This window comes from Amblyraja radiata, chromosome 39, assembly GCF_010909765.2.
Source record: "Amblyraja radiata isolate CabotCenter1 chromosome 39, sAmbRad1.1.pri, whole genome shotgun sequence".
Lineage (NCBI taxonomy): Eukaryota > Metazoa > Chordata > Chondrichthyes > Rajiformes > Rajidae > Amblyraja > Amblyraja radiata.
This window is the reverse complement of record NC_045994.1, coordinates 13,292,401-13,363,102: the sequence shown is the minus strand read 5'-3', so window position 1 is coordinate 13,363,102 and position 70,702 is coordinate 13,292,401. Positions and strand designations below refer to the sequence as shown.

Sequence of the window (70,702 nt, the reverse complement as noted above, 5' to 3'; positions counted from 1 at the left end):
TATGATTCTATGATTGTATACATTTGATGGGCTGAATGGCCTAATTCTGGTCGTACAACTTATGAATTTGTAAATTTTAACCTGATCGCTCTTCTTCACAGCTGCTAACCAAAGATCCAAAGCAGCGACTCGGTTGCAAGGCAGAGGGGGCCAACGAGGTGAAAGGACATCCATTCTTCAAAGGCATCAACTTCAAGCGGTTGGAGGCTGGCATGCTGCAGCCGTCGTTCATACCAGATGTAAGTGTTCGGCAGGGCGACACGATGGGTTTGGCATTCGCGTTCCCGTAGCATTAGAACAGGAGTGACCACCACTGGCGGTGAAGCACTGTGTGCCTTCCTGAGAAATTGGAAGTCCGCAAATAAGTTGATTTAACTGATTGAAAGATACAGCATGGAAACAGTCCCTTCAGCCCAGCGAGCCCATGCCAACAATCGATCATGTAATCCCACTCCCTGCCCACCAAAGGACAATTTTTGGAGGCCAACTATCCCACAACCCCGTATGTTTTGGGAATGTGGGATGAAAGAGTGGTTCGACCGGGCTTGTGGTTCACTGGAATTTAGAAGGATGAGAGGGCATCTTATAGAAACATATGAAATTCTTAGAGGATTCGACAGGCTAGATGCAGGAAAAATGTTCCCCCCCATGTTGGAAACCAGCACCACTGCATCGCTAATGTTTTCAACAATGGCGAAAATGAATGATGAAGTGAAATGAAGATATGTCTGTGTAATGGGGCCGTCCCACTGTATGAGGTAATTCAAGAGTTCTCCCGAGTTTCCCCTGATTCGAACTCGGAGAATTACGGTAATAGCCGCTTGTGGGTACTCGGGGCTCTCGTGGACATTTTCCAACATGTTGAAAAATCTTCACGAGTCTTACCGTGTTTCCCGAGTACCGGCCGTTAGCGATACGATCCGCTAAGAGACGTCCCGAGCTCTGACGTACCCACTGCGTACATTCTACGTGCTTACCACGAGTTTGATTTTTCTTTAAACTCGGGAGAGCTCTTGGGTGGACTTGTATAGTGGGACAGGGCCATTAGGTTGATGTGTTCTGGAGACAGTGTTGTGTTGCAACTGTGGTGTAATCTAGCCAGACCGTTTCCACGCGTGTGGCCGACCCTCCAGTGACAGAGTTGTTTCTTTAACCGTGTGTCATTTGCTTGTTTTTAACTGCTAGCCTCGAGCAGTTTACTGCAAGGACGTGCTGGACATTGAACAGTTTTCCACGGTGAAGGGCGTGTCTCTGGACCAAACTGACAACGACTTCTACGTGAAATTCGCCACAGGCAGCGTTCCGATCCCGTGGCAAAACGAGGTCAGTAGCAAACCGCTCTTGTGTTCTCTCATGGTCAGGGAAGATACTTCCTCACGCCCCAGTCAGTCACTATCTCAGACTCAAACTGAATCAATCAGCTTAAAATAAGGGAAGGGGTTCATCTGAGGCATAGCGTTGCTTCCAAGGTTTTACCTTAATAATGTTGACGTACTCTTATCACTTCTGAAATTACGGAGTTCAAGAATTGTGTGCTTAAGATAGTTGAATCAATTCCATTTCCCAGGCACCTGGCCCAGGTGATTTTATGGCAAGCTTCTGGGACATGGGCTTTGATAGGACACCCCCCAACTCCATGCTGTCTTATTGTGTGTTAATCCTGATCATATAGAACAGAGAACAGTACAGGAACAGGCCCTTCGGCCCACCATGTCTGTGCCGAACATGAAGCCAAGTTAATCTCTCCCTGTGCATGTTTCAGTTTTGTTTATTGTCACGTGTACCAAGGTACAGTGTAAAGCTTTTTTTTTGTTTGCTAACCAGTCAGCGGAAAGACAATACGCGATTAAGCAGAAAGACGATGCACATCCCGACAATCTCCAGGAATATTAATCCACCTAATAATCTCTTAAAGGCCACTACTGTATCTACCTCTAACATCAACCCTGACAGTGCATTCCAGGCACCCACCACCCTCTGTGTAACAAAAAACAAACCTGCCCTGCACATCCCCTCCTTTCAACATTGTCTCTCTGACCTCTAGTCATTTTGGTCCTGGTAAAATAGGTCTGAGTGTCTACCTTCTCTACCCCTCTCATAACATAAACATTTTCCTGATGTTGGGCCAGTCCAGAACCAGGGGCCATAGTTTAAGAATAAGGGGTAAGCCATTTAGAACAGAGATGAGGAAACACTTTTTCACACAGAGAATGGTGTGTGGAATTCTCTGCCTCAGAAGGCGGTGGAGGCTGGTTCTCTGGATGCTTTCAAGAGAGAGTTAGATAGGGCTCTTAGGGATAGCGGAGTTAAGGGATATGGGGAGAAGGCAGGAACGGGGTACTGATTGTGGATGATCAGCCATGATCACATTGCATGACGGTGCTGGCTCGAAGGGCCGAATGGCCTCCTCCTGCACTTATTGTCTATCGTAAGATACCTTCATCAGGTCTCCACCACATACATGCACGTGTGTGATGATTTGCAGCCCATTTTGGTGAGATCATTGGGCTAAAGAGAATGGCAGGGTGCTGGAGGTGGAGGCACAACTAACTAAGTCATCTAGGATCAGTCTGAAGAAGGGTTTTGGCCCGAAACGTTGCCTATTTCCTTCGCTCCATAGATGCTGCTGAACCCGCTGAATTTCCCCAGCTTTTTTGTGTACCTTTCATTTTCCAGCATCTGCAGTTCCTTCTTAAAAACGAAGTCATCTTTCCATCTTGTCCCCTGCTGTTTGTGTAGATGATCGAGACTGAATGTTTCAAGGAATTGAACGTGTTTGGACCAAATGGGTGCCGATCTCCAGACCTGGATTGGAACCTTCTTCCAGAGCCACCCAAAAGGAGTCTGCTGGACCGGATATTCCGACGTCACGTAAGATTCTGCTGCCTCTACTTCAGAGCAAAATAAATAGTCGCTTGCGTGCGCCTCGCTGCATGTTGTGAAACGTATGTTCCCGCAGTTTGGTCATTTAAACGGCCACTCCAAATCGCCCCCGAGTGTGCAGATGTGGGGTAGATTCTGGGGGAGTTGATGGGGGTACGGGAGGAAAAAAAATGTATCGGTGCAAATGAGCAGTCGATGGTTGTTATTGACTCGGTGGGCGTTCGACTTTAGAGATACAGCGTGGAAACAGGCCCTTCGGCCCACTGAGTCCGCGCCGACCAGCGACTACCCCAATACACGAACCTACACACATTAGGGACAATTTTTCTACCATTTGAAAAAGCCATTTAACCTACAAACCCGTACGTCTTGGGAGTGTGGGAGGAAACCGGAGCACTCGGAGAAAATCCACGCAGTCCCAATTGTTCCCGATGTTGGGGAAGTCCAGAACAAGGGGTAACAGTTTAAGGATAAGGGGGAAATCTTTTAGGACAGAGATGATAAAAAAAAAATTCATACAGAGAGTGGTGAATCTGTGGAACTCTCTGCCACAGAAAGTAGTTGAGGCCAGTTAATTGGCTATATTTAAGAGGGAGTTGGATGTGGCCCTTGTGGCTAAAGGGATCAGGGGATATGGAGATAAGGCAGGTACGGGATACTGAGTTGGATGATCAGCCATGATCATATTGAATGGCGGTGCAGGCTCGAAGGGCCGAATGGCCTACTCCTGCACCTATTTTCTATGTTTCTATGTCATGGGGAGACGGTTCAAACACTGTACAGACTGCACCCGCAGTCAAGATCGAACCAGGGCCTCTAGTGCTGTAAGGCAGCAGCTCTACCCCTGTGCCACTGTGCTGTCCTTGAAGCGCCTATTGCTGTGGTGTATTGGTCTAACTGTACAGGGAGAACAACAGGCCCTTTAGTCACCCCTGCTCCGTAAGCCCAGAGTCCTGCTAGGTAGTGAGCTGAGAGCGGTCCTGACATACTATCTACCTCATTGGAGACACTTGGACTATCTGTACTGGACTTACCTTGCACTAAACGTTATTCCCTTTATCCTGTACCCTGTACACTGTGGACAGCGTGATTGTAATCATGTATAGTCTTTCCGCTGACTAGATGGCAACACAACAACCAGGCATTTCCATATACCTTGGTGCTGGTGACTATAAACTAAACTAAACTACTAGCATTGTATCAGAAGGACCTGCAATGCTGGTTTACACCGAAGATAAGATAGAAACAAGATGCTGGAGTAACTCATTGGGACAGGCAGCATTTCTGGAGAGAAGGAATGGGTGACGTTTCAAGTCGAGACTCTTCTTCAGACTGAGAGTCAGGGGAGAGGGAAACTAGAGGTATGAAGAGGTTCAGAATGAATCAGATGACCAAGGAATTCAGATGGACCATGGAAAGGTGGAGCCCACAATGGTTCATTGTTGGCTGTGGAAGAGGTGATAACAAAGGGATAGACCTGGTAGACACACACATTCTCTTGCCCGGAGAGGCTCGATACACATCCTACACCAATCGCATTTTTTCCCTTTCTCTGCGCATTCTTTACAGTTCTCCCAGATTCGATCTCGCCTCCGCGCCCCCTGCGGGACTTTGCTTTCGTGTGGTGACCGAGTTCTTTCCTCTGTGCTTCCAGGCCCACGACTACACCTTCAACGCGACCAACCCGAACTCCAGCCTCGTTCCTCACGTCAACTCGAACAAGCCCACGTCCAATGTGGCCCAGACGCCCACAGTCGCCTGACACCGTCCCACAGCCAGGCCCACTCTGGACAATTTACCTTCTCACTGTCGTCTCAGGTTCAACTCGGATGTAAAGAAAAATAATGGCATTTTAAAGTTGGTGGCACGATGAGAATTGAAACATTGCTGCTGTGTTGATGTAGAAAATGTAGTCAGAGGGCAGAACAGAGAAGACACCTTCCTCACATGTCTGGCCGGGTGGATGAGAGCCGGGTGGTCCTTGGTGATGAGGGGTACAGAGGAGGTTGGCTCGCGTCTGCGTGCATGGCCCCTTATTCCTCATGGATTGTCTGTCCATCTCCGGGTTGGAATGTCGGCCTGCAAATTCAGTTGTGAAATTTCCAGAAGTTCAGTGGTCCCAAGATGGGATTTGAACCGGGGAAGGTGGGAAGAGAATTGGTGTTGTGCAGAGGCTTGTCGCATCCTTGAATCCGGTGGCATCCAGTGGTGGGAGGTCAGAATTGCAGCCTTCCTATTGAGTTGGGACTTCCATTGTATATTGGGTGGTGTGGTATAATGTTATCAGTGCCAATATTGGATACCAATATATTGCCAATATATATACAAGCCAATATTGCTTCCTTCTCAATAGGTCCCAACGGCTAAGGAGTTGTATAGTTCTGCTTGGAATGATGTTGGGCCTTAATGTTGAGTGCCCAAGACATGGCACTTGCCTGAGGAATTGACTCGGAGCTGATGGTCCAATAGTTCGTTGGTCAGTAGTTGAGCACCTGTAGGAGGCTTATTCATCAATCATGTAATATTGTCCCACAGGTGAGACAAGACCAAGGTCAAAGAGTAAGACCAGGTGTGGATGAGTGGGGGACTTGGCATGCTAGCCGTGGTCCACTCTATGACCATTGAGACCCATTGTGCTGCTGTTCTACAAGCGTAAGCTTCTAGGCTACCAGGGAACACAACTTGCAACGTTCTACCCTTGACCAAGCAGTGGCATCTTTCCATGCGCAACTTGGCTGCCACCACTGGCTTTGCCCGTTGCAGCTCCGTGATGTTTTGTGGGGACGTGCGGGGTGGTTCTGACTGGAAATGCTGGAATAACACAGCGGGACAGGCGGCATCTCTGGAGAGATGGAATGGAAACATTCTTATGTCTGAGGGAAGGGTCTTGACCTGAAACGTCACCCATTCCTTCTCTCCAGAGACGCCGCCGGTCCTACTGAGTTACTCCAGCATTTTTTGTCTATTTTCGGTGTAAACCAGCACCTGCAGTTCCTTCCTACACGTCACTTCATTGGGACTGGCCGCCAATGGAGTTGAGGGCCTGCCAGTGCCCCCTAGACCTGGATGGAGGGTTCAAGGTTCAGGAAAGGGGTGGGAGGTGCTGAGCAAGAATTGGAACCAGGAAATTGGGATGGGATCGTCACCACAAAGTCCCTTCTTGGCGTTTGACGGAATATTGGTCTATTCCCGTTTCCCAGTGGCTACTCTGGAAAACCGGAAGTCTAGAGCGGCTCACGGTGGAGTTGGTGCTCCCTCTGCTGGCCACCGCAGGAACGCCAACCCCTCTGCTCTGACTCCTCCCCTCTCTTAGACAATGGCTCGCGATACAAAGGCCACTCATCTTGTGTTTGGGATTCAGTCAACAATCTTGTTCTGCCAAAGTAAATATGTGTAAAGTTGCACCAGTTTACATGTTTATACATTAGTATCGTGCGTGCATCAGGATGTATATGTTCGTCTGTTGAAGAGCTTAAGCTATGTGTTAGCAGTTTTTAAATGTCAGGGACTCTTTCAGGATTTGAAGCAGGGCAAGAATCTAAACATCCTCAGCATTGCAACAAGTGTAAACTATTGTTCATACCCACTAGCTCGATATACTATTTCAATGTGACAATGCTGGGGCAATTTCTGACGGCTTTGGAGCTGGTTGGTGTAATATGTGAAGCGGCAGGTTTAGTGTATAGGGCTGAACAATATCATTCAGAGGTGGTTGGGAACTGAGGGGAGATACATGGCAGATACGTGGTCTACAGTGGGTCCCACGTGAAAATGGGTTCATTTCAAAAGTTCATTAAGGCATTACATATTTTCCACATCACATCCCTCGATGATCATTGTACACAATGATGGGAAGCTGCTGTTAAATTGTATCATCGCGCACAGATCAGATCAGCACAGACGGGCAGAGGTGGAGTTGGCTTCAACCAAAAACCAACAGCAAAAGATATCAGTGCATATCCTCACTGCTGGCTGGACACAGGACCTTTATACAAACTGGTCAAAACAAGGACCTGCAGATGTTGGCTTAAAAATAAGTCACAAAGTGGTGGAGTAGACACAAGAAGGGTCCCGACCCGAAACGTCACCTATTCATGTTCTCCAGAGATGCTGCCTGACCCACTCGGTTACTCCAGCAGTTTGTGTCCTTGTAACTACGAACTATATTTCTCCCCCAATGAATTCCCACAAATGAAACGATTTCTCCCAAAACAGAGGTGTGTGCTAAATACCGTTTCTCCCTGTGCAGCGGTAGAGTTGCTGGCAGAGGCCAGGGTTCGATCCTGACTCCGGGTGCTGTCTGTGTGGAGTTTGCACGTGCTCCCCGTGACCCGCGGAGGTTTTCTCCTGCTGCTCCGGTTTCCTCCCACACTCCAAAGACGTGCACGCCTGTAGGTTAAATTGGCTTCTGTAAATTATCCCTAATGCGTGTAGGATAGTGCTCGCTGGTTGGCATGGACTCGATGGGCCGAAGGGCCAGATTCCACACTCCACCTCTAAAGTCTAAAAACTGGAGCATTGATTAGTATCCAATTATTGGTCGTAAAAGCTTTGACTGGACTGGGCAGAACTATTAATTGAAAGAGACCTTACTCGGCAGGTCAGGCAGCATCGATGGAGAACATGGATAGGCAATGTTTTGGGTCAGGACTCCAACTTTAGAACCATTAACTAAACCAGGTTTACAAGGTGGGTGATGATAAATATAAAGACTTGTTGGATGTGGGAGTGATCTATGTGGAGGGCTTGTCGCACCATTTATGACCAGTCTAATGACGGATTTCACCATTCTTGGTCTAACATTACAAATTCAGGGTCAGTAGGGTGGGTCGCCGTTAATAATAAATTAGCACGTCAATCCCTGCTGATTATTGCCGACTGTGAGAATAATGGATAAATAGCCATTTCCCTCCTCAGAAGCTGCCTGACCCGCTGAGCTCTTTGTATTTTGCTCAAGATACCAGCAGTTTAGTTTTAAGATACAGCGTGGAAACAGGCCCTTCGGCCCACCGAGTCCGTGCCGACCAGCGATCGTCCCCAGCACCATCCCACACACACACACACACACACACACACACACACACACACACACACACACACACACACACACACACACACACACACACACACACACACACACACACACACACACACTTGGGACAATTTTACATCTACACTAAGCCAATTAACCTACAAACCTGCAGGTCTTTGGAGTACGGGAGGAAACCAGAGCACCCAGAGAAAACCCACATGGTCACAGGGAGAACGTACAAACTCCGTACAGACAGCACCCGTAGTCAGGATCGAACCCGGGTCTCTGGCGCTGTAAGGCAGCAACTCTACCGCTGCGCCACTGTGCTGCCCAGACTGGAACAAGACTATGCTGGCACGACTCATTACACTTTCCTTTTAAAACTGCACCCATGTCAAAGAAAGAGGTTCTGACCAGCCTTAGTAATTTGGCGTTGTAGGAACATCATTCTGCAAACCCTTCGGCAAAAATTCCCAACAATATTCAGGTAATTCTAGACCAGAAAATTTATGTTTTCCATTCTCCAGTCCGCACTGATATTTGGAAACACCACAGCCCTCAATTCAGAAAGTTGAAATCATAATTCACATTTAATTGTGCAGAAAGGTGAAAGTAATATCAGAATATACACGTGGGATTAAAGGGGAAATGGATTTTTCAAAACACAAAATAAAATCTTTATCTTTTTCTTAAATTTGAAATGTTCTAGTTTTACACAAAGGACTGAGAATCGATCCTCGTAAACTCGTAATCGATGCTAGGTCAGAGGGGCGGCACGGAGGCGTAGCGGTAGAGTTGCTGCCTTACAGCGCCAGAGACCCGGGTTCGCTCCTGACTACACGTGCTGTCAGTACGGAGTTTGCACGTTCGCCCCGTGACCCGCGTGGGTTTTCTCCGGGTGCTCCAGTTTCCTCCCACACGCCAATGGCGTGCAGATTTGTAGGTTAATTGGCTTCTGTAAATAGTTTCCCTAGTACGTCGGATCGCACGGGAGATGGCTGGTCGGCGTGGAATCGGTGGGCTATTGGGCCTGTTTCCACGCTGTATCTCTAACGTCTATATCTCGAGCTTTAATGCCATTACCTCCAGCCCCGCGATTAGTTTGGTTCTCTTCTCCTCATCTCTTTGGTTCTTCTCTCACCAGGAAGAAGGACCATGTCCTTAGATTATTTCCAAGTGGCCAAGCGAGCCTAGAACAAAATGGTTCTGCCTCTCCATGAGAATATGCTGGACATCCTAGTCTGATATTGTGGTCCTTGTTCAAAGAGTTTGTGGTGCCCTGATCTGAGGTTTTTTTATTCTTCATTATATTTGCTGACCTGTTGTGGGTTAGCCCACTTTTCCTGCTCAAGGGATCAGCAACCCTTCACGCCTTGCAATCCTTCCTTAATGTTCACCCTCAATGCACTGTCCAAAATGTGTCTCGTTACAAGGTTAGATATTACCTGGTAACTCCACAGTCTCACCTCTGTTCCGAGATCTAAGTCGAATCGACCAGAAAGACCGATGGTACCTAAACCGCCTAGCTTAAAAAAAATGAATAAAGGATTGGGTGGGCTATTAAAATCTCAGTGTAAAAAGGCTATAATATGGATGCCTTTCCAGTTGATGTATCAGAGGAATGTGTACTTTTTTTTTAAATATTGCATTTGATGCAAATTTGATATTGTACAATATATTGACTGTACATATGTTGTATTGACGAATGCTGTTTTCTTTGTGAAATATTGACGGGTTCCCATTTCATTGGGATCCCATAATGTTGCAAATATTAAAAGCTTCCTACATCAAGCTGTGTGTTGAGCAATGCAGAAGGCCGTGTGTTTCACAACAGCACCCCTCGGGGAAATCATGTATTATGATTTTTTAATGAACCTTTTTAATGGATTTACACCCCAGCGGTATGAATATCAACTTCACTAACTTCAAGTAACCCTTGCTTTCCCTCTCTCTACCCCCCATCCCTCCCTCTTCCCAGTTGTCCGACCAGTCCGACTGTCCCCCTAATTACATGTTATCTCTGTTAGCTTTGTCTCCTTATCCCAGCTAACAATGCTGTATTCTACTTTGTCCTTTGTCATCTCTTTCCATGTCTCTTTTTCACGCCTTGCCCTTCCTTATCTTTGTGTCTCCCTCTCCCCCCCGACTCTCAGTCTGAAGACGTCACCCATTCCTTCTCTCCAGAGATGCTGCCCGTCCCGCTGAGTTACTCCAGCTTTTTGTGTCTGCCTTCAGTGTTTCTCTATCACAAGTAGAGGCGGCATGCACGGTGGCGCAGCGGTAGAGTTGCTGCCTTACAGCGCCAGATCCTGACTAGGGGTGCTGTCTATAGGGAGTTTGCACGTTCCCCCCCATGACTCTGCGGCGCCTCCAGCCATCACTTCTGTGTCCAGCGAACCCTCCCCCCTCCTCGTCCGGCCACCTTCAGGCCTTTGTGCACCAGGGTCACCTCCCACTGACTACGGGTGCTGTCTGTACGGAGTTTGCACGTTCTCTCCCGTGACCCCTAAGAAAGCAAAGTGGTCAACTCTGTGTGGAGTCGAAGGAGGTAAGGATGGTCCTTTGTGAAGAAAGACTTGAAGACTGGGAATCTTGGAACAGTCATTGAAGATGGCTTGAAGACAGGCCTAAGGCATATGAATGTCACCTAATTTCCCAGGCCTGATCAGATATATCCAAGGACACTGTGGGAAGCTTGGGGAGAAATAATGGGAGCTCTAACTGACATACATGGGTCATTGTTAGACCAGGGTGAGCTACTGGATGACTGGAGTAGATTATCACTGAACATGGAACAGTACAGTAGGGGAACAGGCCCTTCGGCCCATAATTTCTGTGCTGAACACGATAGTATTTTAAACCAATCTCCCCTGCCTCCATATCATCCATATCCCTCCGTTCCCTGCCTATCCATGTGCCTGTCGAAAATCCTCTTAAACACCACTGTCGTATCTGTCTCCACAACGTTCCAGGCACCCAGCCGACCGCTCTTTGTATACAAACTCTCCCTGTGTGCATGTGACGAAGACATCTGACTTTGACCTTAAAACTAAACCCTCGTCCTTGCCATTTCCACTCTGTCCACCATAACTGCACCTCTTATGATGTAATATACTTTTATGAGGTCTCTCCTCAAACGTTCCAAACAATTCAAGTTTCAAGTCCAAACTCTCCTTGTAGCTAATATCCTCTAAGCCTCAAGTCCTTCCTGTAATGGGGTGACCTGATGTGCACACAGATTCGACCTAACCAAAGTTTTATAAACCTGCATCATGGCTTGCTGACTCTTCTGCTCAATGCCTTGTTTTGCACTTGCATTCGACCTCCTAAAGAAAGTATTTCACTGTAAATTGGGACAATAAAATCCAATTGAACTAACTCCCACCCAGTGGTGCGCTGCTGTAATCACAGGTGACTCAATTTGTGGTCGACACTCCCACCCAGTGGTGCACTACTGCAATTGCTGGCAGCCTGGCATTTCGTTCCAAACAGGTGGTGAACTTGTACATAACCTCTTAAATCTTACACCTTAAACCTGTGTCCCTCCAGGTTTAGATTCCCTGGAATTGTTTAAAGTAAGAACAGGTTCTGCCTGGGTCGCTGGAGAAGTAAATTGTTATTTTTGTTGCACGAAAGACTGAAAGATGTTGCTTTCTGGGGGTAATGAAGACGTAGAGAGACTCGAAGATGGGGGATGCAGGGAATTGGATTGAGTGGCAAACTGGGACCGCCTGTAATTACAGCAGTTCGCCATTGGGTGGGAGTGTCGACCACAAATTGGTGATTTGAGTCTTTAACCCAGAGGACATAGATTTAAGGTGACAGGAGAAAGATTTAATGCCTGATGGGCATCAGAGAGTGGTGGGTATGTGGAATGAGGTGCCAGAGGAGGTAGTTGAGGCAGGAACTAAAACGCCATTTGAAAGACATTTGGACAGGTACATGGATAAAAAAGGTTTAGTGAGATTGTTGGCCAAACGCCTGGTCGGCATGGATGAGTTGGGCCGAATGGTCTGTTTCCATGCTCTTTGGCTCAACTTGAGCCAAATGACAAACCATCAGGATTCCTGAACAGCAATTTATCAAAGTTTGATTCTCATTCAAAGTTAGTATTTCACCCATTTTTTTGTAGGTCCGGGCAAGTTGGGCCGAATGGCCTATTTCCACTCTATACATTATGCTTTTATTGAAGGGGTGCGGTCAAAGCTTCCTGTCTTTTAATAGAATGAATATTATCCACCGCACTCTCCACAAAAGCGGTGACAAGACCCAGGCCAGAGTCAGCCCGCAAGCCTTCTGCTCCAGAGAGGAAGGGAGAGCCCAGGGCAACGGTCGGCAGCAAAGCCCATCCTTGGACCTGATGGATTTAGCCGGCGAGGAAACAACTCGGACACAGAATTAAAGCAAAGAACGCTGGAAGTAGCGGGAAAACAGGAAGTAAAGGTACGTCGGATGTCAGTGGGTGGTGAATCTGTGGAATTCATTGCCACTGACGGCTGTGGAGGCCAAGAGATTGATAGATTCAAGGCAGAGATTGATAGATTTTTGATTAGTACGGGTGTCAGGGGTTATGGGGAGAAGGCAGGAGAATGGGGTTGAGAGGGAGCAGCCATGATTGAACTGTGGAGTGGACTTGATGGGCCGAATGGCCTAATTCTACTCCCGACTTATGGAACTTCAGACAGCCTAGATCTGCATTCTTAGAGTTTAGAGACACAGCATGGAAGCAGGACCTTTGTCCCACTGTGTCCACGCTGGCCATCCATCACCCAGCTCACACTAGTTCCATGTTAGGTCCACTCCCCACACATTAGGGGCAATTTATAGAAGCCAATTATACTACAAACCCTCACTTCTTTTCACACATTTTCATTTTGCACATTTGACAATAAAACCATTATTGTGTGGAAACCGGAGCACCCGGAGAAAACCCACACTCTCCCTTTCTCCCAGCCCACCACTTATTGCTCATTTACTAGTGCCCTACTCTAAATGCCTATTTACTAGTGCCCTACTCTAAATGCCCATTTACTAGTGCCCTACTCTAAATGCCTATTTACCGGTGCCCTACTCTAAATGCCCATTTACTAGTGCCCTACTCTAAATGCCCATTTACTAGTGCCCTACTCTAAATGCCCATTTACTAGTGCCCTACTCTAAATGCCCATTTACTGGTGCCCTACTCTAAATGCCCATTTACTGGTGCCCTACTCTAAATGCTCATTTACTAGTGCCCTACACTAATTCCTATTTACTAGTGCCCTACCCTAATTGCCCAGAGGCCTAATTCCCTAATTACTGGTGCTCTCCTGTGCACACGTGAAGGTACTCGCACATACGTGCACAAATACACACGCGCATGTACTGGCATGTGAACACACGTATGTGCATACATTCATGTAAAGCCATGTAAACATACACGCAGTACATACACACGTGAAGGTGCTGGCATTTATATGCTTGCACACATACATGTACACACTACGTACACACCATGTTCAGTCACGTACACACACAGTTTATTTTTTATAACAATTGAATAAATTATTTTTGATTTTTTTAAAAGGAGGCAGGAGTGGATACAGGGTTGAGGTTGGGTGGGTGGTGGGGGGGTGGGGGGGTGGGGGCTATTGGAGAGATCGTTGGATGGAGACGTGGATATGAGAGAGGAAGTCTGCATATGATGCTCCCCCACTGGGATTCTTGTCTTCGACCAGGTACTGCAGGAACTGTCTCTCTGCATCATCCGTCTGTTTCACGATGAGCAACTGCAAGGGCAAGCGAGGGTGTGCGTTAGTCCGGGCGATGCTGCTTCTCCTTAATGTCTAAAGGAGCAAGGTTTCAAGGTGCCCGTTCTTCTCTCCTCTGACCTGTCCCTCCCCCCCCCAAACACATCTCCTATTCCCCCCTCCCCCCACCCCAACCCCCACATCTCCAGTGTATCAATATTCCTTCGCTCCATAGATGCTGCCTCACCCGCTGAGTTTCTCCAGCATTTTTGTCTACCGCTTTTTCCAGCATCTGCAGTTCCTTCTTAAACATCTCATGGTCCACTATCCAAGAGCAGGTAACAAAGTTAGGCACAAAGTGCTGGAGTAACTCAGTGGGTCAGGCAGGGTTAGACTGACGATAAACTTGCCTTGAGGAATCTCGGCCTCTCCTTACGCACCCTGGCGATGACGTTTCGGATTTGCCGGGAGAGTGCGTTGGCCAGCACTGGGAGAGAACCCTGAAACACAGCGAGGGGGCACGGCTGAGGCCAACATTTCCTTGAAGATGCGCTGCCTTCCATCCCCCCAACCAACCCTGCCACCCCAAAAGGCCATTGACTGCACCAACACATTCAGTTTTAGATTTTAATTGCCTGCCGACCAGCGATCCCCGCACATTAACACTATCCCACACACTAGGGACAAGTTACACTTTTACCAAGACAATTAGCCTACGGACCTGTACGTCGTTGGAGTGTGAAGAATGGTCTGATAACTTCCACTCCCAGGGGAAGGTCCTGTCCGTTGAGCCTCTTGTGAACAGGGCGGCATGGTGGTGCAGCGGTAGAGTTGCTGCCTTACAGCGTCAGAGACACGGCGTCCATTAGGACTACTGCTGATGTCTGTACGGAGTTTGCACGTTCTCCCCGTGACCTGCATGGGGCTTTTTCCTCACACACTCTGAAGACGTATAGGTTTGTAGTTTAATTGGCTTTGGTAAAATTGTAAATTGTCCTTGGTGTGTAGGATAGTGTTAGTGTGCGGGGGTCGCTGGTTGGTATGGGCCCGGTGGGCCGAAGGGCCTGTTTCCGCGCTGTGTGTCTAAAGTCTAAAGAGATGGTACTGACCACTCCGCAGTCGACCTCGCTGAAGGAGGGCACGCCAAATACATCCTGGATCCACTCAGTGGGGGTGTCCATCCCTATCCACAGCAGCAAGCTGAGACCATCCTCCAGCAGGTAGACCCCCCTGGCTGACAGCCACCTGCGTGAACATCGCACAGCTCGAGGCAGCGACACCTGGCTCCCATTCAGATCGTGCTACAGTCCAGGTGTACAGAGAGAGAGAAACATAGACACATAGAAAATAGGTGCATTCACTGTGAAATGACCAAGTGACACTGCCAGCCTCCGTACAAGATGGAGAAACAACGAACTGGTTTATACCAAAGATAGACACAAAGACCTTCCTTCCATCGAGGGGATCTATCGCAGTCGCTGCTTCAAAAAGGCTGGCAGTATCATCAAAGACCCACACCATCCTGGCCACATACTCATCTCCCTGCTACCTTCAGGTAGAAGGTACAGGAGCCTGAAGACTGCAACAACCAGGTTCAGGAATAGCTACTTCCCCTCAGCCATCAGGCTATTAAACCTGGCTCGGACAAAACTCTGATTATTAATAAGCTATTATCTGTTATTTGCACTTTATCGGTTTATTTATTCATGTGTTGTATATATTTATATTATGGTATATGGACACACTGATCTGTTTTGTAGTAAATGCCTACTATGTTCTGTGTGCTGAAGCAAAGCAAGAATTTCATTGTCCTATCAGGGACACATGACAATAAACTCTCTTGAACTTGACTTGACACAACGTACAGGAATAAGTCAGCAGCAAATCTGGGCAAAAAGGATGGGTGACGTTTCGGGTCTGGAGAATGGTCCCGACCAGGAAACATCTCCCATCCATCCTTTTTCTCCACAGATGCTGGCTGACCTGCTGAGTTACTCCTGCGTGTTGTGTCTATCTTCAGCCTCTGTGTTCAAGGCAGGCAAGGTGTGTGGCGATACTTACTATTGGCAAGAGGCGAGGGTAGAAGAAGACATTGGTCTCTGCAATATCCATGGCCATGATCACATGCCTGAGGTAGGCTCTCTCATCAATGGGGGCGTCTGGCCCTTCAAGCAGCACTTTACTCTTCCGCAAGCAATTCACGTACAGGGGCATGACTTTAAGAAACTGGGGCATCACCATCTGTTGGGGAGGAGAGCGTTAGAATTGGTTCCAACACAAGGTGGCGCTAATTACCCTGACTGGACATTCCAATTACCCTGACTGGACATTCCAATTACCCTGACTGGACATTCCAATTATTCTGACTGGACATTCCAACTCCACACAGACAGCACCGGTCGGTGGTCAGGATTGAACCTGCGATCTTGGAGCTGTGTGGTGCCCCCTCCATTATCTGCAACGGTGAGCGCACATGATGCAGACAGAGGGTTAATGACCTGTGCTGTGAAGAACCAATGACTTCGATGGCACAGGTGCTGCCTTATAGCCCCCGAGTTCCTGGTTCGATCCTGACCACGGGCGCTAGTCTGCGCGGAGTTTGTACATTCTACCCGTGACCTGCGCGGCTTTTCTCCGAGATCTTCGGTTTCCTCCCACACTCCAAAGACGTACAGGTATGTAAGTTCATTGGTTAGGTAAAAAATGTAAATGGCCCTTGTGTGTGTAGGGTAGTTAATGTGCAGGGATCGTTGGTCGGTGTGGACTCGATGGGACGAAGGGCCTCTTTCCGCTCTGTATCTCTAAACTAAAATAAACTCCACACAGACAGCACTGGTGGTCAGGATTGAACCTGCAATGTTGGAGTTATCTGGCAGCTGCCCTATTAGCTGCACAGAATGCAGACAGTGGATTCTGTGGTGATGGTGGCGGTGAATCAGTGGAATTCTGTGCCGCAGAAGGCTGTGGAGGCCAAGTCAATGGATATTTTTCAGGCAGAGATAGATAGATTCTTGATTAGTACGTGAATCCGGGGGTAATGGGGAGAAGGCAGGAGAATGGGGTTAGGAGGGAGAGATAGATCAGTCATGATTGAATGGGGGAGTAGACTTGATGGGTCGAATGGCCTAATTCTACTCCTATAATTTACGACCTTGTGATTAATGACCTTGTGATGTAATATGACAGACGGGACTGTCATATGAGGAAAGATTGAAAAGACTAGGCTTGTACTCACTGGAGTTTAGAAGGATGAGGGGGAATCTTATAGAAACATATAAAATTATAAAAGGACTGGACAAGCTAGATGCAGGAAAAATGTTCCCAATGTTGAGCGAGTCCAGAACCAGGGGCCACAGTCTTAGAATAAAGGGGGGGTCATTTAAGACTGAGGTGAGAAAAACTTGGCCCCAGAGAGTTGTGAATTTATGGAATTCTCTGCCACAGAGGGCAGTGGAGGCCAAGTCACTGGATGGATTTAAGAGAGGGTTAGATAGAGCTCTAGGGGCTAGTGCAGTCAAGGGATATGGGGAGAAGGCAGGCACGGGTTATTAATAGGGGACGATCAGCCATGATCACAATGAATGGCGGTGCTGGCTCGAAGGGCCGAATGGCCTCCTCCTGCACCTATTTTCTATGTTTCTATGTGATGGACCAATTACTTCAACTGCAATGCTCTTGGATCACAAGCACTGGTCCTTCCATCACCATCCATGGCAGTGGAGAGAAACCCAGATGATCCGCACTACCTCTTGCCCACCCTGGTCTCACCTGGCCCCCGTGGGCTGAAGCTTGGGCACAGTGCTTTCGGTAGCAGGCCAACATCCGGGTCACCTGGTTCACCAGCTCGTCCCGCACTGTCTTGCTGGAATGACTAAGCACCCTGTGGTAAGCTGGCCAAGACAGAGACAAACACTGAGTCAGTATCACAGTCACTGGTAAAATTGCCAGCCACGTGGAGAAGTATTCCCTCTGGCCTTGTACAATCAAGCACTCCTTCAACGACATCATTGTAAAGTAATTGAGGAATAAGGACATTCCTGCTATTGAGGGAGTGCAGCGTAGGTTCACCAGGTTAATTCCCGGGATGGCGGGACTGTCATATGTTGATAGAATGGAGCGACTGGGCTTGTACTCTCTGGAATTTAGAAGGATGAGAGGATATCTTATTGAAACATATAAGATTATTAAGCGACTGGACACGCTAGAGGCAGGAAACATATTCCCATTGTTGGGGGAGTCCAGAATCAGGGGCCACAATTCAAGAATAAGGGGTAGGCCATTTAGAATGGAGATGAGGAAAAACGTTTTCACCCAGAGAAAGTTTGTGGAATTCTCTGCCTCGTAAGGCAGTGGAGGCCAATTATCTGGATGCTTTCAAGAGAGAGTTAGATAGGGCTCTTAAAAATAGCGGAGTCAGGGGATATGGGGTGAAGGCAGGAACGGGGTACTGATTGTGGATGATCAGCCATGACAACAGTGAAAGGCGGTGTTGACTCGAAGGGCTGAATGGCCTATTCGAAGGGCGGAATGGACCTATATGAGGCTCCCCTCACCCTTCTAAACTCCGAGTGAGTACAGGCCCAGTGTCAGTCTAAAGCCCATCATATGTTAAGCCCTCTGCACCCTCTCCAGAGTGATCACATCCTGGATATGGAACTAGCTTGGTCCGCTACTGTGTGTGACCAGTCCTGCTGATATACTCGCCTGACTTGGCAAAGTAGTTCAACAGGGTTTCAGCCTGCGATGTCCTGAAGGTGTCAGTCAGCTGGCTGGAGCAGTTGAGAGCAACGTTGTGGATCCTGAGTCTGCGCTGACCATGGACTGTTGTGTACAGGAGCACAAACTAGGAGCAAGCAACAAGGAAAGTCAGCTCTGGGTGTGAACATAGAGCAGAACATAGAACAGCACAGTGTAGGAAGGAACTGCAGATGGTGGTTTAAACCGAAGGTAGGCTCAAAAAGCTGGAGTAACTGAGCAGGATAGGCAGCATCTCTGGAGAGAAGGAATGGGTGACGTTTCTTCAGACTGAGAAGGGTCTCGACCCGAAACGTCACCCATTCCTTCTATCCAGAGATGCTGCCTGCCTATTGACGATTTAGACGAGGGTATTAAATGTGAGATCTCCAAGTTTGCGGATGACACAAAGCTAGGTGGCAGTGTGAGCTGTGAAGAGGATGCTATGAGGCTGCAGGGTGACTTGGATAGGTTGGGCGAGTGGGCAGATGCATGGCAGATGCAGTATAATGTGGATAAATGTGAGGTTATCCACTTTGGTGGCAATAACAGGAAGGCAGATTATTATCTGAATGGTGTCAGATAAGGAAAAGGGGAGGTGTAATGAGACCTGGGTGTGCTTGTACATCAGTCACTGAAAGTAAGCATGCAGGTAAAGCAGGCAGTGAAGAAAGCTAGTGGCATGTTTGCCTTTATTACAAGCGGATTTGAGTTTAGGAGCAAGTACACCCAGGTTTTGTTGTACAGGGTCCAGGTGAGACCGCACCTGGTGTATTGTGTCCAATTTTGGTCTCCAAATTTGCGGAAGGACATTATTGCTATTGAGGGAGTACAGCATAGGTTCACCATGTTAATTCCCAGGATGGCGGGACCAACATATGATGAAAGAATAGGTCGTCTGGGCTTGTATTCACTGGAATTTAGAAGGATGAGAGGTAATCTTATAGAAAATATAAAATTCTTAAAGGATTGGACAGGCTAGATGCAGGAAAAATGTTCCCAATGATGGGGGAGTCCAGAGTCAGGGGTCACAGTTTAAAAATAAGTGGTGGGTCATTTAGGACTGAGATGAGGAAACACTTTTCCACCCACAGAGTTGTGAATCTGTGGAATTCTCTGCCACAGAAGGCAGTGGAGGCCAATTCACTGGATGTTTTCAAGAGAGAGTTAGATTTAGCTCTTAGGGCTAAAGGAATCAAAGAAATATGGGGGAAAAGCAGGAACGGGGTACTGATTTTAGATGATCAGCCATGATCATATTGAATGGCGGTGCTGGCTCGAAGGGCCGTATGGCCTACTCCTGCACCTATGTTTCTATGTCCCATTGAGTGACTCCAATATTTTGTGTCCATGTTGAGAGGATTTACCTGTATGGGCACACCATCCTCCTCCTGCAGTCTCCCATAATGTTTGAACTCCACCACCAGAGTCTTGTCGCTGTCAATAGCAGCCAGTTCCATCTCACTCGAGTTCATATGAAAGGAGCCATAATATTTGGTCGCTCTGATACCTGGGCCCAGAACAAAACAACATTCAATTCACTGTACAAGGTGCTGGAGGAACTCAGCAGGTCAGGTTGTATCTTTATATTGTATCATTTTTTATAACTCCGCATCTGCAGTCCCATGTGTCAAGATTCAAATCACCTCTGCCTCCTGTTTAGTTTAGATACAGCAGGGAAACAGGCCCTTCGGCCCACCGGGTCCATGCCGACCAGCGATCCCCACACATTAACACTATCCTACACCCACTAGGGACAATTTTTACATTTTTACAAAGCCAATTTACCTATAAACCTGTACGTCTTTGGAGTGTGCGGGGAAACCGAAGATCTCGGAGAAAACCAACGTGGTCACAGGGAGAATGTACAAACTCCGTACAGACAGCGCCCATAATCGGGATCAAACTCGGGTCTCTGGCGCTGTGAGGCAACAACTCTACTGCTGGGTCATGTGCTAACAAGTACCGAGTGAGTCGGGTTATGGTAGTTCCTGGATGTGTCTGATAACTGGTCAAAGAAGGAAAAGCAAAGAAGAAAATGGGTTCTATAGCTTTGGGTTTTATGCAAGGAATCAGATAAGATATTGTGGAAGTTCACCTGGAAAGCGTTACATCGACACAACAAATATTCAGAAGACCAAGAAAGGTACCTTTCCTTGTGTGAACGTTCATGGCAGCCTTGAACCCCAGCACCTTCTCCACGTTCCTCTGAATGTCTCCCTGGAACTTCTCCGCATCTTCCTGAGCCTGCCAAGCACATCAAACGAGTTCTAGCTACAGACCCAGAATAGACTTAGATCGAGCGGAAGCTGTCTGATTAAGAAAGGTGTAACCTTGAAGTTGCGGTAGTTGTAGAGGTTTCCTCCGGTCTTGAAGGTCACCAGAAGCAGGGGGGACATGTCCACGTGCTGGTCGGAGAAGAGGAAGAGGTCCACACAGCAGCCTTGCTGCACGCACTGCTTGGCCAGTGTCTGATAGTAGTTGCTCTGAGGCTGGAACAAGGACTGACACGGCAAGCAGGCTCAATCTCTGCTCTGATTCTTTCAAACACTTCATGCAGGCAACAACACACTCCCAAGCCCCTGTCTCAGCCAAGCCAGCTAGAGGAAACTGTAGTGCGAATTAGTTTAGAGACACAGCATGGCAATGGGCCCTTCGACCATCCTAGCCCGTGCTGACCAGCGATCCCCGCACACTAACATTATCCTACACACACCAAGGACAATTTTACATTGATACCATGCCAACTAGCCTACAAACCTGTACGTCTTTGGAGTGTGGGAGGAAACCGGAGCACCCGGAGAAAACTCATGTAGGTCAGGGGGAGAACGTACAAACTCCGTACAGGCAGCACCCGTGGTCAGGAACGAACCCGGGTCTCTGGCGCTGTAGGGCAGAAACTCTACCGCTGCGCCACTGTGCCGCCCACATGACCCCTCATAACTTTAGTGCAGCCTCTGGCCTCCTGTAACAAAGTGACATGGCTTGTTTGTAGGTCATGTAGAGGATGAAGGACATGCTGGGAAATAAATTAAAAACACACCGTTTGCTGTATGGTTTAGAAATTGCTAATTGAAGGTTAATATTCAACAGTTTTCTTGTTACCCAATGTTTTCCTTTGCAAAGTACAGAATGCATGAAATAATTTCAAACTAAAATAAGTTGTATCAAATCATGAGGGGAGCGTTTTAAATCACGAGGGGAATAGATGGGGTGAATGTACAGAATCTTTCACCCAGAGCAGGGGGAATCAAGAACCAGAGGGCACAGGTGGGGAAAGATCTAATAGGAACCCGAATGACACCTTTCACACACACACAGAGATTGGTGCGGATATGGAATGATCCGCCAGATGCCGTAGCTTAGGCAGGTCCAGTAACAACATTTAAAAGATTTTTCCAGGTTGGTGGATAAAAAAAGTTTAGAGAGAAATGGGCCAAATGCCCAATTTGGTGCGACTCGCATAGATGGGGCAAATTGGGCTGTAGGGCCAGTTTCTGTGGATCTCTGGTTTCCTCCCAGACTCCAAAGACATTTGGTTTTGGTAAAATTGTAAATTGTCACTAGCGTGCAGGATAGTGTTACCGTGCGATCCGCTGGCCAGCACGGACTCGGTGGGGCCGAAGGGCCAGTCTCCGCACAGTATCTCTAAAATAAAACGGAATATTAAACCGCAAAGTAAAATTCTTTTTGCACATTAACATATGCGGGCGGCACCGTGTTTCAGCGCCATTTCCCATTCCATACCTGCTCCTTGCCAGTGAGGCGGTTCCTCAGGGTTTCCTGAACGGCCACGGTGGGCAGGGAGCTGTGGAATATGAAGAGTTTGCCAAAGCATTCAGCAGCCTGATGGAGTTGAAAAGAAAGGTGGGAACAATGATCAGTGCGTTCTTCCAAAACCAGATGGTGCCAGGGTTTAGTGTTGGCACTCACTGTGTAACTCGTTGCATTTAACTCCATACTTCCCACAAACTCCCCACAGGCTTTTGTTCTTATTAATGCCTCCTCCCACTGCAAATGTGACTGAAAAAAGTCTTCACCCTCTCATTTGCAGCTTATATTGCCCCGTCTCAACTTATCCCCCCCTTAGTTATCAACCATCTGATCTCCCGCACAGTCCGCTTGGCTAACTTACAACCTAACAGTATGAACATTGAATTCTCCAATTGTTGGTAACTACATAACCTTCCCCCTCTCCCTCCCCCCATATTGCATACCCCCTCTCCCTGTACCCCACCTGGACTCACACCAATTTCTCCCCTCCGCTTCCACTTACATTCCTTCCTCCAGCTTCACAATTTGGAACTCTTCAATTCTTTTGTCTCAGACTGAGTGCTTTTTCATCTCTGCTCTTTGTCTCAGGCAGACTGAGACCAACTCACGAGGAGTCAAAGTGGGGCTATTGTCCCCCTGAAGAAAACCATTACAATTTACAGGGAGATCATTTTCATACTGTGATTCCCATGGAGAGCCCACATGTTTTCCTTTGCAAAGTACAGAATGCATGAAATAATTTAATCTGAAATGGTTTGTCTCCTGGTTTTCTGAAGTCCCAGATTTTCAACTGCCCAATAGAATTGACTGTCAAAATCTCTGTAGTTCGCAGAAACGTAACTGCATTGAGTGAACTGCTGTCAGCATTATCTATGACCCGCAAGGTTCTTTAGTAACTTGTCAGTTTCTTTGTTGAACTAAATTAAGGCGCATGTTGCAATCAAAAGCGCTTGAACAATTGGTTGGGAAGAAAGCCAAACTGTAAGAAACACCACTGTTTGTGATGTTGATGTGCAAGGAGCTGCCTCGTTAGACCATTACTTCAGACTATTATCACAAGCCCGTCAAACTGCCAAGTCTCAAGTAATGGCCACACATAGACTCACGTTGAACTGCTCATGGGTCAGTTTCCAGTACAGGATCCAAAACAAGAAATATTGGTTGCGGTGGGTGGAGAAGTGCGGAAACCAAGGCAAGTCGGCCAGGACATTGGGAGACCTCAACTATCAATTAATGGGACCTAAGCATCAATGACTCTCATGCAATGTCTGATTGTAGTGCAAACTGCTTTGTGCAATGTTCGGGCTATCATGAAATAAATGGGCGAAACCTACTTAGTTTAGTTTCGAGATACAGCGCGGTAACAGGCCCTTCGGCCCACCATGTCAGTGCCAACCGGGATATCCCTCTACACGCACTGAGAACAATTTACAATGATACCAAGCCAATTAACCTACAAACCTGTACGTCTTTGGAATGTGGGAGGAAACCGTGCAGGTCAGGGGAGAGAATACAATCTCTGTACAGACATCATCCATGGTCAGGATCGAACCCAGACCTCTGGCGTTGTAAAGCAGCAACTCTACCGCTGCGCCACCGTACTGCCATGCTGACTTGCCTAAAGTTCAAAGTTCAAAGTTCAAATTCAAAGCTGCCATCTTGTTACCTTCAGAGCTTCCAGCCCAGCCTGGATTGCAGGGCCAAACAGAACATCTGCTTCAGGAGTGTCTGCAAACAGCAATGGGATCCTATCCAGCAAACTGGAACAGAAGGGTAGAGAGAACACTGTTGAACACACGGAAGGTCAAACCCCTTCCATTCAGTGCAACCATCAGTTTAAAGGTGAAGAAGATCCTTTATCTTTACAGGGAGACCAAGGAATTGGTGGTGCACCACTGTTTTGACAATCTTTAGTTTAGAGATACAGCGCGGAAACAGGCCCTTCGGCCCACCGAGTCCGCGCCGACCAGCGATCCCCGCACACTAAACTTCTGTGGCAGAGAATTCCACAGATTCACCACTCTCATTTTTTACACAGAGGGTGGTGAATCTGTGGAATTCTCTGCCACAGAAGGTAGTTGAGGCCACAGTTCATTGGCTATATTTAAGAGGGAGTTAGATGTGGCCCTTGTGGCAAAAGGGATCAGGGGGTATGGAGAGAAGGCAGGGATGGGATACTGAGTTGGATGATCAGCCATGATCATATTGAATGGTGGTGCAGGCTCGAAGGGCCGAATGGCCTACTCCTGCACCTATTTTCTATGTTTCTATGCTATGCTACACGCACTAGGGACAATTTAAAATTATACCAAGCCAATTTACCGACAAACCTGTGCGTCTTTGGAGTGTGGGAGGAAACCGGAGATCCTGGAGAAAACCCACAAAGGTCACGGGGAGAACATACAGACTCCATACAGACAGAACCCGTGGCCAGGATTGAACCCGGGTCTCTGGCGCTGTAAGGCGGAAACTCTACTGCTGCGCCACTGTGTACGTCCAGTTCTTTTGCTATGCTCAGTTATTTCTTGGCTGCAGTGTGCCAGTTCCCATGTCTTTGTGCCAGTTCCCAGGTCCTTGCTCTTACTTGTTGATAAGAGCAGCAGAATCCATCACGTTGACCAGGAACCCATCCAACATCGGTGTTGTCATATCGGAGAAGTCAGTCATCACTATCATCTGTGGCTGTACCAGAGAGCTTTTCACGTTGTAGAAATGTAGAACATTGTTGTACGTTAGGAATCCCACTCTCACAGCCGACTCCTCAGCCCCGGGCTCCCTGCAGAACAATAAAACACGCAACTAGTTACATAGTGACACAAGAGACTGCAGATGCTGCAGCCTTGGGCAACAAACAAAATGCTGGAGGAATTCACCAGATCTGGTTGCATCTGTTGAAAGAATGGACAGGTGACGTTTCTGGTTCCAACATGAGGTCAGCATGCAAGCGCAGCGGTAGAGTTGGTGCCTCACAGCGCCAGAGACCCTGACCACGGGTGCTCCCTGTATGTCCTCCCCGTGACCGTGTAGGTTTCTCCCAATGCTCCGGTTTCCATCCATAATCCAAAGATGTGCAGGTTTGTAGGTTAATTGGCTTCTGCAAATTGTCCCTTGTGTGGGATAGAACTAGTGTACGGGTGATTGTTGGTTAGCGTGGACTCGGTGGGTCGACTGACCTGTTTCCACGCTATATCTCTAAACTAAGCGAGATGCTGCCTGACCCGTTGTATTCCACCAGCACTTTTTTATTCCCATCTGATTATGCCCCAGAGGAAGTCCTGTCGTCTAGACAAAAAGTACAGCAGGAGCAGCTTGTGCCAAACCTGAAGACATCCACATCAAATACCCCAAAGCTCATCCTAATAAGCTCTTAAACATAACACATCTGGAACACATCTTTAGACCCCATTTGTCAATGTTCAACCTCCATAATGAGCGTCTGACAGCAGTTTCCAGTCTCCAGTGGCCCAGGCCAAGTCGGTTTGCTACCTATGGTTCTTAAGTTGAACAATGGCACAGTGAAAGGAACTCCGCTTCTCAACCAAGGCTGATACTCCCCTCACCGAGGGGCAGTTTGCCACAACTTAGCCGAGACAGGGAACTCATAGAGGAACAACCAGGTTTGGAAACTGGCCTGTACAGATTCAATTCAATTAAAGGACAGCATGGGAGTGTGGGAGGAAACCAGAGTCCAGGAGAAAACCCACGCAGGTCACAGGAAGAACGTACAAACTCCATAAAGACAGCATCTGCAGTGAATTTTGAACCCGGGTCTCTGGGGGTATAAGGCAGCAACTCTACCACTGTGAGATGATGAGATACTGATGTAGGATCTCTACCACTGTGAGATGATGAGATACTGATGTAGGATGGAACTGCAGAATCTGGTTTAAACCAAAGATTGACACAAAAAGCTGGAGCAACTCAGCGGGTCAGACAGCATCTCTGGAGAAAAGGAATAGGTGACGTTTCAGGTCGAGACCCTTCTTCAGACACGTTCTTTGTGTTGAGTTCAGCACATTTATCAGAAAGACCTGGCGGTACTTACAACGGGCTGTGTTGAATCACCACACAAGGACAAGTTTCAGTACTGACATCTCCTTACCTTGGTAGATTGTGGACCACTTTCTTCAACTGGCCACAGACTAAATGAAGCAGGCCACTCCTCACCGCGTTGTACGATACATCAATCATGAAAATAAATCCCACAGAACCTGGAACTCGGCCACTCTGGGTGGGAAGAGCAAAGAGGAGAAACCAATACTTTATTCACCATGATTCCCAGTCAAACACAACCAGATATACTCAACTAATTAGTTGCCCCCATTACAGTCGCAAGTATTAATTTGTTGCCGAGTTATTCTTTCTGACTGTTATTTGATTACATTTATTTTTTTGGAACTTTCCTGTACGTGATATGGCTTCATTAATCTAAAGGGAAAAGCTTTGCAGATGCTGAAATATTTGTTATTGAGCACAGAAACGGGTCCTATCATGCTGTTAGCAGATCACATATTCTATAGGCAGATGGCCTATTCTAACCTGATTTACCAACACTACGTCCATAGTCTGATAAGCCTTGGTAATTCAAATGCCTTTCTTCATACTTTGTAAATCTTGTGAGGGTCTCTACCTCCACCACTCCCCCAGGCAGTGCGCTAAAGACTACAATCACCCTCAGGGCGCAAAGGTTCTTCCTCAGATCCTGTCTAAACCTCCAACCCTTCATCCTAAACCTACTCCGTCTTGTTTTAGATGGGAAAGCTTGCAGTGAGCAAATGGGCGAGGCATTTATTAGTATTAAACATTTTATTATTAATATTTAATGTTTTATGTGTCATTCCTGTAAATAAGCATATTACACAATCTGGAGTTTAAAGTCATCTTTAATTAATACACATAATATAGCGGCACAGCAGGTTGTTAGTTGCTAGTTCATCATCACCGCTTTCAAGACTACCTAGTGTGGGAAGTGGGTGTTAATATAAAGCATACAGTAAGGTGGGGTTAGTGATGCTATTTCTACTGTGATTGGTTCACATGCAATAAGCAATCTACAATTCCTAACTATCACTGTATGTCATGTTGCCACTTGCAGGGCGGAGCACCAAGGCAAATTCCTTGTATGTGAATACTTGGCCAATAAACTTATTCATTCATTCATTCAGGTCTGACCATAGCAGCAGCCCCGTGAACTGAGCAGGAATGGAGTGGATCGCCATGGACCCCACCCTGCTGCTGTGCTCAGCCATGGCTTACCTTGCTTTGCTGTTCTGGTAGCACAAACTCGTAGGAGCCCAGGGACAGCTCCGGCCTGTGAAGACGATCGGCCCGTTTCCCAGTGTAGTCAATGGGGTGAAAGTAGTAATCCGGCACTGGTTAAGGAAACACAGACAGCAACATGAAACAGCTATTTACAATCCAAGGCACCAGAATCCAATCCAAGACACCTTTTTTTCCTTTAGATGTCAGTTTTAAAAGGGGCAAAAACATCTTTTCAACGGAGCATCAATTTGGCATTGACATGAATTTGCATGGTAAAGGGCCTGTTCCACTTGGGCGACCTAATCCGCGAGGTCTGGCGAGTTTGCCCTCGACTCATACTCTCAGCATGGTCGACACGAGGTCGTAGGAGGTCTTCGTAATTCTCCTTCATGCTCGAGAGTGGTCTCCGCGTACTCAAGGCCTCAGCTAGGTCGCGGCGTTTTTTTCAATATGTTAAAAAATGCCCGCGAGTAAAAAAAAGTCGCCATAGAAAAAATCGATACTTTTTTTACTCGTAGGTTTAGTCGTATTAGGTCGTAGTAGGTCGGCATGTTAGTCGTAGGTAATCGAGGGTAGTCGAAGGTAGTCTAAGTCGTAGATAGTCTTCATCATAGTCGAAGGGATGTCGAAGGGAGGTCGAAGGAGATCGAAGGAGGTCTCCACTGTTCGGTGTCCAATTTTCCCGAAGTTAGTCATAGATAGTCGTAGCTAGTCGAAGCTGGTCTTCAACATAGTCAAAGGAGGTCTTCAATACGTCATTTTTTTTAACTTTTCTAAACTTGCCAATTAGTGGGACAGCCCCTTAACAGTGGTATTTAATGGAGCTTAAAAGACATTTTGTGATGTTATCTCAAAAGTCAGCTACAGTTGCTAATTTACAATTCCTAGAGAAATATTAACTCAATAATATCGTCCAGATTTTAATGAAGACGTATAGTGTCTGTACTCACTTACCCGGTGAGATACGATCACAGAATGGACACTGAAACGTGTGCCCATTGTCCAGAAACTGCATCATGGAGCACATATAGGCTGCACATTTCTCACACTGTATAGGGCCACTTTCACCACAGTCCACCAAATGCACAGGAGCCTAAAATAAACAATAAACTCTTTATTTTTAAATGTTTGCAAACCGGGTACACATTTTCTCAGTGGGCAGGTTTGCAAATTTCACCATGCCTATTTAGTAAATTTCTGCCGAGATTTTATTTTAGTCAAAACCCAATATCAGTCAAAGTGCAACCATCGGATCAGTACAGAAAACAAACCATCTCTTCAAACAGTCGCACATAGCTTGCATATCCCACATCAACATGATTGGAATATGTTTGTCCAACCTGATTGGAATATAGTTGTGTTTATTTTCCCATGTACTGAGGTACAGTGAATAGCTCTTTTGTTGCGTGCTATCCAGTCAGCGGAAAGCCAATGCATGATTACAACCAAGCCATCCACAGTGTATTCACTTGAATGTTGCATAGATTAGAGAGCATGCAGGTAGAACAGGCAGAGAAGGAAACTAACGGCATTCATTGCCAGAGGATTTGAGTTTAGGAGCAAGGAGGTTCTACTGCAGTTGTACTGGGCCCTGGTGAGACCGCACCTGGAGTGACGTGTGCAATTTTGGTCTCCTAATTTGAGGAAGGACATTATTGTTATTGGGGAAATGCAGCGTAGGTTCACCAAGTTAATTCCCGGGATGGCTGAAATGACATATGATGAAAGAACGGGTCCACTGGGTTTGTATTCGCTGGAATTTGGAAGGATGAGAGGATATCTTATAGAAACATACCAAATTCTTAGAAGATTGGTCAGGGTAGATGCAGGAAAAATGTTCCCCATGTTGGGGGAGTCCAGAACCAGGGGTCACAGTTTAAGAATAAGAGGTCGGCCATTTCGGGGTAGACGAGGAAAAATGTCTTCACCTAGAGAGTTGTGAATCAGTGGAATTCTCTGCCACAGAAGGCAGTGGAGGCCAATTCACTGGATGTTTAAGAGTGAGATTTAGCTCTTAGGGCTAAGGGAATCAAGGGAAATGAGGAGAAAGCCGGAATGGGGAACTGATTTTGGATGATCAGCCATGATCATAATGAATGGCGGTGCTGGCTTGAAGGGCCGAATGGCCTACTCCTGCACCTATTTTCTATGTTTCTATGTAAGGAGAGGTTGGACAAACTTTGATTTTCTTTCTCTGGAATACTACAGGTTGAGAGGCGACCAGATATAAGTATTCAAAATTATGAGAGGCACAGATAGAAAGATTTATTTTCTCAGGATGGAAATATCAAATACTAAAGGGTATAGCTTTGTGAGAGGCCCAGAGTCAGTGGAGGACTGGCCAGGGTGTCAGCTTGCCCGATGGCAAGTGGGCCCTTGATGAAGTGGGCCCCCTTTGTCTCCTGGCAACCAATATTTTTAGACCCAGTCCGCCACTGCCCAAAGTTTAAAGGAAAAGTTTTCTTTACATACAGCCAAGGGTGGTGGTGGAGACTAGAGGCATAGGATAGAGGCATTTGGGACTTTTGGATGGGCACATTGATATGCTGGGAAACGAGGGATATAGATTATTTATGGGCAGATAAAGGTTGATCTTGGCATCATGTTCGGCACAGACATTGTCAGTTGAAAGGCCTGTTCATGTGCTGTAGTGTTTTATTTTCTAGCCTTTGCTTAAGTTAGTGTAACTTGGTTCCACTGAGTTTCAGAGGCTCCAGAATTAACCACATCCCCAAATCAACTTCAGAACCTTCATTGAGACTGCTTGTGCAAATTGCTCAGTGACCAAACCATAGCTCCTCCCAAAAATACACCCGACAAACCAGTCAGATAACCTGTCCGCCCTTCAACACCAAAGGGCCCGTCCCACTGTACGAGGTAATTCAAGAGCTCTCCCGAGTTTAAAAAAAAATCTAACTCATAGTAAGCACGTAGAATGTACGTTGCGCGTTTGTCGGAGCTCGGGACGTCTCTTAGCGGCTCGTAACGCTAACGGCAGGTGCTTGGGAAACGCGGTAAGCTCGTGAAGATTTTTCAACATGTTGGAAAATGTCCACGAGAGCCCCGAGTATCCACAAGCGCTATTACCGTAATTCTCCGAGTTCGAATCAGGGGACGCTCGGGAGAACTCTTGAATTAGCTCGTACAGTGGGACAGCCCCATTAGCATGCCAATGGTGATGCTGAAGGCCATGAGAATTGATATCGCGAGCCTGTCCCAGGGTGTGGGAAGACAAGAGTCCTCACCTCTCCTTCTGGTAGAGTAGCGAGAGGTTTGACTACAGCAGCAAGAGGAAGATTGGAGAGTTTGGCCAACTCCGGACTGCAGGGGAAAGTGTAAGTCGTACAGCGGATAAACCTGGGGCTTGCAAAACCTAGAAAATGGAGAAAACACGGTTTACAAAACTATAACCTCCACAGCATATGGGCATAGAGGTTCAGTGGTACTTTAGCCCCAGGGAGACTTGGAAGTTACTGCATAGTACAATGCAGCTTGGGTGTCATGTTTAGTTTAGTTTAGTTTAGTTTAGTTTAGTTTAGTTTAGTTTAGTTTAGTTTATTTTAGAGATACAGCGCGGAAACAGGCCCTGAAGATGCTGATTTACAACAGAACACACAAAGTGCTGTAGTGGCACAGTAGGTCAAGCAGCATCGCTGGAGAAAATGGATAGGTGACATTCCGGGTTTAGACTGAAGAAGGTCACGACTCAAAATGTCACCTATCCATGTTCTCCAGAGATGCTGCCTGACATTCTGAGTTGCTCCAGCACTTTGTTTCTAATACTTAAATTGAAACTACATTACATTTCTATATTGGATCACCATAATTCTACAGTATATTTATGATATCTAGCATCTTATTTACTTTATTAATTGCTTTGTTTAACTGTTCTTCCCACTTCACAGATTGATGCCGGCCTTTCTTGCACTCCCTTTAAAATATTGGTGGCTTTCCTTTCATTTACTTGGTTACATGACCAAGCACGACATCCGGAGGCTGCAGCGAATCATCCGATCAGCTGAGAAGGTTATTGGCTGCAACCTTCCCTCCACTGATGAACTGTACACTGCAAGGGCCAGGAAGCGAGCGGGTAAGATCATCTCTGACCCCTCTCACCCTGGCCACAAACTCTTTGAATCACTTCCCTCTGGAAGGCGACTCCGGACTGTCAAAGCTGCCACAGCCAGACATAAAAACAGCTTTTTTCCACGAGTAGTAGCTCTACTCAATAACCAAAAATCTGTAGCCTCTTTTTGCTCTGGTATTTTATTTAATTCACATGTTTAATCGATTTATTATTACTGTTTAATGTTTTATGTGTCATTCCTAACTGTCACTGTATGTCATGTTGTCACTTGCGGGTGGAGCACCAAGGCAAATTCCTTGTATGTGAATACTTGGCCAATAAACTTATTCATTCATTCTTAGTCATCACTGAACATTCTTCAGTGGAGGTCAACGAGTTGGTGTACTGTTTACCTTGGTCTTCCACTCTGAAGTTTGTTGTGCTCAATGGTGGTAATTGCCCTCTTGTGTTAGTACAGAATACCTGGGACTCCCACAACTCCTTATCATTCTCTGCCACCTGAACCTATAAAGCAACAAGGACATTACATTGTGTAGGAAAGAACTGCAGATGCTGGTTTAAATCGAAAGGTAGACACAAAATGCTGGAGTAACTCAGCGGGACAGGCAGCATCTCTGGAGAGAAGGAATGGGTGACGTTTCGGGTCGAGACCCTTCTTCAGACCGATGTCAGGGGAGTGGGCCGGGCAAAGATAGAATGTAGTCGGAGACAGGAAGACTGGTGGGAGAACTGGGAAGGGGAGGGGATGGAGAGGGAAAGCAAGGGCTATCTGAAGTTGGATGTCAATGTTCATACCGCTGGGGTGTAAGCTACCCAAGTGAAATATGAGGTGCTGCTCCATTATATTCTTGTGCGATAGAACCAGGCCTCCCATCTATTTGGTAAGATGATACATTATATACCGGAAACACAACATGGAATGGACAAGCCCATCAAGTTGAATCTTTCCAGTGGTTGGATTCTAAGTGTACCAGATTAATCCTTTGCCTTCAGGAATTCTATCTTTTCCCCTATAGGGAAAATAAACATTGATTTGCCCTATGGAAAATGATAGGGAAATCGTGACAAGGGAAACTGCAAATGCTGGAATCTTGAGCAAAACAAGACCCAAAGTGCTGGAGGAACTCAGCTGGTCGGGTAGCATCTATGGAGGGAACGGAAAGAGGAAAGTTGTCCTGACTTTATAATGGGAGAGGAAGTCTTACAGATACATAGAAACGTAGAAAATAGGTGCAGGAGGAGCCCATTCGGCCATTCGAGCCAGCACCACTATTCACTGTGATCATGGCTGATCGTCCCCAATCAATAACCCGTGCCTGCCCTCTCTCCATATCCCTTGATTTCACCAGCCCCTATCTAACTCTCTCTTAAATCCATCCAGTGATTTGGCCCCACTGTCCTCGGTGGCAGGGAATTCCACAAATTCACAACTCTCTGGGTGAAAAAGTTTTTTCTCACCTCAGTCCTAAATGGCCTCCCCTTTATTCTAAATGCTTTGGAGGGAGTGGTGTATGTCAGTTCCATGAACATTATTTCCTGTAACACTAATGTTATGGAAGCAGTTTAAATTATCTCACAGATGTTCAGGTGAGTGAGGTCACAGAATCTACAGGCTGCACCTTTATCTTTATCCAATGCTCACCAGCACCCCCCCCCCCCCCCCCCCCCCCCCCCCCCCCCCCCCCCCCCCCCCCCCCCCCCCCCCCCCCCCCCCCCCCCACCCCCAACCCAACCCCTGCTCATAAGGCATAAAATGAGCTCTCAAAGATAATTTCTAAAACACTTCTACCCGAGGCTGCAATAAGGAGAACTGTTGAAGGTAGAAATGGCTCTGCATACTTTTGACATAGAGGTGTTTGTAACAGTAACAATGTTTGCATTCTACTAACTGAGGAAGAACTACTTACCGGATTGGGAATTAGATCCAGATTCATCCCATTTCCTGATTCTTCGAGTGATCCCGATTGACGGCTCTTTGAAACCAAGGACACAACATCCGATTATAATCAATGTGCAGAATGCCTCCGTGACTTTATGGTGAGAGCTAAAGCAAGTTAAAACATCACACTTTTTGAACTTCTGCCACAATTTCTGAAAATAGTCATGATATGATCGATTTTATTATTCAACCCCTATGATACAACTTATCTTGCATGAGGAATACAATTTTTTCAGATTATAGGAACATTGAAATGTAAGATTGTTCCTGCGTTTGAGGGTGCTCTGCCATTCAATGAGATCTTCAGTGCCTTGCATCTTAATTCCCATTAATGTTTTATTATTATTAATGTTTAGTGTTTTCTGAGTCATTCGTAACTGTCACTGTATGTCATGTTGTTACTTGTGGGCGGAGCATCAAGACAAATTCCTTGTATGTGAATGCTTGGCCAATAATCTTACTTACTTACTTTATTCCATTGTCACCTTCCCCTAGCGGCCAATGATCTAGTCTACTTTTTCCTGGAGCTTTGTCCCCTTTGATCTCTCATCTTCACTCCTTACCCTTCCATATCTCTGTGTCTCCCTCTCCCCTGACTCAGTCTGAAGAAGGATCTCAACCTGAAATGTCACCCATTCCCTTCTATCCAGAGATGCTGCTTGTCCCACTGAGTTACTTCAGCATTTTGTATCCATCCTCAGTGTAAACCAGCATCTGCAGTTCCCTCCTACACATTCTTATTTGCTATTTGGTTCATTTTCTCATCAAGGCCTCCCACCTATTTCATCCTCACCCCAACCGGCTTTATAGAGTTACTCTTAATGTGACTGCTAACATCAGAGTCGTGTGGTTAGGGTGAGCTGCCATGTTGAGGAGACCCAATGGTCCAAGTCCACAGGCTCACATTAGATCTACTTACAGGTTCAGCTGCAGTTGCAGGGTCTGAATGAACAGTACCCTCTCCTGCTCCAGTGATGAAAGGACCGTATAGTTTGTGACTTGGTGTTTGAGAACCTGAGGAAGGGAAGTTGTTGAAAAAGAAAACAGTACATTTGAATCTACAAACTGCTTTATCTCACATGGTGGTTGAAAATGTCCACTTTAGAACATAGAACAGAACAGAATGCACAGGAACAGGCCCATCGACCCGTCAATGCCTGTGCTGAACATGATGTCAAGATCAACTATTATCTGCCTGCCACATAATCCATATCTCTCCATTCTCCCATGTGCCCATCCAATGGTCTCTTCAATGTGATAATCATATCTGCCTCCACCACCATCCATGGCAGCTCACTCAATCTGTGTAAAAAAAACTTGCCCCACACATCTCCTTCAAAATTTGCTCCTCTCACCTTAAAACTACGCCCTCTGATATTTGATATTTCCATCCTGGGAAAAGAATTATTTAAATTCAGAATGTCCAATTGGACGTCTGACCAGATGTCTGCCGTTAATGATGCAATGCTGCATGGAAACTGAATCTGCAATGACCATCGATCACTCATCATCTATCTATCTATCTATCTATCTATCTATCTATCTATCTATCTATCTATCTATCTATCTATCTATCTATCTATCTATCTATCTATCTATCTATCTAGCTATCTATCTATCTAATATTAAAAGTGTGTGTGTGTGTGTGTGTGTGTGTGTGTGTGTGTGTGTGTGTGTGTGTGTGTGTGTGTGTGTGTGTGTGTGTTGTGTGTGTGTGTGTGTGTGTGTGTGTGTGTGTGTGTGTGTGTGTGTGTGTTTCTGCCTGACTTGTGGGTGCCAGCCTTTGATTTGTTGCTACGCCAACACCAGAAGCAGAAACGCCGAGATTATTTCCATTTCGGTAGAGATTTCACTTTTCATTCCAAGTATCCACTCCTGATTAAATTTAATTAACTGCCCCCAATGCCATAACTCACCTACAAATTAGAGGGCAATTATAGTGGCCCATAAGTCTACCGACCCACACATCTTTGGATTGTGGGAGGAAACCAAAGCAACTGAAGGAAGCCCATGCGGTCAGAGGCACAAGATGTGAACTCCACACAGATAGCATCCGAGGTCAGCATCAAACCTAGGTCTCTGGAGGCACGAAGAGGCAGCTTTGCTAGTTGCCCCAATAAACCAATGCATTTGACATTCATAGTTTCTCAATGAACCTTATTGAGATGAAATGCCTTAAAGTAATTCATCATTTTAGGTTTGTAACATTCCATAAAACATCACAATAACCAAGGACCCAAACTCAGCGTAAGAGCACATCGCCCTGGATATAAACATGCTTACGGCAGGTCAGTAAACTCTATAAAGTAATTACCATATGCCCCACAATGTACCAGGGAATAAAACCAGGAAGCATTTAGAACCACTCAAACGTCTCAAAAGAAAACACTGCTCAAATCAGGAAGCTGTTCAAAATGAATTCCATTTAAACTGAAGATCTTGGAGAAAACCCACAGGGTCACGGGGAGAACATGCAAACTCCATACAGACAGCACCCACAGTTGGCAGTGAACCTGGGTCTTCGGCGCTGCAAGCGCTGTAAGCCAACAACTCTACCGCTGTGCCACCGTGCCGCCCCTACCTTGCCCCTAAGTTCATAAACACCCACACATAAGCAATAACCTCAAATGGAAAATCAATTCAAATCACATCTGCAAAAAAGCCAACCAAAGACTCTTCTTCCTCCGCCAGCTCAAGAAGTTTAGAGTAAGGAAACACCTCCTAATCCGATTCTACACAACCATCATCCAAAGCATGCTCACTTCATCAATTACAGTCTGGTTCAGCAGTTTAGACACTCACTCCCGTAATAAATTACAGCGCATAGTTAACAAAGCATCCTAAATCATCAGCACTCCCCTTCCATCAATAGAATCACTCCATCACAAACGGTCCGTGTCAAGGGTGAAGAAAATCATCTCTGATCCCTCCCACCCAGCTCACCACATCTTCCACCTGCTGCCATCAGAAAGGCGCTACAGCTCACTGCCCGCCAAGACATCTCGATTTAAAAACAGTTCTTACCCACACGCAATCCGAATTCTGAACACACTATGACAACAGCACATGTCCTCCCCATGCATGTACTGTATATTGTATGATGTTGTGTTTTATGTTATGTTTGACGGGAATCAGCCTACCTTGTAACATCCTGTACTGAACCTGAATTCCACCAGCTTGACTGTGTGGTCATTAAATAATCTAATCTAATCTAATCTAATTTAAAGTGGCCTCCAACTTTTGATCTTGTTCTGTGAGCTCCACAAAGACGGAACTTTTGAATAAACGTCACCCTGAATTTAAGATGATCAAGCACTTACTGTCTGGCTGTGGTAGGTGGTAGCTCTGGAGTATTGGCTGAAAACCAGAGTTCAGATGCTGCCCTTGACAGGGGAATGTAGGTGGTCTGGAATGCGAAATGGGCATGGTGCTGTTCAATAAGTGGACAGGATTTGGTAGACCACTGGAAGAGTAATAGGCAGTAGGTGCACCATCGTAATCTAGGCAATTAGAATTGACATCACATTTTGAAGTTGTGTGAATTGACCCATTGCATTTGTTTGGAAAAGTTGGTGGATTATTCTCTGCAAAAGAAAAACAAAAATAGTTTCAAAGATTGCGTGGAGCTCCCCCACCCCTACTGTAAAATTGAAACCAAGTTAATTTTATTATGGCATAACTTTGCAAGACTACCAGTCTCCAAAATGGGGTTTGTGTCTGCAGGGATAGAATACTAAGCAAACCAGCAACTGGACTTCCAAGCATGACAAACATGAGGGCTCCTCTCATCCAGATGATCAGTGTTACATCTCACCATCTTTACAATGATAATGCATGTTCTAAATATGTTCATCTACAGTAAACGTTGTGGATTTTATTATTTGTCTTAATTACGTCATGAATTTTCTTTTTGAGTTGAAGTTACACAGATCACTCAGTTATGCAGCATAGGAACAATAAATTTATTTTGGCCCACCAAATCAGTGCCAACTTTAAGAGCCCGCTGACATTAATTTTACAGTAATCCGATTTTATTCTCCACACATTCGCATCCACTCCCCCAAGATTCCACCACTCACCTGCACACTCGGTGACATTTACAGTGGCCAGTTAACCTAACAAACCACATATCATTGGGATGTTGGAGGAAACCGTAACAGTCTATAAAACGGACTATAAAACCCCAGATGCCTGGATGTGAGTCAGTCACTCTGGAAGATCGCAAGGGAGAGTACACAACTAAGCTGTGAATCAACTGAACTGTGAGTATGCAATGTACTTGCAATAAATGATTTGTTAGCCCTTAATGACAATGGAATTAATTGTTTGGCAATTTCGTGGCCTGCACTCTGCTTGAAATGCTATGACATTTAATGCGGTGGCCTGCACTCTGCTTGAGATGCTATGAAATTGAATGTGGTGGCCTGCACTCTGCTTGAAATGCTATGAAATTGAATGTGGTGGCCTGCACTCTGCTTGAAATGCTATGAAATTGAATGTGGTGGCCTGCACTCTGCTTGAAATGCTATGAAATTGAATGTGGTGGCCTGCACTCTGCTTCAAATGGAATTTCAAGGAATAGCCATGAGTGAAATGCCAGCCCACCAGCCCTGAGTGACTGAGCTGCCAGCCCACCAGCCCTGAGTGACTGAGCTGCCAGCCCACCAGGCCTGAGTGACTGAGCTGCTCGCCCACCAGGCCTGAGTGACTGACAATGTCCATACTAGCCCTCTGGAAACCAGTCCCTTCGACACACAACACCCATACTAGCGCTTTAGAACCCCCCCCCCCCATTGGCCACCAATATTGGAATTGGTGGAGAGTGGAATATATATAGAGCAAGGGAGGGACACATATGTAGAATGCTTTCTTATACATTAAGAAAGCATTGTATGAATGTTCATGTGACAGTTCCTGCTGGTGGTGTTCTGGCAACCCTAAAAAGTTACAAACGACATTTTAAAATCTGTAAAATGGTTAATGTTCCAAAATGATTACTGAACATTAAAAAATAAGAATTATCGACTATATTCAGCATCGGCCCTTGACTAGCATATAGGACAATGATCTGCAATATACACCATTGGCAAGGAATGATATGTGTACCAGCACCATTTTATCTTGAAGTATTTAAGATATGTGTCCCTCCCTCGCCAAGTGCCATGTTTCATTTCCTCCTCTCCTGTATCCACCTATCACTTGTCAGCTCCTGGTTCACCCTGTTCAGTTCAGTTTAGTTGAGTTGAGTTTATTGTCACGTGTACCGAGGTACAGTGAAAAGCTTTTGTTGCATGCTATCCACAGCCAAAAGAAAATACATGATTACAATCGAGCCATTTACGGGAATAGCGTTTAGTGTAAGGTAAAGCCAGCAAAGTCCAATCAAGGATAGTCTCTGGGTCACCAAACAGGTAGATAGTAGTTCAGCACTGCTCTCTGGTTGTGGTAGGATGATCTCCCTGTGGATCCACAGATGCTCAGAATCATTATTCTCTTTGGGCAGACTGGTTAGCACACAACAAAAGCTTTTCACTGTACCCGACAATAAACTAAACTCAAATGCTGTCTGACATGCCGAGGTGCTCCAGCATCTTGCTTTTTTTTTTACAATATATGTATTGGAGATTTACCAATCATCTCGTCTCAAGAACATTCCTCATCTTTTCTTTTTAAAAATGACACAAAATAACTTTTATGAGCATCAAAATGATAAATTCCTGAGATTAAGGCAATGTTTGAACAGGACCTTGCACAATGCTGCGAGGTGTTTTGACAATTCTGCAAGTTCTGAGCCAGTGTTGCTGAGAAAGGAAGCATTCCTACCATATTGTTGATAATATGGCATTGATGAAAACAGCTGACCGGGATGAATCTCCACACCATCCATCTGATGCTTTAATCGATCTGTGGCACCGTTAATCTCCCGGTACATTTAGGTTTACAGAGCCCGAGTGCTGGTCTCCAACATTCTCCCAGGGCAGTCTTTGCTTCCTGCTCATAGGATCTCTAAAAGGCAAGGATCACATTTTAAAGACATGCATAAAATGATGGAGTAACTCAGCAGGCCAGGCAGCATCTCTGGAGGAAAAGGATAGGTGAAGTTTCGGGTCGGGACTCTTCTTCAGACTTATTGTGGTTGGGAGAGTGGGGTAAAGCTGGAAGAGAAGACAAAACCAAATCTGGGATGACCTCAGGCAAAGAGGTTCCCTGATAGCCCCAGGTTCAATCCCGATGTCCATGTGGAGTTTGCACGTAATCCTGTGATTATGTGGGATTCCATCTGTTCCCATTTCCTCCCACATCCCAAATACAAGCAGATTTGTAGCAGATATTGTAGATTGTCCCAAGTGTAGTGAGTGGTATAATCTCGGTCGGGGCGGAGTTGATGGAAATGTAGAGAAAATAATATGGCATTAGTGTAGGATTGGTGTCATTGTGTTGTGGACTCAATCGGCCGAATTCCATGTTTTCATGCAACAGCTTATGACTATAACATGGTTGGTCTCAGTGTTGTGAAGGAAGAGCACGGAGATGGATTTGGTGATTCAAGGGATTAGAGTTATTTCAGCGATACAGAGGTTCTGGGCCGGAGGATTAACGTTTAAATAAGACCTTAAGTAACCTGTCACAATGAACTAACGATGAAATCCCTGCTGGGGCCACAATATTGCAACGGTGGTAAATAGAAAGCCGTTTCACTGATAAAACAGACCCGTTGGTTCAGCAATTGTTGTGCCCATATGAAATAATATCAATGCAGAGAGCTGCGTATACTTACAGATAGGAACTACACGTCCATGCCTCAGTTAAACCAGAGGGCCCGGAAGGTCCGTCTGTTGGCTGGGCAGCGCGTAGAATAAATAGTGCGCACCGTTTGTTAATGCTTCATGAAGAATTGCTCCTGATCTTTCACCATTGAGAATTATCCCCAACATTTAACCCGAGATGTCAATGCTCAGTGTTTACGAGTCGGTTGTCCCGAAAACAAAGAGACTCCACATTAGTGAGCCTTTGATCTTTAGTTTCAGTTATTTCTCCTTTTCTCTTACATTGAGAAATATCTATTGCAATAACGAATGAATGGTCATATAGCGTCCCGGAGATGGGAACATTTCAGAGGAGCTGTACGTGCGCTGTGTCGTCTGATGGCGTCAGATACCCGGGAGGTGCTGGCTTCTTAAAGTGGAATATGTTTTGTTTCAAAGCGATGTACTTCCATTGCGTTTGATGTTGGAATCAAGGCTGTAACGCGAGTAATTCAACAATGAATGCTGTATTGCCTAAAATGCAAAAACCTAATTGCATTTCAGAATGAGGATTTCAGAAAATACGCTGATTGGAATAAATTGTAGTCGCTGAGAATCGTGTGTCCTTTAGCCACCAAAGCATTTCACCATTGTTACGTTCCTTGTCACGCCAGGGTCCGTTACAGACTGATTCGTTACTTCCGCTGAGTTACTCCAGCCTTTTGCGTCTACCTTCGGTGTAAACCAGCATCTGCAGTTCCTTCCTACAAGTCGCTTCTAATCCGTCCCTCGCTGTGTCGCTGCGTTGTGGTGACGGCTGGAAATGGGGTCCTGTTTGTGAAGTTTAAAACAGAAAATGCTGGAAACACCCAGTACATCAGGCAACGCTGATGTAGAGAGAGCAACGGCGTTAATGTGTGGGAAGGAACTGTAGATGCTGGTTGAAATCGAAGATAGATACAAGCATGGAGAAACTCAGCGGGTGAGGCAGCATCTATGGAGCGAAGGAAATAGGCAACGTTTCGGACCGAAACGTTTCGGACCGAAATTTCGGACCGAATTTCGGACCGAAATTCACAACTCAGCGGCTGCCTCACCCGCTGAGTTTCTCCAGCACTTCTGTCTACCTTCGATTTTCCAGCATCTGCAGTTCCTTCTTGAACATAGATACAAGCTTGCTTAGGTAACTCAGCGGGACTGGCAGCATGTCTGGAGAGAAGGAGAAGGAATGGAAACGTCACCCATTCCTTCTCTCCAGAGATGCTGCCTGTCCTGATGAGTTACTCCAGCATTTTGTGTCTGATTGCAATATAAACTATGGGGGCACAATTCTACCCACGAGGGGGTGGAACAACAGTGGAATTATATGCATGCAAATGCATTGAAAGCTGCAGGACAAATTGAAAAAAGCAGTTCAAGCCTGTGCTTTGTAAATGGAGACAGTGCGAGAGCAGCGAAGACATGGGGAACTTTTTTGTAATACAATGGTTCAGTCACAACTAAACAATGTGTGCAGTTCTGGATACCACATTTTGAGAAAGATGGAAAGGCTTTGGAGCCAAGGTCAAAGAAACTTACTAGAATGATTACAAAGAGAGAGAGAGAGAGAGAAACAGGCTCACAAGGAACTGTGGATGCTGGTTTATCAAAATAAAGATTCAAAATGCTGGAGGAACTCAGCGGGTAAATCAGCATCCCATGAGAACATGGATAGGTGATATTTCGGGCTGGGACATTTCTTCAGACTCAAAGGTCACCAAATGCAATGTTCACTGGAGATGCTGCCTAACCGCTGGGGTTACTCCAGCACTGAGACTTTTTTGCTATAATGATTTCAGGGCAAGGACTTTAGTTATGTGGATAGGTTGGGGAGAGAGGAGGTTGTGAGAAGATCTGATGGAAATATTTAAAATCAGGAATAGTACACATAGAGTGGGTGGGGGAGCAGTATCCGTGTTGATGGAAGAATTGAGAACTGAAAGGCGAATGGCAAAACACGCAAGTGAGTGAGTGGTAAGGGTTTGAATTGACCAAGTATTTGAAAATAAAATATTCACAGGGCTATAGGGAGATGGAGTGGAGTTGCACAAGATGAATTCAGTTTTTAAACCAGATATAGTTATTTCTTCCCAATAAATCTTTCTGGCTTAAGCCCTCCCTTCACCACCTCCAGTTTAAATTCCATTTGGAATATTTTGGAGGACCAAGAAACCAAGTTCAAGTTCAAGTTCAAGTGAGTTTATTGTCATGTGTCCCTGTATAGGACAATGAAATTCTTGCTTTGCTTAAGCACACAGAAAATAGTAGGCATTTACTACAAAACAGATAAATGTGTCCATATACCATGATATAAATATATACACACATGAATAAATAAACTGGTAGTGCAAATAACAGAAAGTGGTTGCTAATAATCAGAGTTTTGTCCGAGCCAGGTTTAATAGCCTGATGGCTGAGGGGAAGTAGCTATTCCTGAACCTGGTTGTTGCAGTCTTCAGGCTCCTGTACCTTCTACCTGAAGGTAGCAGGGAGATGAGTGTGTGGCCAGGATGGTGTGGGTCCTTGATGATACTGCCAGCCTTTTTGAGGCAGCGACTGATAGATAGATGGATTCTTGATTAATGAGAGTGTCGGGGGTTATGGGGAGAAGGCAGCTGAATAGGGTTGAGAGGGAAAGCCATGATTGAATGGTGGAGTAGACTTGATGGGCCGAACGGCCTAATTCTGCTCCTATCATTTATGACAGCACAGGTGCAGAGATGGTCCAAAGACGCCCCTCGCTCATCTGGTTTAAAGTGGGGGCGGTGACCTGCGTTTGATTGACACGTCCACCGGCTGAGGTCACAGACGCGGAAAGCGCGGTGACGTCACTGGGAAGCGGAGGGGCGGCGCTTCCTGTCCCCGTGTCCCTTGACAACAGGGCCTGGGCGGCGCCGCAGCCCGAGCCCCGAGCCCAGCCCAGCGAGGAAATGGTGAGGGCTGGCGGCTGGGACAGGGAGAGTGGAGGGGATGGTGATGGAGGGTGAGAGTGGAGGGGGTGGTGATGGAGGGTGAGAGTGGAGGGGGTGGTTGTGGAGCTGAGAGTGGAGGGGATGGTGATGGAGGGTGAGAGTGGAGGGGATGGTGGTGGAGGGTGAGAGTGGAGGGGATGGTGATGGAGGGTGAGAGTGGAGGGGATGGTGATGATGGAGGGTGAGAGTGGAGAGGATGGTGATGGAGGGTGAGAGTGGAGGGGGTGGTTGTGGAGGGTGAGAGTGGAGGGGATGGTGATGGAGGGTGAGAGTGGAGGGGGTGGTTGTGGAGCTGAGAGTGGAGGGGATGGTGATGGAGGGTGAGAGTGGAGGGGATGGTGATGGAGGGTGAGAGTGCAGGGGATGGTGATGGAGGGTGAGAGTGGAGGGGATGGTGATGGAGGGTCAGGGTGGAGGGGATGGTGATGGAGGGTGAGAGTGCAGGGGATGGTGGTGGAGCTGAGAGTGGAGGGGATGGTGATGGAGGGTGAGAGTGGAGGGGATGGTGATGGAGGGTGAGAGTGCAGGGGATGGTGATGGAGGGTGAGAGTGGAGGGGATGGTGATGGAGGGTGAGAGTGGAGGGGATGGTGATGGAGGGTGAGAGTGGAGGGGATGGTGATGGAGGGTGAGAGTGGAGGGGGTGGTGATGGAGGGTGAGAGTGGAGGGGATGGTGGTGGAGGGTGAGAGTGGAGGGGGTGGTGATGGAGGGTGAGAGTGGAGGGGATGGTGATGGAGGGTCAGAGTGGAGGGGATGGTGATGGAGGGTGAGAGTGGAGGGGATGGTGATGGAGGGTGAGAGTGCAGGGGATGGTGATGGAGGGTGAGAGTGGAGGGGGTGATGATGGAGGGTCAGAGTGGAGGGGATGGTGATGGAGGGTCAGAGTGGAGGGGATGGTGGTGGAGCTGAGAGTGGAGGGGATGGTGATGGAGGGTGAGAGTGGAGGGGGTGGTGATGGAGGGTGAGAGTGCAGGGGATGGTGATGGAGGGTGAGAGTGGAGGGGGTGATGATGGAGCTGAGAGTGGAGGGGATGGTGATGGAGGGTCAGAGTGGAGGGGATGGTGGTGGAGCTGAGAGTGGAGGGGATGGTGGTGGAGGGTGAGAGTGGAGAGGATGGTGATGGAGGGTCAGAGTGGAGGGGGTGGTTGTGGAGGGTGAGAGTGGAGAGGATGGTGGTGGAGCTGATGATGATGAGAGTGGAGAGGATGGTGGTGGAGGGTGAGAGTGCAGGGGATGGTTGTGGAGGGTCAGAGTGGAGGGGGTGGTGATGGAGGGTCAGAGTGGAGGGGGTGGTTGTGGAGGGTGAGAGTGCAGGGGATGGTGGTGGAGGGTGAGAGTGGAGAGGATGGTGGTGGAGGGTCAGAGTGGAGGGGGTGGTTGTGGAGGGTGAGAGTGGTGGGATGGTTGTGGAGGGTGAGAGTGGAGAGGATGGTGATGGAGGGTGAGAGTGGAGGGGGTGGTGATGGAGGGTGAGAGTGGAGGGGATGGTGATGGAGGGTGAGAGTGGAGGGGATGGTGATGGAGGGTCAGAGTGGAGGGGGTGGTGATGGAGGGTGAGAGTGGAGAGGATGGTGGTGGGGCTGAGGGTGGTGTTTCAAGAGTCTATATGGGGCATGCCAATGATCTGGCCTGCCCATAGTAGCAGTGGCACACATATATGGGGCATGCCAATGATTTGGCCTGGCCACAGTAGCAGACTAAGTAGCTTAGCCCTCTTTTGAGTGCCGATGTTGGCCTGAGAGATGACACTGAGGGGTTGCTTAACCTTTGAGTGAATTTTACAAATACTTCATTGTTTGTGTTTCACCATTACTTTTAGGTATCTGCTGAAGGTAGTTTGTAGTGTTTCTCACAGAGTTGAAAGGTGTAAATTTGGGTACAGTGAGGCACCAATCAAATAATGAATGGCCTTGAATTTACTAATTGTTATGTTTTTCCATCGCATATCTGTCTTGGTAGATAAGTGAGAGTTTTGAAGAGTCGGAAGGTGAGCCATTTCTGATAGGGCCAATACATTACATTTGGGATCACAACATTTCTAAGAGCTAAAGGTACACAAAAATGCTGGAGAAACTCAGCAGGTGCAGCAGCATCTATGGAGCCTATTTCCTTCGCTCCATAGATGCTGCTGCACCCGCTGAGTTTCTCCAGCATTTTTGTGTACCTTCGATTTTCCAGCATCTGCAGTTCCTTCTTGAACACTTCTAAGACCTGGTTTAGTTAAAGCTGTCGTGAGCCTCTTTATATTGTTACTGAGATTGTTTTTATTTTTTTTAATTTGGTTCGCTTCTCTTCCAAAGGCGCTGATTCACGTTGGTTGATACTCAGGAGCTGGAATCCTGTGGAAATTTCCCCTCCCTGCAGTAACGGAATTCGGTCCTCTTATTATCCCAAACAGATGTCCAACTGAGATCAGGTAATTCACAACTGTTATCTAACTTTGACGTGGAGGATTTCATATCATGCAAGAAAGTACCTTCAGTTAGTAAACAGAATGAAGAACAAACATTGTTTCTTATTACAATGTTCTATATATATACAGCTAATTTGTACACCAACGTACTTTTAGTTTCAGTAAATTTCGTGCTTTTACCCTGACAGGTAACTTTTGATTAAGAGATATGGATTTGATTGAAAATCAACTGGAGCTCCTGTTGAAAGGGAAAGGCATTGAGGTAGTGGACTATGACTCCCCCTTGGATGAAGTAGTGCCAGTAATTGTGCGGAAAACAGTTTGTTACATCGTTGCTGCGATAATACTGAATGAGCAGGTAAGGGAGTTGTCTTATCCTCCTCCTGGACCCAAGCTTGTTAGAAGGTACACAAAAATGCTGGTGAAACTCAGCGGATGCAGCAGCATCTTCCTTCGCTCCATAGATGCTGCTGCACCCGCTGAGTTTCTCCAGCATTTTTGTGTACCTTCGATTTTCCAGTATCTACAGTTCCTTCTTAAACCCCAAGCTTGTTAGAATTGGCTAGAGAAACTATGTACTGTCCCTGATGCTGTGCAGTTAAAATATTTAAAAAGACCTAAAAAACATGTTTGCTGTTCTCTCCCCATATCCGATTTGCTGTTCTCTCCCCATATCCGATTTTAAAATATAAATAAGAAAGAAAGTGATTGAAAGTGATTTTGCAATATTACTGCGGGAGGACAAAGAAGGGAAGAAGTTTGAACTTCCATTGCCTTCCATCACAGTGAGGAATGTGGAGGAGTCACTGTGGTGGACGTTTATGTTAAAATATATTTTGTGTGTCTTGTGCTTTTTATTGGTATGACTATGGCAAGTCAAATTCCTCATATGTTGCAAAACATACTTTTCTAATAAAGTATGATTATGATTATAAAGGCAAAAAAGACATTCTACATCAAATTATGCAGCATTCGTTTGAGAAAAGAGAAGCTTACACTTGGACAAAGGGGCAATCCCAAAATAGTGAGAATCTAAGGGGCATGAGGAGCTGGTATAGTTTATTTTTTAATTCTAAAATTGTGACCAGGATGCTTAGTTGATGATATAACACAGCTGCAAGGATGCTGCTATTTCTCTACTGACATAGGCATGCATGTAGCTTGGATAGTAATTCTTTGAACCTGAATTGGGTTGTAGTTGCAATAAATTTGGAAATCTGCTTTTCTTAATATGGTTGATAAACTGGTTTTCAATAATGCTGTTATGAGTGGGTGTCATGCATGAGCATGCGTATATTAGTTTGCTGAGTTCTTCAGATTTGATGGTAGTTATTCCAGTGACACCTCAGCCCTGCCATGTTCTATATTGGCTTTAGAAACTAGAGATTACCCTACCCGCAATACCATGTGCTCTAATTTTGCCCACTAATCTCTTGTGGGACCTTATCAAAGGGTTTATGAAAGTCCAGATACACTACATCCACTGGCTTTGAGGAATAAAGTCTGTCCGTGTGCTAATGACGGTAGAGTTGTAAGTTTTATTAAAGATTACATGGACCATCTTTTTCTAAATTTACAATCCTTGCAATTTTTATTTTATTCAAACATGCAGAAAGAAGTGGTGATGATGCAGGAGGCAAAACAAGAATGTTACGGCAAGTGGTACCTGCCAGCAGGGAGGATGGAACAGAATGAAACCATCGTTGAGGCTGTGAAGAGAGAAGTTCAAGAGGAAACCGGTTTGGAGTGCGAGCCCTATACCCTTCTGAGCGTGGAGGAAAGGGGTCCACGATGGATCCGTTTTGTTTTCCTGGCCAGAGTCACAGGTTTGTATTGTTCTTTTTGGTGTAGATTGGAGTGGCAGTAATGAAAGTGGTTGCTGCGCCAATGACTGCAAAATAATGACTGCAGTAATGAATTGTTCGTTTTGGAATGTATACATTGAGTAGGATGTTTTGCTGTCAATATTTTTAGGGAAATTAGATTGGTATCCAGTTACATTTAAGGCACCTGTACTGATTTTGTTTCTTTACATCCTACCTAATATCAATGGGAGGATGCTGTCTGAATAGGAAACTGAATTATCATTCAGATTATTCCTAATTATGAATTTGGCCTTGATGATCTTTGATCTATGAATTTTCATAAGTAAGAGTTCAATTACATAACTAATTGAGTTAACGACTTTTGTTATTGATACCTATAGCCCATGATCATTTCTGCACCATATTTGTAAGTCAATGTAGGGACCTAAAAAAGGATCAACATTAGGCTTTAATTTTATTATTTATATAGTTTTCATAGGCAACTGATCATGCGTTTCCAATATACGCTTCTAGTCACCTCAACAAAAATTGGGTCAGGATCGGTTATTAGTTGATGTGGCTAATGCTGACATTAAGTGGTGTTGTTTATTTCTAGGAGGGAACATGAAAACTACATCAGAGAGCGATGCAGAATCCTTGCAGGCAAGATGGTGGGACAGAGTGTCGCCCCTTCCACTGAGAGCCAGAGACATCTTAAACTTAATCTCATTTGCTGTCAAACACAAAGAGAGAGCTTCTCATCCAGTGACCATGCCTGTTTTGTTGCCATGCTCAGTTGTGTGTCACCGGGTGGTATCTGCCTTTCTCAACAAAAGTAACGAACTATGGCTGTTGACCAACAATCAGGGCTATCCTCATTTCCCCGTGACGGTTTGTGGCACATCCTCGGCTGATCTATCTTGCAGCGTAGAAGTGGCCATCCACAGACTGATCAAGGAATGCTTGAGGGACTCGCAAGTGAAGGTGAAAACTCATGGTATCTTGGGATTACAGCACACCGGTGGAAATCCTGGGAAGACAGATGGTGTTTGTTTCAATGTGCTAGTCACCGTGGCCCAGATGGAAACTGTGTACAACCAGTTCCCTCCAGATGTTAACAACCTGAAATATGCTTGGCATAAAGTGGATGATGACGATTTAAAAATTCAGTTGTTAGAGAGGTTGTCATTTTCTTCTGTTGTGCCATTTTTGAATTAAAGTGACAGGGAAATGATGGAATAAAAGATGTTTTTTTTTTTGTACTTTCTGACTGTAGCACTTCTAACCAACTCATGACATTGAAATAATCAAGATATTTTTTATCACAATATGGATATCGAAATGCAAAGAATGGTGACAGTTGAGGTTGCATCACTTGAGCTACTACTTTCCTCTTCACAATCTGAGAGTATTAAGCAAAACAAATTGTTTTCGCAGTTTTAGCAGTTTGGCTTCAACACATGGGAAAGACAGACTTGAGGGCAAAAAATAAAAATATTTGCTTTAATAAATTTGTAAACATTTTTAGCATTTGCTTTACATGGGCAAGACAAAGACTTGAGAGGGCATTAAATAAAACATCACAAGCATAATTGCAAATATTTCAAGCATAATAGTTAACATTGCAAGCTATTGATCATTTCAGGATTAAGGAATGCCAAACTATTTTTCCAAAACCTTTGTTCCTGCACTGTTATCGTTCGATGTTCTGCGCAAACTGCTGCAGAGTCAGCGGGGAGGAAACGGACCAAAAGCTGCCTTGTCTTCAGTTATAGAAGGTGTAATGGAATTTGCTGGGTCGTAAAGACCCAGCACACTTGCATGCACATGTGAGACATAATTACCCAAGAACATTGGTGTTACTCACACACTGATAACTGAACTCACTCGTAGCCGGCCAGAACATATGAATATCTTTATCTGGAGCGCACTGCATGAAAGACAGGAAAATCTGTCCATTAACACACTCACATTATGACCTTAGAACATTCACCTGCACTTACTCACTATATAATAAAACTGATGTCTATGACCCCAGAACATCGTGGCCTGATGGTACTCATTGGCTATGAACCCAGAACACTTGTCTGTACTTAGATACTACTTGATAGAACTCACATTTTACCAGCCCAGAACATCTCCCTGCATGCTGCATAATAGAGACACAAGAGATTGCAGATGCTGGAAAATGCTGAGCAAATGCTCATATGCTGAGAGAATGGAGCAGCTGGGCTTGTACACTCTGGAGTTTAGAAGGATGAGAGGGTATCTCATTGAAACATATGATTTTTAAGGGCTTGGACACGCTACAGGGAACATGTTCCCGATGTTGTGGGGGGGGGGGGGGGGTGGGGGTGGAACTAAGTATTGCAGGAACTCAGTTTGTCACTGAGCATCTATGGAATAGAGAGACGACATTTTGGACCATGTGCCTTCTGCAGACCCTGAAGAAGGATCCTGATCAGATACATTGGCTGCCCATTTCCCTCCTCAGAAACTGCCTTACCAGCTGAGTTATTCCAGCATTTTGTTTCCTTCTGCTCAATATTCCAGCATCTGCATCTCTTGTGTCCCCACCTCTCATTTGCCAGCTGTCTCAGCCCATCTCATTGCCTCTTTTTACCATCTATCTTTCTTCCGCAGTCTTGAAGATGGGTCTCAACACAAAATGTCGTCGGTCGATTTCCCCCCCACAGATGCTGCCTGACCCACTGAGTTCCTCCATCAGTTTGTTTTCTTTTGCTGTATAACAGATCTGTGCGCACACTAGAATTTCCATATGCCCTTATATATTGCATAATCCAGCTTATACTTTACAATCCAGAACATCTGTCTGCATTCAAGCACTGCATGAAGGAACTCACTGTAAGCCAAAACATCCTACTGCAGTTACTGCTGCTAAACGGTGCAGACTTTACAACCAGAGAACATCTGTCTGCACTTACATTTTAATCAAAGAATTCATACTTAACACCCACAGAACATCTGTCTTCATTTACACACTATGTAATAAAACTCATGATGCATTTTACTCAATCATCTGTATTCATTTATATGTTACAGGTTAATTGGCCACTGTGAATTCCTTCTAGTATGTAGGCGATTGGTAGAATCTGGGAGAAATTGAATGGAATGTGGAGAGAATAGGTCATAGGGCAAACATCATTGTGCTGGAATTGGATTGCCTTGTGAGTTGGTATAAAGTCGATGTCTGGAATGGCCTAGATTGTTAAATAAATATGTTGAGGGACACACTGAACTTAGTTATAGCTGCCACATATATTTTGTGGGGAAAGGACACAGTATAAGATTATTCCAGCTGTGGTTATTAAGGTGCTCAACCCTCTACAGTCACCTCTCAAGTATTTCCATAGTAGAATATTTGGGGCTGAAAAATGTCATTTGACATAGCGTAAATATATTGCCTGAATTCCAATAATATTCACTATTGGATGATTGGAAGTTTTCATTGATTGAAAATATATATTTTTAACAGTAAACTGTCTGAATTTATGCATTGTATAATGAAACTAATTTTACACTCCAAACCATCTATCAATGTCCAAGAATGGAACACTTTGTACAACTTCAAAAATAACACAACTTACTCCAAGTACAGCCATGCTGTGTTAGAAGAGCTAATGATAACTAGTTGTTTATATTTACAGGAAATCGAGTGTGCATTTAACTGAAGAGCAGTCAACAAAAGGTCTGAGAGTGGGCCATGTATTGAACAGGAGACAGCCACAGATGATCAGTATGTGAATGCTGGCTGAGTAGCTAACACTCTTGCTACTGAGTCATAAGGCAGAGATGTTACATTCCACTCTAGAAATCTGAAAACAAACTTATCAGTTGACACACCACTGAGCAAGTGTTTTAAGTTGGAGACACAAGGAACTACAGATAATGGAATCTTGAGCAAAACACAAAGTTCTGGAGAAACTCAGTGGGTCAGGCAGCATCTGTGGAAGGAAAGTATGAAGAGGGTCCTGATACAAAACATCGCCTGTCCATTCCCTTCCCAGATGACGCCTGACCCACTGAGTTCCTCTAGCACTTTGTGTTTTACTGAGATGTTTCAGGTTGTATTCTTCATGATGCAATTTTAAATCCAGGGCCAATCTATAACTTCTGATTTCACGGAATGATTCCTCTTCTGGTCAGATAATTGTTTTAAATAGTTAATTATTGTTGTATGTTCCAATATTTATTCAGCAATTTGTATGATTGGACATTTCTCTACCAGGTTATTCTACCCAATTCTCCTTTCCTTTACTCTCCTAATTATCGCATTCTTCCCACCTTATCTTCTGCTCTCTCTCCTCCTATGCCCCTCCCTCTCTTCTAACCCCTCCACTCTTATTCCCCCTCCTATCCCCTCCATCCACCCATTCCCCTTCCTATTCTTCCATCCCCTTCTTATTCCTCCTCCTCCCCTCATCTTCTATCCCCTCCATTCTCCTACCTCCTCCTGCAACCCCGCCTCCTATCCCTCCTTCACTTACCACTCCCCCCTCCCTTTCCCTCCTTCTCTTTCATTTCCCTCCCCTCCTCCTCTTACCTTCCCTCCTCCTCTTACCTTCCCCATCTCCTCCTCATCTCCCCTTCCATTTCCCTCCCCTCCCCCCCCTCTTTCCCTCCCCTCCTCCTCCCCCTTCCATTCCCTCCCCTCCCCCTTTCTTTTCTCTCCCCTACCACGACCACTGCCTTATCTCCATCTCCACCCCCTCACTCCTCTCTGTCTATGTGTTTCCTTCATTGGCGGCCTCTGGCCAGGCAGATTTTCCCTCCCTTGCGGGCATCTAACCTGAGAATAAAAGCTGCAACCACCCTCACCAGCCCAGTGGGGTCCACACGAGGGTGTCCAGGCCACGTCTAGCGGCCGCGACCAGGCCTTCTTCTTCTTCTTCTTCGGAGTTTTACGGCAGCCGGCATCCACAATGTTGCATTGCTGCCACCTTCTGGCTTCATTCCACAGTACTCATGTCTTTACATTATATCCTTTTTATAAGGCCAGAGGCCCTCAAGAAATCAAACAACAACTTTATTCCTTTTCCTTTTCCTCCACACTCTAGAATGTTCTTTACTGATATTTCTGTCAATCCAATTTTCCTCATTTCAATTATCATAAATCTTCTTTCTGTCTCACATCTCCTACATGCAATTAGGGCATGCTGAATTGTTTCTGGCTGATGGCATTCCTCACACAGCCCAGTAGGGTGTTTTCCCAATATTTTTAATGTGCTGTTCAGGTGAGTGTGTCCTATCCTCAATCTTGTTAATACTACCTGTTCCCCCCTCTTCTTGCTGTAATGCCCACTCGGTTTTGTAGCGAAAGAGGTGTCTCCCCTTTGTCTCCTGTTCCCAGTATTGTTGCCATTCCTGATTTATTTTCTTCCACACAATGTGTTTTCCTTCAGATTTGGATAGTTGTAAGTTTACCTCTATGTTTCTTTTTTTTACAGCCTCCTTTGCTAATTTATCCACCTTTTCATTCCCTAGAACACCAATGTGTGCTGGGACCCACAACAAAGTCACGTCACTGCCCCTCCTTGTCACTTGGCTTAATAGTAGCAGGATTTCATAAACTAAGTCAGGCCGCCTATGGGATGCACCAGACCCAATACTCTGGATTGCAGATAATGAGTCGCTACATATTAATACTTTGCATGGTTGCACCTGTTCCATCCACCGAACTGCCATCAAAATAGCGTACAGTTCCACTGTATATACTGTCAAATAGTTATTTGTTCTTTTGTAAAGCTCAACATTCATCCCCTGGACTACCACAGCCGCCCCTGTTGTTTCAGCTACTGGGTCCTTTGATCCATCTGTGAAAATTAAGAGGTGTTCCCTGTATCTATTATTTATATGGCTATGATATTCTGTCTTTAGGTCTGAATTTTTGTTCCTCCTTTTTGCCTCCCATATCTCCAGATCAACTTTTGGGATGTTCAGTAACCATATTGGCACAGATGGCCACAATACTGCAGGGCAGAACTCTTTGTCCTCTACTCCCATGTCCCTTGCCACAACTCCTCCAACCCAGCCGAAGCTTCCAGACTGAGCCACCCCTCTCTCCCAGCATTCCTGTACTACCTGTTTTGTTGGGTGGTTCTCTCCATGACCCTTAAGGCTTAGCCAGTAATTAGCCATTAGTTGTCTGCGGCGCAGTCTCAATGGCATCTCCCCAGTTTCCACCTGTAGTGCACATACAGGTGACGTCCGCACACCTCCTATACAGACTCTTAGAGCTTCCGCTTGGACTTTGTCCAACTCGGACAACACTGACTTAGATGCTGACCCATAAGCTATACTGCCATACTCTAGTCTGGATCTGATCAGTGATACATAAATACGTTTAAGAGATAATACATCTGCTCCCCACTCTAAACCTGCCAAGCATCTCATTACATTGATGGCTTTTTTGCATTTTTCAATTATTTTTGTAATGTGGACCCTCCATGTTAATCTGGAGTCAAAATGAACCCCCAGGAAACGGAAATCTTTTACTCTTTCCAAATTGAGAATTTAAAACCCCATTTCCCTCCCCACTCTTCCACCTGGGCTATCCCTTGCTGTAATTTTTCCACGGTAAAATCTATATTCCTCCCCCTTCTCCATAGGCTGCCATCATCTGCAAAGAGCGATCGCCCCATCTCTGGTTGAATGTTTGCAAATATATCATTGATCATGATTGAGAATAGGATCGGGCTTATCGCACTTCCCTGGGGAGTTCCATTCTCGACTACACATTTACTAGAGATGTCTGACCCTATTTTAACTTGGATACTTCTACCGTTGAGAAAATCCATTATCCAGTTAAAAATATTTCCTCCTACTCCCATTAAATGCAGCTTTATTAGAAGACCTTCTCTCCACAACATATCGTAAGCCTTCTCTACATCAAAAAATACGGTAACTACAGATTCTTTTTTGACTTGTGCTTTCCTTATATCATCTTCCAAGCACAGGACTGGATCATTACTACCTCTCCCTTTTCTAAAGCCACTCTGATAATTAGCCACTATACCTTTTTCTTCCATTAGATGCATTAATCTTTCATTTACCATTCTTTCCATCAGTTTACACATGTGTGCTGTTAAAGCTATAGGTCTATAATTTACTGGATTACTTGCATCTTTCCCTGGTTTTCTAATAGGCACAATGATTGCTTCCTTCCACCTCTCTGGTATTCGCCCTTCTTCCCACACCTTGTTATATAGTGCAAGTATCTTTTGGAGTCCCTCCTCACTTAGATGCTTTATCATTATGTAACAAATATCATCCTTCCCTGGGGCTGAGTTCTTACACTTGGCCAGAGCTCTCTTTAGCTCCCCCAAATTAAATGGAATATTGTACTTGTCCTCTGTGATACCTTTCCTTTGTAAGGCCTCAACATTTTCCTCTCTTGTTCTTTCCCTACCTCTTCTTCCTTCATCTGACAAGTTGTGGGAGCTGTGAACCCTACTAAAAGTGTTAACCATTAGTTCTGCTTTGTCTTTATTTGAGACTACAGTTTGATCTCCATTTGTTAGGATAGGATAACTCCACTCCCTTTTATCACCTTCCATTTTTTTAATCATCCCCCATATCTCCCCTACCTGTGTTGTGTTTCCAATTGAATCACAATACTTCCTCCAATATGCTCTTTTTGTTTGTCTTATAGTCCTCCTTACAATTGCCTGAGCCTGTTTGTAATTAATCATGTGTTGGTAGTTATGAGTTCTTTTTAATAATCTGAATGCTCTATTTCTATTCACCACCGCCTCTTTACACTTATTGTCCCACCACGGCACAGCTTTCCTTTTTGATCTTCCTTTACTTTTAGGTATGGAAACTAATGCTGCTCTTTTGATACCTTCTGACAATTTATTCTCAAAGCTTTCTATATCTGTCTCTTCTTGTATCGGTTTTACATATCTATCACTTTCCTCCTTAAATTTCTCCCAATTAGCCTTTCCAAAAACCCATCGTCCACTTCTGTTTTCTTTACTCATAATTAAAGTAACATTTATTTTGCATAGCACAGGATGATGATCACTTCCTATGGTACCCTTTTCATATACTTCCCAGTTACATTTAGCAGCAATCCTATTAGAAACAAGTGTAAGGTCCAACACAGACTCCTTCCCTGTCCTAACATCTACCCTGGTCTTCTTTCCATCATTTAGACATACTAGATTACCATCATTTAATAATTCCTCAATTACCTGCCCATTATTATCTGACTTTCCACTGCCCCATAATGTATTATGTATTAAGTCCCCACACCAAATAACATTAGATTTGCTCTGGACTTCTACTTCCTGGAACTTACTGACCTCTAATCGCTTACATGGATTATAGTAATTTATTACCACTATTTTCCTCCTCTCAGACCACACTTCTATTACCACATATTCCTGTTCCTGCCCAATTCCTAATACCGTATGGTATCCCTTTTTTAATGAGTGGCGCAACCCCCTCCTCCCCCATTTCCCCTATCACATCTCACTGCAACATAATCATATAGAACAAAATCTAAACTTGGTTTCAACCAGGTTTCCTGGATACATACGACATCTGTTTTTTCCTTCCTACTGTCTATGAATTGCTTAAAGTCTTGCCCATTGGCTAACAAGCTTCGTGCATTCCATTGTAGGATTAACATTAATATTATTAACCCACACATGTTGACTCTTGGCTCGCCTGGATACTGAGACCATCATGTATTTCCTCCCACCAATCCTGCCATGCCCAAGTGGTGGACTGCAGCCTTTACAATGATTTGGATCCTTTCTGTTTTGGATTTTACTTCTGCTGTCACATTTATTACTCCTGCTATAAATATAACCAGGTTTTTCTTTTCTTTCCATATACTCTTTTCTTTTTCTTTTATTGTCTCCATTATGCCCACATCTTGCTCCCTCCTGATCCTTCTTTCATTCATCTGTTTTGTAGGGCCAGCCCTCTTTGCTGCCTCTGCATAGGAGACCTTTTCCTTCACTCTTATGTTTTGTACTTCAGCTTCGCGTTTCATCACCTCACAGCCCCAGTAAGCCACACTATGCTATCCTCCACAATTACAGCACTTTGGTCTGACCCCCTCTCCACACTGACCATATTCATGGTCCCCACTACACCTTGCGCATTTCCTCGCCCCCTTGCACATTTTAGCTATATGCCCAAATTTCTGACATTTGAAGCACCTCATTGGTTTGGGTATGTACTCTCTTACGCTATATCGCATGAATCCAAAATGGACCACTTTTGGAAGGGATTCTGTCTTGAATTCGACCAGGACTGACTCAGTTTCCTCTTTCTTTGCTCCTTTGGTCATTCTTTTGGCACTCATAATTAATTCACATCTCTTCCTGAGTTCCTGAACCAGTTGACTCATATTAACTTTGAGAGATTCCATAGATAACCCCTTTACACCCTGACCTCCTCCGTTCTCCCACTCTCACTACTTTGATTATTTTGATTTTGTCAATCTTGTTCATTTTCATTGCCTTTTCAACTTGAGCCTCACTGTTGCACCCTATTATGCTTCCATCCTCCAGCACTCTTGCATACTTTACTTCCCCAACCTGGGCCCTGACTATGCACCGCAAGAAATGCAACACCTGTCCCTTCACCTCCCCCCTCGACTCCATTCAAGGTCCCAAGCAGTCGTTCCAGGTGCGACAAAGGTTCACCTGTATCTCCTCCAACCTCATCTACTGCATCCGCTGCTCTAGATGTCAGCTAATTTACATCGGTGAGACCAAGCGTAGGTTGGGCGACCGTTTCGCCGAACACCTCCGCTCAGTCCGCCTTAACCTACCTGACCTCCCGGTGGCTCAGCACTTTAACTCCCCCTCCCATTCCCAATCCGACCTCTCTGTCCTGGGTCTCCTCCATTGCCAGAGTGAGCAACAGCGGAAATTGGAGGAACAGCACCTCATATTCCGTCTGGGGTCCTTGCGCCCTTATGGCATCAACATTGAATTCCCCCAATTTGGCTAGCCTGTGCTGTCCCCTCCCCTTCCTTCACCCTCTAGCTGTCTCCTCCCACCCTCCCATCCGCCCGCCCTCGGGCTCCTCCTCCTCCCTTTTTCCTTCTTTCTTTCCCCACCCCCCATCAGTCTGAAGAAGGGTTTCGGCCCGAAACGTCGCCTATTTCCTTCGCTCCATAGATGCTGTTGCACCCGCTGAGTTCCTCCAGCAATTTTGTGTACCCTGACTATTTTTGTCAGCTTCAATGGCTCTATCTTCTTTACTCCTCCTTCTCCTTCAAACCTCACCACTACATTTAACGAAATTTCCTTTTCTGGTTCCTTGTCTTCACTCTCCGATCCACCAGTATTGCTTTTCCTTCTTTTACGGCTGCTCTTCCTGGGACTACCCCGTGCTCCCACGGTTTCCCACTCCTTCTCAACACTTTCTTCGTTATCCTCTCTTCCACTGGCCTCCATACCACTAGACCCACTCTCTCCTATAATTTTGTAACAGCAGGGAATAGTGCCAGAGCACCGTTTACCAGACCTATACAGGCTGTCGGCCGATACAATATGCCCTCCGCATCTGCGACGAGCCGCCGCTTCCTCTATCTGCTCAGCCCCTCGACTCCTTTCAGCGACCAGGCCTGGCCGGCCGCCGCCATCTTGAGAGGCCAATTTTCCTGCGGGCGCACATCGGGCCGGCGTGGGCGGGGCCTGGATCGGCGCCGCGCGCCCCATTGGCCGCCGCCGCCCTGACTGACGGGGCGGGCGGGCCCGCCATTGGCCGGTGTACCACGTGACGGGCCGTTTGTGTGGGGGCGGGACTTCCGATGGGTGTTGGCCCCGCCCATCGGCCCCAACCGTCGTCCATCTCTCCCCTCCTCCCTCCCGCCTTGTCTCCCCTCGCCGGCCGCAGCCATGTCCGAGCCCCGGACTCCGCGCTTCAGTGACAGAGCAGTGCAGGTTCTGCTGGAGCAGGTGAGGGCTCGCAGGGAGGTCTTTTTCCCCTCCCAGGGCCGGAGTGTGCCCAGGGAGATGGTGCACCAGGCCTGGATCGAGGTGGCACACAGCGTCAACGCCAAGAGTGAGGTGCCAAAGACTTGGCTGCAATGCCGCAAGAAGTTCAATGGCCTGACCTGGACTGCTAAGGTAAGCCTGGGTGACGCCAGGTGGTCAACCCCACTGGACCACAGTCTGACACTTGCAACCTGTTAGGTGTCGACAGATTTCAGAACTGCAGGTGCAGGTTTGCACCGAAGATAGACACAAAAATGCTGGTGTCACTCAGCGGGACAGGTAGCATATGTGCAGAGAAGGAATGGGTGATGTTTCAGGACGAGATCCTTCCTCAGAACTGTCCCCTGTATCCCAAGGGTGTGAGATACATGCCCTGCATGATTGTGGATGATGTCCATAACATAAACCAGCTCCACCCCCCATTGACTCCATCTACACTTCACGATATCTTGGGAAAGCAGCCAACATAATCAAGGCCTATTTATCCCGACCTGAAACGTCGCCTATCAATGGCCTCCAGATACGCTGCCTGACCTGCTGAGTCACTCCAGCACTTTATGTCTATTTTTGTAAACCATCATCAATGGTCCATTGTCTCTATCATTTGCACCTGGTCACCCTTTCTTTTCCACTCGCCTGTCAGGTTGAAGATACAAAATCTTGAAAGCATTTACCACCTGATTTGGGAACAGTTTCTTCTCTGCTGTTGACAGACTACTGAAAAGCCCTTCTTTTCTCCAGCATTTTTGTCAGCCCTTTCATAAACTAAGGACGTAGTCCTGATCTCCCAACCTACCCCCTTATGGCCTTTGCACTTTTTCTACCTACACTTTTGTTTTAGCTATAATGTTGTAGCAATGTATTCTGCACTCTGGTATTTTTCTCTTTGCATTACCTGTTGTACTTGTGTATGGCTTGAATGTAACTGTATAGTACGATTTGACTGGATAGTATGCAAACAAAAAATGTCGCTATATTTCGGTATATGTGACAATAATAAATCAAACTAATAAATTATCCAATTTCCGTGGGTCCACATGCCCTACAGAACTGTTTGAACTGACCCATTATTCCAGCCTGCTCTTAACCGACAAAACCTATTTCTAACTACAGTTTCCCCCTGGAGGGAAATGCACTTCCCACTCCATTCTGAAAGGCAACAGTTCGCATTAATCAGCACTTTTGCTTGCTTTCGCTGTTTTTGTCATGTTGGCTCCAGTTTCCTAATAAGTTTATTTTGAAACTCCACCTTAAATGCCTTTTGAAATGCTTATAGTAACCTTCCTTTATATAATTGTAGAACCCAGCAGATGAACTAGCTGGTAATTTCTGAACTAGTTTTCTACCAAGAGTAAAGCTTTTTAATTGTCATATGTACTGAAAACAGAATAATGAAATTCTTACAGCATAATAGGTCTGTAAATGGAATTCACAAAGATAACATATTTAAAAAATCAATCTTTAAAAAATCAGTATTATTACAGTGCCATCTTATCCTACGCCATCTCCTCAGTAGCCTTGTACATTTGTCTTCACCATATATTCATCTAATTCCTTCTTCAGGTCATAAGGTCATAAGTGATAGGAATAGAATTAGGCCAATCGTCCCATTATGTGTACTCTGCCATTCAATCATGGCCTATCTCTCCCTCCAAACCACGTTCTTCTGCCTTCCCCCATAACCTCTGACATCTGTACTAATCAAAAATCTATCTATCTCTGCCTTAGAAATATCCACTGACTTGTGCATAGAATTATTTTACTGAACTGTATGTAAAAAGACATGCATAAGTGCAATCATGCTCGAGTACAAGAGTGTAAGAATAGTAGATTAGATATTTTAGCGGTTGTAGAACAGGTGAAGAAGTGACACCAATGAAGGGTGTGAAAATAAGGATGAGAAATTTAAAAGTCAAATTTTACTGACCCAGCATTCATTTGAATTGTCAAGCACAATGTGTGAATTGGATTTGATGTATCGTGGGATAAGGACTGCAGGGAGCGACAGTAATATACAGATAATGCCGTTGTCTGATATCTGCAACAAAACAGGTTCAATCCCGATCTCTGGTGCTATTTGTGAAGAACATTCATGCTCTCCCTATGATCAGTTTCTCTTGGGTGATCTGGTTTTCACGCAATCTCCAAAAGTTGGCAGCAATATTGGTCACTAAATTTCCGCAAGTGTAGGGAGATGGTGGAGGAATTGGGTGGAGTTGATGGCCATGTGAGAGAGGAAGGTTGCAAGGATATGTGGGGGAATGGGATTGCACTGAGAGCCAGCAGAAAGTCTGAGACACATGATTTCAGTGTTGATAGTGAAGATGGCAAAAGGAACAATTTTGATTGAAACATAAATTGCGGGACTACCTTGACGGGTCAGGCACCATCTGTGGATGGAATGGACAGATGACCTTTTGGGTATGAACCTTTCTACAGACTGATGAAAGAAGTGGGGAGAAAGCTGGAAAGAGGAGGGGGCGAACAAAGATTGGCAAGTTATAGCCGGTAAATGAGAGATGGGTGGACAAAGGCGAGAGATCAAAAGGAAACTAAAGGGTGTCAGATAAGTAGAGGGGGAGTGAAATGTAAAGCCAGATGGAGCGATGAAGGTGGTAAAGTGGGGGCGGTGGAAGGTGGAGCAAATCAGGTAGCATCTATGGAATGAATAACAGAGTTAATGATTCTGGACAAAGACCCTTCATCAGAACTGGGAATGAGACAAAACAAAGAGGTTTTGATGATTTCAAATACATACTTCTTCTTCTTCTTCTTCTTTCGTGTGGCGTGCACAGCCTAAAGTTGTTGGACAACTTGTTCTATTTGATCTTCCGTTTGTGCACGTCGAGTTGATTGCATTAGTTGAAACAGGGCGGACCACCTGAAGGTTGCAATCTTCCACCCCTCAAATACATTAAATGGTTTTTTTTTAATGGGCAATCAGCCTGGTATCTGTTTCTATAGTCAAGCTTAAAGATGACAAAGCTTTGGAAACAATGTTTTAGAAGGAACTACAGATGCTGGAAAAATCGAAGGTAATTTAAAATGCTGGAGAAACTCAGCTGCCTCGCCCGCTGAGATTCTCCAGCATTTTCATCTACCTAAGCTTTGGAACCGATGTGAGTTATGACTGGAAGCTTTTCCCTTTTCCGCTATGATTAACAGCACTTTGAAGAAAAGCGATCTAGTAATTATCTTAAGAAGGAGTCTGACCCGAAACATCATCTATCCATGTTCTCCAGAGATGCTGTCTGATCTACTGAATTACTTCAGCAATTGTTTACTTTTTTGTAAAGCAGCATCTGCATTTCCTTGTGTCTAGTCACTATCACATTGTCATTATAGAGTATGCTGCACACAAATTGGCCATCTGCTTCTTGCATCACAGAAACTGTTAACAAGCTGCAAAGATGAGTCAAACGATAGTAAATAAAGGGAAGCTTTTTTTTCATGCACATGATACAGCAATGTACACCAAAGATTATAGAGCGGAGCTCCACTCTATAATCTTTGGTGTATACTCAGTTAACTGGCGTCATTCCTTCTGCATGCAGCTGGTTCGCTCATCTGGGTAATGTGTTGCAACAATGAAACACTAACTCACTCCCACTATTTCTGCAGGAGAAGTTGGCACACAAAAGAAGGAAAAGAACCAGCTGCGAGGAACGGCCAGCCTCCATTCTAAATCTCACCCAGATGGAGCAGGAAGCCCTGGACATCATTGGGCCAAACAGCAGGAGAAACCTCGAGAATGGCAAGGCTGGAGGCCAAGTACCACAGGGTACCTTCCTATTTCTCTTATCTGCTGTTTTAACTCATCACACAGGCAGCATTATCATCCTTGAGCTGTTTGTGTGCTGTTACTACCTGACCATCCCAGGGCTCGCTAATTCTTGTCCCTCTCCCTCTTTACAGATCTGACACATTACCTAGGCTTTATGAGGCAGGAGATGGAGGGGGGACATTTTACAGAAGATGCACAGTCGCCAGCCCCGTCATTCCAGTACATCACCACTGACATGAACATCTCCAGTGGCATGGATGCTCAGCTGAATGGATCGGCACACTATGAATTATTCGGCAGTAACGAACAGGAGCTGTCTATAGAGGAAAGGACTGTAGAGGAGACAGATGACTCAAGGGCAACCTCTGGTCCCAGCTATGTCGAAAAGGATGAAGATGCAGATTTAACCGGCCCTGCCTTTAAAAGAAAGCTTTTCCATGAACATCATCAGTTGCTCAAAGCTTTGGACAGTCTACCCAAGAGTTGTCTCACCCTGTCTGAGAGTGTAGAAGAGTCTGCTTCTATATTTTGTGGTGTTTTGGCGCAGGGCATCACTACTCTCCAGTCTACCATGGAGCGTGTTGCCAACTCTATGGACGCAGCAATGAAGCCCTCTGTCCAGGAGCCTGTGGCACCCACACTGGCGTCATTGATTGAGGCTCAAACCGGTGCTATTCAGGCCCTGGCTTGCACCATATCCACTAGTTTAGAAAGGCTGGGCGGGCGCATTGATAGGGGCTTCAGTAACATCTCTGACCTCCTCCAGTCTGCTGTGCCGCAGGTCAATGGCAGCATGGTCAATGAGTCGCGGCCTCATCTGAGTGAGCCAGCTGGAGTGGCTCTTGCTGGTCCCTCTCTGGATAACAGCACGTCTGCTCACCCGCCATCTCCTCCAGCCCCAGCTGCTCCTGCAGCAGCACCATTGAATCTGCAGTCGGCGATCAGACCCCCTCGAGCTCAATGGGACCGGCGCCCTTGAGCATTTTCCACCCCCTGACCGAGCTACAGTAACTGCCAGCCCTTGAGCAAAGCCACAAGGGAGTCTCGTGTTGGAGCAGCTAGAGGACTTGATAAAGGTAAATTTAGTAGGTCTACTGATAGTTGCATAAGCAATAAAGTATTTCATTGTTTTCAAGTCTAATGTTTTTGGGTGGCTGCTTTTAACTATGGTACTACAATCTTGAGTATCGGACATCAGTGAATGAAAGTATTATTGGATGGAAGTATTATTGGAATGTTGAATGACCATTGAACATGTTTTTCAGGACTATTAATGGGCAGGAGTTTACTAGTCCATAATTCAGGTATAAAAGGCCAGGAAGCACATGACACACAGTAGTTTGTCGTCTACTAATCTGATTGACATTCAGACAACTATTTTATCAGTGGTTACATAGGAGAAGGCCATTCTGCCCTTTGAAGCCATTCCACCATTCAACATGATCGCTACCATATTCTTGTTATAGCCCCAAACCTAGTGGTGCTTTGTGTCGAGATATCTGCTTATCACCACCTTACATGTTCAATGACTTAGCTTCCATTGTCTACAGTGTTAGTGAACCCTGTTGTCAAAAAATCCCTCCTCATATCAGTCCAAATGTTCAGATTTCTCTCAGTCTAGATTTCTCTAACCTTAACTAACTCTCTCTCCCCCTCTCCCCTCCCACTCTCTCTCTCTTTTTTCGCTGTCCTGATTAATTTTACTTTGTATGCCTCGTTGTCATCTTCTCCTCAGCCAACAATGAACCATTGTACATTTTCTTGATCACTATCATCTTTGATCTGTCATTTCACAACTTACCCTTCCATATCTCTAGTTTCTCTCTCCCTTGACTCAGTCTGAAGAATGGTCTCAGCTAGAAATGTCACACATTCCTTCTCTCCAGAGATGCTGCCTTTCCTGCTGAGTTACTCAAGCATTTTGTGTCTGTTTTCAGTCCTAAAAAGCTTGCCCCATGTCTGAGTGGCCAGTGGTTTCAGACCACCCTATCTGGGGAAAATGGAAGGTAGACAAAAAAGCTGGAGAAACTCAGCGGGTGAGGCAGCATCTATGGAGCGAAGGAAAGATTAGACAATACATAAAATGAGGGTGACGTTATCCTCATAAGGTGGAAGCAATTATTGGTTAAGTGATCTAGTGTGTTGTGGGATCACTGCAGGATATTACAGAGCTCCGACAGGTTCAGAAACAGCACTGAACCTTCATAGTAACCTGAACATAATTAGCTCTGTATTTACAAACCTTGTCAACAAGGTATGGACTCCATCCCACTGCTGTGTTGTTCTGTAGTTGAACTGCCACTTACCCAGCTCCCCCTCTTTCATCCAGAATGGAATGACCACATCAATTCCACTTTCTTAACAACTGCACTCAGTTAAGAGTTGTGAAGCCTTTGAAGACTCGAGTAGTAATAACCCTGTCAAAGGCTACACACTGATTCATCCCTAAGACAGCATTGTCTATTGGTGTTGTATATGGTACATTGTATATTGTCTATTGGTGTTTCTGGGTAGCATTCCTATAAAGAGGCTAGTGTAGAGGCGCAAACGTCGTGAATAAATGGATTCTTTATTCGGGCATTGGAGGTTGCAAATACATGGACGTTTAACACTTTAACATAATAGTCGTAGTTGTTGAGAGGCTGTTGCCTCGTGGGCTCGGTTGTGCTCCTGCTGCGGTGGCAGGACACACACATGAAGTGAGAGGAAGCAGAAGAGCAAGAGAGCGAGAGAGGGAAGGTCAGGACTTATATACTAGGGCACACCCCCAATATATCTCGTGACACCTTCCCAGGATTGCCGAGGATTCGCATAGGAGGAGTGGCCGAACCACTAGGTGCCGCTACACTAGGACATTATTGTTTTGTCCATTTCAGCACTTAGTGACTTTTCGTTGCAACATCACCCGCAGTTCCTTCTATCTGCTTGTTCCTGTCTGTGTTGGATTCAGTAGCTTGAGCAATACGTGAGCACAAATTATTGGCATTATTAAAGGACAGGAAATTATCAGCAAAGATTTTGAAGCTATCGAATCACACTAATTCCTGTCTTGTCAAATTATTGTAACTTTTTTTAATTTTTTTATTGCAACTTTTTTCAAAGGATTTATTTGGAAAAAAAATTCTGTATGTTTCAACTTCCAAAAGCCGACTGATGAACATTGTTTCAGTTTGAGCATTGAACATGAATTTGTGAAGATTGGCCCTCTCATACATTAAAGCAGTGAAACATTCTAGAGAAATTAGTGTGTAGCTTTATTCAGAGTGGTTGTTGGTGAGTGTGTTTTTGAAAACAAAAACATTGTGTATTTTTAAGTATTTAAGAAGGAACTGCAGATGCTGGAAAATCGAAGGTACACAAAAAAAGCTGGAGAAACTCAGCGGGTGCAGCAGCATCTATGGAGCGAAGGAAAAAGGCAACGTTTCGGGCTTCGACCCGAAACGTTGCCTTTTTCTTTCGCTCCATAGATACCGCTGCACCCGCTGAATTTCTCCAGCTTTTTTGTGTCTTTTTAAGTGCTTTGCACAAACATTGTGGAATTTTACCCAAGGCCATTGTATTTATTTACTGCCTTTCCCCCTTACAATGGTATGTTGGGCAGAATCCATGATTCCATTGGGTGTTTGGAGCTCTGGATCTCCTTGGTTTATTTATTGGTTGATCCCTTTGTCTCCCACATAGTCTAATCATCTCTAACCTTTGTCCACCATCTGACTATCATCGCTACCCCCATGGCCCCCAACCCTCACCTGTATCAACATAATACCTGCCAGGCTTTGTGACCCTCCTCTCTTCCAGCTTTCTTTCCAGCCCTCCCCCCACATCAGTCTGAAGAAGGGTCCAGACCTGAAACATTACCTATCCTTGTTCTCCAGAGATGGTACCCGAACTGCTGAGTTATTTCAGCACCTTATGTCTTTGTTTCGTAAACCAGCATATGCAGTTCCTTGTATCCATATCCTTGGTTTATTGCTTGTTAGAATGGACAATGACCTGAAATATCTCCTCCAGAGTGGTGAAGCAGATTCACACCAACCTCGGATGTCCCCAGCGATATGAATGTCTCCTTCTGTTTGCTTCTTGGGATTGAAACATACCTTAAGGCACAATGCTGTCAAGTTAGATTGTAACTTTTTACTAATATCGTATGCATGTTTTAGAATGGGTTTTAGGTAGTATGATGTGAGAACACACAGTGCTGGAGTAACAGCAGGTCAGGGTCTCAATACGAAATGTCATCTATCCATCCATGTTTTCCAGAAATGCTGCCTGACCTGCTGAATTACTCCAGCACTTTGTGTCCTTCTGTGTATTAATCAGCATCTGTAGTTCCTTGTTACTACTACATGATATGAGGAGGTTGTAGAACATGAAACTGCCATAGGACAATATGATGCCATATGATGTGCGTGCCCTGTAAAATTGTAATTATCTTCCATCATTGGGAACATAAGATGCATTACTATTACACTGAATTGTGTCAATTTTGTCTTTCGATAATCATTATTGCAATGTATACCATATATTTTAAGCTGTGTAATGTAAGATTTTAATTAATGTTTAATTGATTTTAGTGCACATTGTACAGTCCATGGGATATACTTGCATATCAAAGTGTGCAAGTTATGTCACTATTTGAGTGGTAGCACAGTGTATATGATGGAGATTGTTATATTGTATCATTCAGCTGATAAAGGCACACAAATTTTATATCTTTGTACACAATAGGCATTGATACTGTATCTTCCATTCATGTAGGAAATATTGTGATTATGTACTGTGTCAGCTTACTGTTGGGATTGATACTGTATTATTCAATTGTATATTAAACTTTCATTTCAGTCTATATTTGGAAGATTGCAACCATGTACTTGAATCTGGGCATTTGATTTTTGGAGTGATATTTAATTTATTTGGGGATTATCCTTTTTTATTATTATTCTATCATTGCGGCAATGCCAACAATGCACAAAGGATTAGATGTGTCGGTCGACCAAGAATTCAATTAAATAATAAGACCTGTGAATGAGATCAATTTCAGGGCTGGGGGGATCGCTGACAGTGACTGCATTTAAAGTGTTATTCTTTCAGTCTCCAGGATTGAGACTAGTGGTGATAATTTATTTGCCGATTATTGGGTGATATTTGTGATAATTCATCTGCATCTGTGTCATGACTAAAATCAGCCTGTCGATATAGATACAAAATGCTGGAGTAACTGGGATTGGCAGCATCTCTGGAGAGAGGACCGAAAGGAGTCTGATGATGGGGCACGACCCGAAACGGCACCCATTCCTTCTCTCCAGAGATGATGCCTGTCCCACTGAGTTACTCTATCTACGGTGTAAACCAGAATCTGTAGTTCCTTCCTACATCTTGCTGTTTTACACTACATGTTCCTTTTTAACTTGGGTCAATTTTGAGGGGTCTTGAGAAAAAAGTCTGGAGCAAGTGATCACCAAGGCAAAGAAGGGCATGAACCAATTACAGGTAAATTAGATTAATGTATATTGGTATGGTAACAAAGGCATGGTGGGCCACAGGGCCTGTCTCTTTGTTGCTTGACTATGATCTATAACTCCATGAATATTTTTATCTAGAGTCTCAATAGTCAATGTTCAGATTTATTTGTCACATACACAATGAAGTACAGTGAAATGAACACAGGTGTCTTATCTGGAAGACACTGGTGCGAATGATGTGTGGTAATGGAGGCAGATCTCTCAGTGTTTAGAAAAGCACCGTGCAACAATAGGCAAAGGAATTGATATTGATGAATACCCCCAGTGTAGGCAAGGCAAAGTGAACCTCAAGTGTGTATAACTTGCCAAATGTAACAATTGTTATATTATCTGATGGGACATTCAAACTCAACCATTGACAGAAAGAAAGCACATTGGTTATTCTGGGCTCCCGGCAAGGCAAGGTGATGTGGATGGGACCTGTTGGTACTGAGGGAGGTTGGGGGCAGTTAAGATGGCCAGTAAACTGTTGAGGTACCCATATCCCATGAACTATGTTACAGAACATCTTGTATGGAGTTTGCATCTTCTCCCTTTGATTGACTTGGCTCCCTCTCACATGCAGAACCCTCATTATGATGGACCATAGACGGGGGAGAGGAGAGAATAATGTCTGTTATTACTGCTTGTCTGTTGTAACCGAGTAAAGAATTACTGAGTAATAGAGTATCATTGCACAAGTAGTAGAAACAAAGGACTGCAGATGCTGGTTTATACACAAGAGGACACAAAGTGCTGGAGTAACCCAGCTGGTCAGGCAGCATCTCTGGAGAACATGGGTAGGTGATATTTCGGGTCAAGACTCTTCTTCAGGCTCTCGGTCTGGAACTGGGCCTGGAATCCAGCTAAGTTGATGGCCCTGGCCTTCTGGTGGCCGGGGGAGAGGCGACGATCGGCAGAGTCAATGGTCGCGGTCCTCAGGTAAAGATCAGTGGTGGCGATGGCATATGTGACCAGGAAGTGTCCGAGGAAGCTGAGTGGGGCGGAGGTGGTGGCAGTGTCCAGCCTGGATGCAGATGGAGAGGTGCGGGCTGGCATTGGCAGCCCAGCCTGGCGGTGAAGGGCGGTAGGTCTGGCCTGGAAGTGGGTCAGGGAGGAGGTGCAGGCTGGGTTGGCCTGGTAGTACAGGTCAGTAGGTCAGCCACCTGGGAGGCGATGTGGGTTAGAATTGGCCATGGACAAACTGCCCTGATGGAAGCCGTAAGGTCCATCCGCTACAACCAAAATCGGTTATAAAGTGGCCCATAATAACCAGAGCTTACCTATGTGCTGGCTGCCTACTGTAAATGGTCCCTAAACATAGGTGGGTGGAAAGAGGCGATTAAACAGATGGAAAGGCAATGTGTAGGTGTGTTTGACAGTCAGTTTAATGCTCCCGTATCTCTGCTGCTCGACGAAAAACTGCATTTTCGCAATAATTAATTGCTACTAGGAGAACGTATTGGAAACAACATTTCGCTTTATTGGGCACGATCAAGAACACGACACACCACAGATCAATAAAGCCGCCTTTTACAAAAAGTGTCCACTTCAGAGGGCGAAACGGGGAATGAACTGTGAGCTGAACGATTCAGCAAGTTCCTTCATTTGTTACAAAAAGGTATACATACAGTACAGCGATGCAGGCTTAGTTACCACGAAGATGTGGGAGGCTCTTAGAAGAGCCTTTGTTTTGAGAGGGTTTGTCCCCCCATCTCGATACGTTATGGCGGACCTTTACTTGGAGCTGGTGTACTTGGTCACGGCCTTTGTTCCTTCAGACACGGCGTGTTTGGCCAGCTCCCCGGGCAGAAGTAGACGCACGGCGGTCTGGATCTCCCGGGAACTAATGGTCAGCCTCTTGTTATAATGGGCTAGGCGCGAAGCCTCGCCGGCGATGCGCTCGAAAATATCGTTCACAAACGAGTTCATGATGCTCATGGCCTTGGAGGAGATGCCGGTGTCGGGGTGGACCTGCTTCATCACCTTATAGATGTAGATGGAGTAACTCTCCTTCCTCACCTTCCTCCGCTTCTTGGTGCCTTTGGCCGGAGCCTTATTTAACGTTTTCTTAGCGCCTTTCTTCGAAACCACTTTCTTCTCTTCAGGCATTGTAATACGTAACGGTCAGGCACAAAACGCAACACGTCGCCGTTCCTGACTTATATAGACAGCGTCTGCCGGCTCATGTTAATGCGGGATAGATGAATGTTACCTTTATGATTGGATGCTGGTGACATAATTTGTGCCTTTGCTCTCTGGTTGGTGAAACTTCTGCAAAGTCAAAGCATCCAATGGCAAGTATCCGCACGGTAATCCCTGACAATCTTCTCCAAGGATAAATACTAAATGCTGGAGTAACTCAGTGGGTCAGGCAGCATTTCTGGTGAAAAGGGTCCCGACCTGAAGCATCACCTATTCCAGGGGTGGGGAACCTGCGGCCTTCTAGGCCATTAAGTGCAGCCTTTTGAATGAATCCAAATTTTGTAGAACAAATCCTTTTATTTTTATTAATATGTTTTTGTTCGTCTTATTATTTTTATTTTTATCTTAAAATGAACCTATTTAAAATACCAAAGAGTAAAAGAAGATTCAACGAAATAATCCTCCCCGACTGACGGCCACAATTAAAACATTAGTAAGTCATGAGGGCTATTTTAACAAAATAATGTACATTTTGAAGTATATCTTATTGAAGTTTCTTGGATGCGGCCTTATTAGATTACAGCTAACTTAATGCGGCATTCCAACATGAAAAGGTTCCCCACCCCTGACTTATTCCTTTGCTCCAGAGATGTTGCCTGACCTGCTGAGTTACCCCAGCATTTTGTGTCTATCTTTGGTGTAAACAAGCATGTGTAATTTCTTCCTACACAATCTTCTCCATGTCCTCTATAAGACAATAAAACGTAGGACCAGAATTAGGGTATTCAGTCCGTCGGCATTATAGACAATAGACAATAGGTGCAGGAGTAGGCCATTCGGCCCTTCAAGCCAGCACCACCATTCAATGTG

General features: G+C 45.5%; 5 protein-coding genes across 6 annotated transcripts in view; 3 read left to right on the top strand and 2 right to left on the bottom strand.

The window, feature by feature from the left end:
* The window catches only part of LOC116967244 (G protein-coupled receptor kinase 5-like), an 88,013-nt gene extending 81,726 nt beyond the window's left edge, over positions 1-6,287 (top strand). Inside the window, exons 13-16 of the mRNA XM_033013701.1 lie at positions 102-239; positions 1,186-1,323; positions 2,740-2,871; positions 4,538-6,287. Coding sequence (XP_032869592.1) covers positions 102-239; positions 1,186-1,323; positions 2,740-2,871; positions 4,538-4,645 — 516 coding nt within the window. The 3' untranslated portion in view covers positions 4,646-6,287. The remainder of the gene's footprint in view (positions 1-101; positions 240-1,185; positions 1,324-2,739; positions 2,872-4,537) is intronic.
* A 7,219-nt stretch (positions 6,288-13,506) lies between these two features.
* Positions 13,507-41,115, bottom strand: LOC116967342 (protein transport protein Sec24C-like). The gene is made up of 22 exons (XM_033013846.1): positions 40,219-41,115; positions 39,264-39,446; positions 36,761-37,024; positions 34,360-34,454; positions 33,409-33,474; positions 31,894-32,005; positions 30,660-30,787; positions 28,369-28,507; positions 27,409-27,524; positions 26,255-26,379; positions 24,737-24,928; positions 23,819-23,912; positions 22,126-22,224; positions 20,712-20,882; positions 20,529-20,625; positions 19,746-19,888; positions 18,349-18,487; positions 17,413-17,534; positions 15,706-15,885; positions 14,754-14,945; positions 14,055-14,144; positions 13,507-13,683 (listed from the first exon to the last, which is right to left on the bottom strand). Exons 2-22 carry the CDS (start codon positions 39,370-39,372, stop codon positions 13,543-13,545), a joined length of 2,814 nt encoding a protein of 937 aa, XP_032869737.1. The 5' UTR covers positions 39,373-39,446; positions 40,219-41,115; the 3' UTR covers positions 13,507-13,542.
* Positions 41,116-43,038: 1,923 nt separating this feature from the next.
* nudt18 (nudix hydrolase 18) lies at positions 43,039-48,660 on the top strand. 2 transcript variants are annotated; one of them, XM_033013830.1, is made up of 5 exons: positions 43,039-43,158; positions 45,500-45,615; positions 45,801-45,970; positions 47,225-47,438; positions 48,034-48,660. In XM_033013830.1, the coding sequence occupies exons 3-5, from the start codon at positions 45,821-45,823 to the stop codon at positions 48,633-48,635; spliced, it is 966 nt and encodes a 321-aa protein (XP_032869721.1). In that variant the 5' UTR covers positions 43,039-43,158; positions 45,500-45,615; positions 45,801-45,820; the 3' UTR covers positions 48,636-48,660. The 2 variants fall into 2 exon arrangements, with proteins under 2 accessions (XP_032869721.1, XP_032869722.1); XM_033013831.1 differs by having other exon boundaries at positions 43,085-43,208.
* A 9,575-nt stretch (positions 48,661-58,235) lies between these two features.
* On the top strand, positions 58,236-63,321 carry LOC116967519. Its single transcript, XM_033014161.1, has 3 exons — positions 58,236-58,534; positions 62,024-62,183; positions 62,318-63,321. The coding sequence occupies exons 1-3, from the start codon at positions 58,304-58,306 to the stop codon at positions 63,163-63,165; spliced, it is 1,239 nt and encodes a 412-aa protein (XP_032870052.1). The 5' UTR covers positions 58,236-58,303; the 3' UTR covers positions 63,166-63,321.
* A 5,828-nt stretch (positions 63,322-69,149) lies between these two features.
* Positions 69,150-69,850, bottom strand: LOC116967520 (histone H2B 1/2-like). Its single transcript, XM_033014162.1, has one exon. The coding sequence runs from the start codon at positions 69,797-69,799 to the stop codon at positions 69,425-69,427; it is 375 nt and encodes a 124-aa protein (XP_032870053.1). The 5' UTR covers positions 69,800-69,850; the 3' UTR covers positions 69,150-69,424.
* Between the last annotated feature and the right edge of the window lie 852 nt (positions 69,851-70,702).

Bases quoted from the DNA above. Each gene is read 5' to 3' on its own strand.
- LOC116967342 (XM_033013846.1), bottom strand. From the start codon at position 39,372: ATGTACCGGGAGATTAACGGTGCCACAGATCGATTAAAGCATCAGATG. The intron at 32,006-33,408 runs GTAAGTAGTTCT...GTTGCTTTATAG, and splicing joins TGGATCTAATTCCCAATCCG to GTTCAGGTGGCAGAGAATGA. The intron at 15,886-17,412 runs GTGAGACCAGGG...CCTCCCCAACAG, and splicing joins CTTCAGCCCACGGGGGCCAG to ATGGTGATGCCCCAGTTTCT.
- nudt18 (XM_033013830.1), top strand. From the start codon at position 45,821: ATGGATTTGATTGAAAATCAACTGGAGCTCCTGTTGAAAGGGAAAGGC. The intron at 45,971-47,224 runs GTAAGGGAGTTG...TCAAACATGCAG, and splicing joins CGATAATACTGAATGAGCAG to AAAGAAGTGGTGATGATGCA. The intron at 47,439-48,033 runs GTTTGTATTGTT...GTTTATTTCTAG, and splicing joins TTTCCTGGCCAGAGTCACAG to GAGGGAACATGAAAACTACA.
- LOC116967519 (XM_033014161.1), top strand. From the start codon at position 58,304: ATGTCCGAGCCCCGGACTCCGCGCTTCAGTGACAGAGCAGTGCAGGTT. The intron at 58,535-62,023 runs GTAAGCCTGGGT...CTATTTCTGCAG, and splicing joins GCCTGACCTGGACTGCTAAG to GAGAAGTTGGCACACAAAAG. The intron at 62,184-62,317 runs GTACCTTCCTAT...CCCTCTTTACAG, and splicing joins TGGAGGCCAAGTACCACAGG to ATCTGACACATTACCTAGGC.
- LOC116967520 (XM_033014162.1), bottom strand. From the start codon at position 69,799: ATGCCTGAAGAGAAGAAAGTGGTTTCGAAGAAAGGCGCTAAGAAAACG.